The sequence below is a fragment of the Amia ocellicauda genome, chromosome 10 (assembly GCF_036373705.1).
Source record: "Amia ocellicauda isolate fAmiCal2 chromosome 10, fAmiCal2.hap1, whole genome shotgun sequence".
In the NCBI taxonomy this organism is placed as follows: Eukaryota; Metazoa; Chordata; class Actinopteri; order Amiiformes; family Amiidae; genus Amia; species Amia ocellicauda.
The window spans coordinates 41,858,691-41,926,699 of record NC_089859.1 but is presented as its reverse complement, the minus strand read 5'-3'; the positions used below and the strand labels follow the sequence as shown (position 1 = coordinate 41,926,699).

The window sequence follows — 68,009 nt, the reverse complement described above, 5'->3', positions numbered from 1 at the left end:
CACCGTCACCATGTCGCTGGAAAAGCGCTAAGTGAGCTCACAGTGAGCTCAGTGTAATGTCTGCTCTGGTGAGCTCACAGTGTGACCTAGTCGTGAGTTCACGTCTTCACTGGGTAGTCCTTGACAACTTAATTGACTCAAATCTTGGGCTTAATTGGTCAAAATGACCATTGGTTGAAGGTACTCAGGGACTGATGTGTAGAGAGACTTATTAAACCTGCAGGATTGTGGTTTTCCCAGATCAGAATTAACCAGATCACCACAAAGGAACATGGTAGGTGCTATTGCAACACAGATTACACAAATACATTGAAATCCAAGTTTGCAGTGGTCCTTGGGCCATTGTGTGGTGATCCAGATCACTTCAGCAGGAATTTTGCAGTGGTCTGGACTACAACTCTCTCTCTCTCTCTCTCTCTCTCTCTCTCTCTCTCTCTCTCTCTCTCAATTCAGTGCATTTGAATTGTCAAAGCAATTGGACATGCATACATACATACATACATATACACTCACCTAAAGGATTATTAGGAACACCTGTTCAATTTCTCATTAATGCAATTATCTAACCAACCAATCACATGGCAGTTGCTTCAATGCATTTAGGGGTGTGGTCCTGGTCAAGACAATCTCCTGAACTCCAAACTGAATGTCTGAATGGGAATGAAAGGTGATTTAAGCAATTTTGAGCGTGGCATGGTTGTTGGTGCCAGACGGGCCGGTCTGAGTATTTCACAATCTGCTCAATTACTGGGATTTTCACGCACAACCATTTCTAGGGTTTACAAAGAATGGTGTGAAAAGGGAAAAACATCCAGTATGCGGCAGTCCTGTGGGCGAAAATGCCTTGTTGATGCTAGAGCTCAGAGGAGAATGGGCCGACTCGATTCAAGCTGATAGAAGAGCAACTTTGACTGAAATAACCACTCGCTACAACCGAGGTATGCAGCAAAGCATTTGTGATGCCACAACACGTACAACCTTGAGGCGGATGGGCTACAACAGCAGAAGACCCCACTGGGTACCACTCATCTCCACTACAAATAGGAAAAAGAGGCTACAATTTGCACAAGCTCACCAAAATTGGACAGTTGAAGACTGGAAAAATGTTGCCTGGTCTGATGAGTCTCGATTTCAGAGTCAGAATTTGGCGTAAACAGAATGAGAACATGGATCCATCATGCCTTGTTACCACTGTGCAGGCTGGTGGTGGTGGTGTAATGGTGTGGGGGATGTTTTCTTGGCACACTTTAGGCCCCTTAGTGCCAATTGGGCATCGTTTAAATGCCACGGCCCGTTGTTTCTGACCATGTCCATCCCTTTATGACCACCATGTACCCATCCTCTGATGGCTACTTCCAGCAGGATAATGCACCATGTCACAAAGGTCGAATCATTTCAAATTGGTTTCTTGAACATGACAATGAGTTCACTGTACTAAACTGGCCCCCACAGTCACCAGATCTCAACCCAATAGAGCATCTTTGGGATGTGGTGTGTAACGTTATGTTGGGTGTATTTGGATAAGAGTATTTGGACTCTGAGCTGAAGCACGGATCTAAAGAAGACCTCTCCCCCCCAAAGTTATCAGATTTCCTTAGCTCATCAGCTTGGAACTGGTTTGCATCAAAGTGACAGTTTTGGGGAGGATGGCACCGAGAAGAGGCCAAATAGTTTGTTATTCTGCTATGAGATGTCTGGAGAAAGGGGCCTGTGGGTGATAAAAACTCTTTGAAGTGGACGAGAGCCGAAATCCCGACATAGAGCTACGAACCCAGGCCAACCGGCATTTCCAAAAGATGGCATGGATTGACATCAGTCATAAATCCAAAGTCACAAAAGATTAAGTCTGTTTTAGTTACTTGTGATAAATTGTTGATATCCTAAGCGTTGGCATTAGAGTCATTAGGTGATTAATCGAGTACTGTTCTGTTGGGTTGTTACTGAATAGCCAAAACAATGATTACCCAAATGTCCCCATGTGAAGCATTGATTGTTAAGGTACCAGGAACAGAGATTCCTGAATTCCTTGGACGCCTAGGCAGTTTGGACTTTGAAGTAGAGTCGCGTCGAACTCAGTTGGCAAACGACACTACGACGCAACTCGAAAAAGAGTCGATAGAGGTGATGAAAGTTATGGCTAGCTTAGCACTTGCGAGCTCAAGGGTAGTGAACTGGATCATAAGCAAGTTTGAAAAACTGAAAAAGCTAGGAGAAAAGTATGCTAAAGCGAAAGAAGAAAGAGCCAAACGGCATGGAATGGTTTTAGAATTTGAAGGAAAGCTAGATACTTGTGGAAAACAAGTCATTGTGTTGAATGCTGAAAAAGAGGACTTAATTGAACAGAGAGAGCAATTAGGAAATGATTTAAGACAATGTCAAGTTGAATTGGAAACAACTCTGATCCAAGTAAAAGGTCTGCAAAATGACAGATGTAAAGCGGTTGAAAATGAAAGGATAGTTTTGAAGGACCGGGATGTTTTGGAAATGCGTCTTTGCAAAACAGTCAGGGAGAAAGATTTGGGCACTGTAAAAATGGAGATACTCGAAGGCGAGGTCATACATTTAAAAAGGGACAGTGAAGAAATGAGGAGAGTAAATCAGGTGCTTAGGGGAGAACTCAAATCAACTGAAGTTGAAAATGAGCGTCTCAAGCAACAAATAGGGGCCCTGAAAGCTGCCTCTTGGTGGGCTGCAAAGCTGACACCTGACAGCATAAAGGAACAGCCGGAACCGGCCAATGCACGGAGTCGCACACCGTCTCCACATTTAGGCCCCGGGTTGCCTCGTCCTGATCGTACCCCTCCCTGTAGTCTTTCTCCACCCAGGGTAAGAAGCTCGTCGCACAGACGAACTTCCTCTCCCGAGAGTCCAGACCGAAAGGTTAACATGCGCCAGTTGAGAGAACTGGCTAAAGATTGTGAAACCTTTAACCCAGCAGACAAGGAAGGAAATGTGGAAGCGTATATTAAGGACATTAAGTATGCTTTGAGTTTCTATCCTGAGGCTACGGAGAAGGAAAAGGTTCTCCTAATCCGCAAAACTACCTCTCGCCAAGTCCATTCTTGGATGGAGAGGCAAGGGTCCATGGTCTGCGATAGGTTTCAACGCTTGTGCAGAGCATTAGTTAGGGACTATTCCAGGTTCATTGATCCAGTGGCAGCAGTGACTGCCGCACAGCAGATCAAACAGGGTAAGCATGAGTCCCCCCGTGATTACTATGAAAAGCTTAGGAAAACCTATTTTGCGGGTCAAGATCGACCCGGGGCCGAGGAAGAGGTGAGCTTTAAAGGGTTGTTTGTTGCTAATTTGTTCCCAGCGATTAAGGAAATGATCATATTACATGCAGACGCAATGTATATGAACATAGCTGAAATTCGAAAAAATGGCACAGAAAGCTTGTGAAAGCAAGTACAATAGCACTTCTGATCGTAAAGATTCAAGCACCCAAGTACTGGCAAGGCGCTCTGAGAGCCCTATTTCTCCACTGGAGTTAGAGGGGACAGAGATTCAAAGAAGGAAAGAACCTCCCAAGGATGGAATCCAAGACACCCAGGCTTACAATAAAAAAAAGAAATCTGCTCCTAGCCTAGGTGGGTTAACTCAGTCTCTGAGCAATGTTGCAGTTTCTGAGCTACTGCTACGCTTAGCTCTGCTCCCTTTGCCCCCTCTTCCCAAACTGGAAGTTAGTAGCCAGGGTAAAGGGCCGGACTCGCCACCTAAGGAATGACTAGCTCTGGAACCACCCCCTGTCCCCGCCTCTGTGTTTTTGATTGGATGTGAGGAACAGCAGGGGGGTTTCTCTGACACATCAGCCCACTGGGACCTCCCAGTGGGGGAAGTTGCCTGCAGGCAAGCTGAACCTTTGGTGATGTTACTGGGTGATCTGACACAGAGAGGCAGAGCCAAGCAAGTTTACATAGAAGTGACCATTGAGAATGTGTGGGAGTGAGGAGCCTTGTTGGACACTGGGGCTGAAATTTGTTTAATGTCTGCCACCACAATGGGCAACCTGAAACAAATTATGGAAACCTCAGACCAACGACTGAAAGTGGAAGCTTGTAGTGTGAACATTACAAGTTACACAGAGACTAAGGCACAGCTCACTCAAAAGGCATTGTTAGAGTTCACCTTTGGGAAGATTAAGTTGGTTCATCCAGTTTATATTTCCAAATTTGAAACAGAGAAGTTGATCATTGGTCAGGATCTATTGAACAGGTTGTGGGCTCAAGTTGAATCACCAAAGCCGGTGGAATTGAATGACAGATATGATACAGCCACCAAGATACAACTTCCCAATGAGACCATTTTTTGTGCATGTCCCTAAAGGGGGCACCGGCTTACCATGTAAGCCAACCATTCGAACCCAGGTCCCTACCAACTATTATAGACATAGTGAAGGTCAGGTGCCTGAATAACACCTGAATTCCCAGTCACCTCCCTCTGTTAATCAACTTCCACCTATTGGTTACCGTCAGTAACCATACTCAATACTGAGTAATACCAATTGTTTTTTTGTTTTAATGTACTTGTGTTATAATATGTAACCTGTATATGTGCTAGTATAGGATTGTCAATTTGATTGGAATACATTCTGCTTAAATAATGAACTATTAGTTTGTTTTCTTTGATTTCTCGGGGTCATGAATGGTGAAGTCCACTGTTGAATTCTGTTACATAACTTTGAGATAAATGCTTAACGTCTTATTTTGTCTTGAAGGGGATAACGTCCTAGTCGACCTCAGTCCCATTCAAGAAAGGGGGTATGTAGCGTTATGTTGGGTGTATTTGGATAAGAGTATTTGGGCTCTGAGCTGAAGCACGGATCTAAAGAAGACCTCTCCCCCCCAAAGTTATCAGATTTCCTTAGCTCATCAGCTTGGAACTGGTTTGCATCAAAGTGACAGTTTTGGGGAGGATGGCACCGAGAAGAGGCCAAATAGTTTGTTATTCTGCTATGAGATGTCTGGAGAAAGGGGCCTGTAGGTGATAAAAACTCTTTGAAGTGGATGAGAGCCGAAATCCCGACATAGAGCTACGAACCCAGGCCAACCGGCATTTCCAAAAGATGGCATGGATTGACATCAGTCATAAATCAAGCCCCCCTCCAATAGGACACTGGGGGCTGAAACCGAAATCCAATCTCAAGAACTCAGGAACCAATCACCTATTGATCTGACAGACTATAAAGGACAAACAAGGCCTTTCTTTCTCTTTCTCTCTCACCTGAACCAGTAACTCGCTGCCACAGCTCAACCTGTAGCTCTGTTGCCCGAACCGGAACCAGAAACCAACCAAGTCTTTGCCGGCAACAGAAGAGTTAAACTGGGAGAAGGAGATTGAGCCGTACAAAGAATTATTTTAAAGGACTTTATTAAATAAAGAACTTTACAGACTGCGCTGCCCGCCTGTGCCCACCTGATCAGTGGAGTTTTACAGCTGGACAAATGACTAAGTCGACTGAATACGAAAGTGTCAGTCATTTAAATAGCTATTTGAGTTTTAAGAAACTTGACCCTTGGAACAAACAGGGCCCTGCTTTCCTCAAAGACTTTGTCTTCAAGTAACTACGGTGGAAACCTGCTTACAAAGAAGATTTTGTGCACAACCTTGGAGCCTTCAAACCAGTGGAAAATCTGTTTGGAAACGACTCTACTTTCGCGAAACCCCAACTTCCAGGTGCATCGACTGAGTGGAAGTTCTTGGACAAAGCCGAACCGGACTGCCTTTGTTCCAAACCACACGGACCTCGTGCCGTGTGCTGTTATCTGAGCCCGAAGGCAGAGAGGCCTCTCTGCGACGAAGTTCAGATAAGTTTAACAGTTTGGAGTTCATGATTCATGACATTTGAGAAATCAATTAGAAATGTTAATCTGTGATTCATAACTCTAGAATGTGTAATATCATTTAGTTTTCTTAAATATAAATGTGTGTTGCATTAAACTGTTTTGTTGATAATTTTAGAAATAAAATCTGTCAACGCCGAGAAATATCTTCTCATTCCTGTTTAACTGTTTAGTCTGAAATTGACACAAGTTAATAGACATTAGATTATTGGTGGCCCTGCCTATCCTTAATCATTGAATAATAATCAGTTAAGGGAAATTGTGGTAACAAGTAATGATAGGATCTTTCTCTGTACCTAAACGTTAATGAGACTGATATATATATATATAACGAGAAGTTACCTGACATAAATACTAACCTGCGTAGTTATTTAATGTCTGACTAATAATACTAACAAGAGACTCACCTTCATCTTACTAACTGGTATTGTAGTCAATGTGTTTATAACCTCTTTTGTTTAAGATTTGTGTTATCATATGCGATCCCATGGTCTTTGATTTGGTCACGGAAGTGATTTGTCTTTGATTTGTTGATCTAGAGTTGAATTTTAATTAGTTTTTCCCTTTTGTATAATTAGTGTAGTGCTACATTTAGTCTTTGTTTTGAATAAATTTGACAATTTATATCTTTGGAATTGGTGTCTGCGTCCAATTATTACAGAAATTGAGTTCTACAAGATTCCAGGATTCGTGATAAGGTGATACTATAAATTCACTTCTTTAATTGAAATTTATAAGTGTACCTTACGCTACAGGTGGAACGGGAGCTTCGTGCCCTGGATGTGCATCCCACAAATCTCCATCAACTGCAAGATGCTATCCTATCAATATGGGCCAACATTTCTAAAGAATGCTTTCAGCACCTTGTTGAATCAATGCCACGTAGAATTAAGGCAGTTCTGAAGGCGAAAGGGGGTCAAACACAGTATTAGTATGGTGTTCCTAATAATCCTTTAGGTGAGTGTATATGGAAAAGGAACAATATGTGTACATCTCTGCATATGGTGCCCTAACAGATGTGCAAGTTACATGACAGACAGACACTCACACACACTTTCAAAGACAGACAGACAGACAGACACTCACACACACTTTCACACACTCACTTTCACAGACAGACGGACACAGACACAGACACACTCACTTTCACACAGAGACAGGCACATTTTCACACAGAGACAGACACACAAACACACACAAACAGACACAGACACACATACTTTGACAGACAGACAGACAGACACATGCATATTATGGGTCTTTGTTGGGTAGTGAAATGGGTAGCATCAGTCGCAGTGTGGGTAATGTCAGGGAGCCAATCATAGTCCCCGTTATTTGCATATCGTGGCGCAAAGCATTCTGGGAAAAGCAACTAAACACGTTTAGTCATGTATTTGTCCATAGTTTACACATGAGATGAAAGAGACAGTATGACGTATTGAGCACCTGGGATTCCTCATGTGTATGTGAGGGGCAGAGGAACCGGATCCCAAGTGTGCGTCCCAGGTGCTATAGGTTTCAAAGCATGCAGGGGAATAGGCACCCCACCCTGACACCTATAGAAGACTGGATAGGGAGATATAAATAGCAATGGGGAGACTCTTGTACTTGGTGTGGCTCTATCCATATAGTGGGGCCAGCAGCCACTTAGCAGGTGTAGCAATAGAAGCTCAGCCTGGGGAGACTGGATTTAGCATTTCCTCTCCATTTTGATAACTATCCATAATCATTTCTGCAAAATACTTCTATGATACCTATGTATGTTTTTTACTTGTACTATATTATACTATCAAGTATCAGTGTACACATACAATGTGACCTGTTACATTAATACAGAGGCCACGGAAGGCCAGATCACTAATAGCCACTGTCCCCTGATATTACACTTTTTTACAATCACTTTGGCACTCATTTCAGAACCTTGATGTCATTTTTCAAAACTCTAGACACTAAACTCACACCCGATGATCAAAATGCACATTTTTCAAAACTCTAACACTTTTTTACAATTGCTTGGATACAATACACATCAACCTCAGATCATTTGTTCATTGAACTAAAATGACACAACTTAACATCAAAGTATTACCATTTCAAAATGCAATTCACACATTACATCTGAGATCACTGTCTATTCATTTCATTACAAAGATCTAACTATCAATTGATACAGCTGCTCAAAATGATAAGTGACTGTTGCATTACTCTTAATGCATAGTTTTATGGAAACTGACAAACAGTATTCCATGTTTCGATCATGAAAGTTTCAGGATAATGAGATCCATTGACACCAATAACCGAGGAGCATGGTTTCTTAGGGTTACCATAGACTTGACTGTGTCTTCTTGTTTGTGAAGGAACAGGACTGTGTTTTCCTGTCTGGGTTCCCGCAGGCTTAAGTGTGTTTGTAAACTGCAGCGTAGGTTTGACCTACTATTAGAAAAAAAAAAAAAAAGGAGCGCTAATTAATTGTTCAATATCTGATACGCCGGTGATAATATAAAATAACGTGTTTATAGTTTATAGAAGTTTATAGTGTTTATGGTAAATGAAGAAAAGTCATTAAGTTATATACAAGTTCTATAAATGCAAACATTGAAAAGCATGTTTGTTGTTATTCCTATATAGGATTTAGTATTATTTGTGTTTTCTTGTTTTTTGCTATGTTTTCTCCCCTGTCGTTTATTGTTATTTTGCGGGCTTGCACGCCTTGGTTGTTGTGTACAAAACGATACATAGAAAATGGGAAAACGTGTTACTGTGTGGGAACAGCTCTAGTAAGACGGGCGACCCGCCACTTAAAGGTACACATGTAAGGTACATGTATGATAACTATGGAGTGAAGCGGTGCGTTTGACTGGACAATAGGTGACAGAAAATTAAGGTTTCCAGAAGATGGGACTTTTGATTCAGATAGACTTGAGCACCTAAAAACGGTTTTGCAAAATAGGAATACAAAGCATTAAGAAATGAGAAACCAAAGCTAGCTATCTTAAAACATTTGTTAGAGAAAAGAAAGAAAAGACAACAGGCATAATTCAATCTGAATGCCCCGAAGACAAATTAAAAATATATATATATATATGTTTTTCAGTATAAATGACAGTCCTCAAGATACTGAAGGAAAATTACTAGATAAGTAATAAATAAGGGTAGTTTGAGACACTGCAGGTCAATATAACATGCCAACCAAAACCATGGTATCTGAATTTACTATGGATATAAATTAATATGTGTCTCTTTGTATGTTTGTACGTTTTCAGTTTGCGCAAGGTAAATGTCCATATTTTGACTTTTTCATGTACTGTATAGTCCAGAATATGACTAAGAGAGTCATAAGTCACAAATAGTTACAGAATGATAGCTAAAAAACGCCAGTTAAATATGTTGTAATAACAGACCTACAAGAAAGTCAGCATTTAACTGTACACAGAATGCTATTGCAAACAGAAATAATAATACAAAATTAAGTTATTTAAATAGGTCTTACGAATACAGAAGTTAAAAGTAACATGTTAGAAATGGAATTAGAGCCAAATTTAGAAATAGGAATCCGAGGCAACCACAAACATTCGGTGAAGGTTTCTTACATATTGATAAATAGATAACCAGATACTCCAGGAAATTAACGATGTGCTCATTTGGAAGCTATGAGTTCCACAATGAAGAGTTTTTAAATCCCTAGAAATAGATCCCTAAATACAATGTGTAGGTAAGAAATTAACTATTGATCAGTTCAATCTGGATTCGGGAACAGTTCTTCTGAACCTGTACTGGTGTAGATTGGACTTCAATAGGAGGAAGTGACACAATAAAGACATGAGCCGCGCAGGAGGACAGTCTTAGTGCCCACGCAGGTTCTTAGTTGGGGAAATCATTGACTGGACACATTTTTTGAAAATGTGCTTTCCTGAAGTACCTGGACATCATTATTGAGATCAATGAAAAGGCTTATTTTCCAAAGATTAAATACATTCATTAACTACAATAATGTAGTGAAATGTATATAAATAGTAATAATACAAATCGATCAAATATAACTTGCATTTTCTTGTAAGAAATTAGGAATAGGAGAAAGAACAGCTGTTGGGATGCAGTGCGATGTTATCCAAAATTGAAAGCGGTTGAGAAAGGAGAGTTTGTTCTGTGTGAGACAAATGTACTGCCACGAGAGACTCTGATGGTGATTGACTGGAATATGAGGGAAAATAATGAAGTTACTACAGGTATAACTAAAGGTGTAACATAACTAATTTAATGAAACATAGTCATGGCAAGTTATAAAACTGTTTGGAAATAGTCCTTTCACAAACAGAAATACCCTATCAATTAGGAAGAGGGGGGCAGGGGGCAAGGGCCGTATGTGCTCCTCTGCTCCCCCTGTTCGCCTGAGCAGACAAGCAGCCTGAGATGAGAGAGAGAGGGAGAGAGAGAGAGAGAGAAGTCAGAGACAAGGCAGAGACTGTAAGTACGTGTAAGGGTTCATAACTTATTACAAACAGAGCAAGAGTGTAATGAATGGTAATTTACACTGCTTGTATTAATAATGATAATAATATTGATGTTGATACAGACGAATACATCACATACTAGATGACAACCGCATAAAACTAATAATAATGAAAATAGGAATAATAGGAGTATGGAAATAATTTCAAATTATGGTTTATTGGTAAAAAATGAATTGAGAAACAAAGATTAATAACTGCCATCATTTACCCAACTACTATTAACTATGGTGTTGAAGGAGCTGCTGTAATAGTTATTGTAATGTTCTCAGGTATTTAAGTTAGATAAAAGGACAAAGATAAGCACATTGTTTTGAAACTTTGACAACTCCACACAAAAAGAGTATCTACACTAGGAAGTAAAGCTGATTCAATAAACACAGGAGATATGATGCTGCTGACGACAGCTGAGTGCTGTACTGAAATAATTTGATAAATGAGATAAATTGGAATCAAGATTATTATTATTTTGAATTGTCCCTTTACTAGAAACCTTATAGATTGTGCGAATGTCAACTAATGTGATAGAGATGCCTTTTATAAGGACGATCTCTGATGTTGTGTGAACCACACATTGTGTCTTCAGACTGATTTATTCCACATGGCAGATATGCATATTATGAATCGTGTCCTGAAGGAACCGATGTCTGACCCATATGGAGAAGATGCTGGTGTTCTTGTTGAGACACAGTAGGCCGAGGGCGCGGCTTTAAAGACAGCCTCACAGCAACTTGAACAGACCAATGCTGAGGTCCACTACGCTGAAGTGATGCTTGACTCAGTGGAGAAATAAGTTAAAATACTATAATTAAAGGTTTTCCAGATTATAGGAATCTACAATATATTGTGAAACTGCTCAGATGACGTCCGCAGTAGCACATATTCTTCTATTGATAGTTTAATTTATAATGTACTTTTAGTGGAGATGTCACATTATTCAAATGAATAGAATGACAGCCATGAAGTCAGAATCAGTCCATTGCCCTTCACTTAAGATTTGTACAATGTATAATGTTTATAAATCAAAACGCAACAAATATATGTACAATACAGTTTACAAACTGAATTTGTAAAAAAGAATGTTTTGCTGACTTTTGTATTCTCTTTGAAGCAACAAAATGTATGTGTTATGTATGTCGTAACTAGGGTTTGACTTTTATGACCTGGGGCTGGATGAAATTTAATTTGAGATGCACTGTAAAAGCTCCAGGAAATTGCAACTGGCCACTGCACCTTCCATAAGAGAGCTCAAACATTTGCTAATGCATTGGTTGCCTCACAGGCACTCTTTCCCTGGTTTGCCCATGTGGCGCATGGTGTTGGCCACACGGGCAAAGGGGGGATGTGTGCATCAGTCTTTTAAATTGGTTTGCCCCAGGTTTTATAGTAACAGCTTAGCAATATTGTAGAACTTGCCACATTTGTCAAGCTCATAATCCTGCAATATGCAAATAGATTGTGTTCAAAAGCTTAAATGTTGTGGATATGAATATATACTTGTAATAATATATAGGTGTTCTAAATGGGTTGAAGCCTATCCCGTAGGAAGGCTGAAGTAGTAAAAGTAGCAAAAATACAGTTAAGGGATGTTATATGTAGATTTCGCATTCCAGGGAAATTTCCAGTGATAGGAACACTCACTTCACTGGGACAATAGTGCAGGAACTATGCAAAGCCCTGCGAGGTAAACAACATTTTCACTGCCCCATCAGGCTCAGTCAGCTGGAGCAGTGGAGAAACAAAATGGGATATTAAAGAATAAGCTGTCTAATATATGCAAACAAACAGGACTCAAACGTCCAGATCCCCTTCCTATAGTCCTAATGACAATGAAATCGTCAGCAAATTGAGAAAAACAGGTCTTTCTCTGTGTGAGATTATTATGGGATGACTTATGAGACTCTCCATCACTCCTCCATTGTCTGTAAGGGAAATGGACATCCACTTGATGGATGATGCTCTGTTGTCTTTTTGTATGGGACTAACACGTGCTTTCGAAGCTGTCCATTCACAGATGAAAGCCGCCCAGACTGAACCATCCCAGCAGGTTTACCACCCCTTCCAGCAAGGTGACTGTGTATATCAAAGCACACAAGAGAAAGTCCTCCCAACAGCCCAGGTGGACAGGGCCCTACCAGGTGCTCCTGACCACCCACACAGCTGTGAAGTGCCTAGGAACGACGACATGGATCCACTCCTCACACTGCAAACTTGCCAATCGAGGCGAACAGCACAACCCTGGTGGAGAACAGAGGGATAAAGGAATTGTTCTTCCACATCAGATTTGACATTACTGTATGTATGCAGGCCCTTGTAATTGCTTTTCCAATACTGCCAACTGGTTATTGATGATTGATTTCACATTGTGGTACGAGTATCGAGTGAAATGAGTGCTATCCACCTCAACAACACAGCGATAACATGGAGCCGGCAGGTGATCCAGGTCACAATAGAGGTCAAGCAGTGGGAGGAGGAAGACGTGGTGGTCAAAGGTGTAGCGTAAGGTACACTTATAAAATTCAATTAAAGAAGTGAATTTATAGTATCACCTTATCACGAATCCTGGAATCTTGTAGAACTCAATTTCTGTAATAATTGGACGCAGACACCAATTCCAAAGATATAAATTGTCAAATTTATTCAAAAACAAAGACTAAATGTAGCACTACACTAATTATACAAAAGGGAAAAACTAATTAAAATTCAACTCTAGATCAACAAATCAAAGACAAATCACTTCCGTGACCAAATCAAAGACCATGGGATCGCATATGATAACACACAAATCATTAAACAAAAAAGGTTATAAACACATTGACTACAATACCGGTTAGTAAGACGAAGGTGAGTCTCTCATTAGTATTGTTAGTCAGACATTCAATAACTATGCAGGTTAGTATTTATGTCAGGTAACTTCTCATTATATATATATCAGTCTCATTAACGTTTAGGTGGAGAGAAAGATCCTATCATTACTTGTTACCACAATTTCCCTTAACTGATTATTATTCAATGATTAAGGATAGGCAGGGCCACCTATAATCTGGTGTCTATTAACTTGTGTCAATTTCAGACTAAACAGTTAAACAGGAATGAGAAGATATTTCTCGGCGTTGACAGATTTTATTTCTAAAATTATCAACAAAACAGTTGAATGCAACACACATTTATATTTAAGAAAACTAAATGATATTACACATTCTAGAGTTATGAATCACAGATTAACATTTCTAATTGATTTCTCAAATGTCATGAATCACAAACTCCAAACTGTTAAACTTATGTGAACTTCGTCGCAGAGAGGCCTCTATGGCTTCGGGCTCAGATAACAGCACACGGCACGAGGTCCGTGTGGTTTGGAACAAAGGCAGTCCGGTTCGGCTTTGTCCAAGAACTTCCACTCAGTCGATGCACCTGGAAGTTGGGGTTTCGCGAATGTAGAGTCTTTTCCAAACAGATTTTCCACTGGTTTGAAGGCTCCAAGGTTGTGCACAAAATCTTCTTTGTAAGCATGGTTCCACCGTAGTTACTTGAAGACAAAGTCTTTGAGGAAAGCAGGGCCCTGTTCGTTCCAAGGGTCAAGTTTCTTAAGACTCAAATAGCTATTTAAATGACTTTCGTATTCAGTCGACTTAGTCAATTGTCCAGCTGGATGGCTGGGCACAGGCGGGCAGCGCAGTCTGTAAAGTTCTTTATTTAATAAAGTCCTTTAAAAGAATTCTTCGTACGGCTCAATCTCCTTCTCCCAGTTTAACCCTTCTGTTGCTGGTAAAGACTTAGTTGGTTTCTGGTTCCGGTTCTGGCAACAGAGATACAAGTTGAGCTGTGGCAGCGAGTTACTGGTTTAGGTGAGAGAGAGAGAGAGATGCCGTGCGTTACCCTTTATACGCCTGTCAGATCAATAGGTGATTGGTTCTTTAGTTTGTGAGATTGGATTTCGGCTTCAGCCCCCAGTGTCCTATTGGAGGGGGGCTTGATGTATGACTGATGTCAATCCATGCCATCTTTTGGAAATGCCGGTTGGCACGGGTTCGTAGCTCTGTGTCAGGATTTCGGCTCTCGTCCATTTCAAAGAGTTTTTATTTCCTACAGGCCCCCTTCCCCAGACATCTCACAGCAGGGATTCCAAGCTATTTGGCCCATTCTTGGTGCCATCCTCCCAAGACTGTCACTTTGATGTAAACCAGTTCACATGCTGATGAGTTAAGGAAATCTGATAAATTTGGGGGGGAGAGGTCTTCTTTAGATCAGTGCTTCAGCTCAGAGCTAAAATGCTCTTATCAGAATACACCCAACATAACGCTACACTGGTTAATTCTGTTCTGGGAAAACCACAATCCTGCAGGTTTAATAAGTCTCTCTACACATCAGTCCCTGAGTACCTTCAACCAATGGTCATTTTGACCAATTAAGCCCAAGAATTGAGTCAATTAAGTTGTCATGGACTACCCAGTGAAGACGTGAACTCACGACTAGGTCACACTGTGAGCTCACCAGAGCAGACATTACACTGAGCTCACTGTGAGCTCACTTAGCGCTTTTCCAGCGACATGGTGCCGGTGCTGGAGCCGGAGCTGCTGCTCGGCCTGGGATCCAGCTGATCTTTTTTGAACCGGCCCGCTTTTCCACCGGTTTTGACGTCACTGGATGTGGGCGTTCCCAAGCATGGAGTAGAAGTGGAGAAACACAGCAATAGTAATCAGCACCGAGGCGACTGCGTCTTTAAACCCCATTTAACATCACAATCAAACTCATTCCGCGTCTATGGCAAATCGTAACCCTAATGTTACAAATGTTCCCTAAACACCTATTTTGCAGGATCAATAAAAAATTATTAGGATTTTTTAAACTTTTACTGACACACATAGTTAATAGCAATGTGTTATAACTTTACCGAAAATAATAATCTGTATATCTTTAATTGTTTAGACGTTATTAAGATATAATGCATCTTTCACATAGGGAACATTTGTAACATGTTAGGAAAAACAAACAAATGATTTGAAAATATTCATAATTACAGCATACAATTTGTCAGGCTTCATAACAATGGTATTTATAACATACTCTGTAAAAATCAAGCAAATAGCATTTGTGGTTCACGAGAAAATATGTATATATAATCAAAGCTATCAGACTATAGCAGCCGGTGTATGAAGACACATACGATTATACAGCATTATTTGGCAGCTTCGCAAGACCTAATTTGAAACGTTGTTGGTAAGTTAGATAATTAGTGGGGACCCGCTATTTGCAGTTCTTCCCCTCCATAATTGCTAAAATAAAGTTTTACTGACATTTTATTGACCCTACCACTGCATAGGGCACATCTGTAACATGAACGCTACTGAATGGCACATACATTGAAAACTACGGAGAACTGAGACAAATCCACTTTACACTTCATAAATAATCTTAAAACGTTTCCAACCAAGGCAACACCCACTTGAAATACGTTCATTCTCATTTTTGGTAAACAAAAAGAGAGATTGTTACATATGTTCCCTATGATGCATCTACAGAGAGAGAGAGAGAGAGACAGACAGACACTAACACTCTCTCTCTCTCTCTCTCTCTCTCTCTCTCAGCTGGGAGTGTGTGGGAGGGGTCTGCAGTGAGCGGGAGTGCTGCTGAGAGCTCTGTCCTTTGGCTGCGTTTTTTTGTTGCTTTACTTTTTTCAGTTTGTTTATTTTGTCTTCTGTTTTCAGTGCTTTTCTTATTGTGGGGGAACAGGGGAGGGGAGTGGGGAGTACCGGTAGTTCTTCCCGGGTCGGGGGGTCGGACCCCCTGAATGCGTCTTTTGAAAAACTGACCCGACGCCATGGAGTCAAGATCGCTCCGGTGCAGTTCTGCCCCCTAGAGCAGTGTGTGTTAGCGGTTGGGGAGGTAGCAGGGTGTGAAAATATCAAGTCTGCTGCCATTGTTATCTTCTTAAAAACCACTGATCTGCTCAATCAGCTAGTGGCTAATGGCACAGTGTTAGACGACACTTTCACCCCGGTGTTGCCGCTCGCTGCTCCTGCCCGGAAGGTAACGCTGTCTAACGTCCCTCCGTTCATCCGCACCGGCTCGGGCAGCTGATGTCCGGCATTAAGAGGGTCCCGCTGGGCTGCAAAGCCCCGCAACTGAAACACGTCGTGTCCTTCCGAAGGCAGCTGTATATGATCCTCAATAACATCAATGAGGATCTTAATGTCTCCGAAGTTGGATCTCTCTTGCTGCCACCACCACGAAGATTGCTCTTTAGTAATGTTGGAAAGTCAAAGACAGCAACCGTCAGGGTTCTTGCATATGACGTATTCGTGCTGCACCTCTCTGCAAGGATCCAGGACAGTTTGTCAATGTAAACTCCAGTGCATGGGAACTTTTCCACCTAAAAGACAATGGTAAATAAAAAACAAGTTTATCCCCAAACTATTCTTATATTATGTTAAGTGGAATACATTATCAGTAAGGCTGTGATTTTGTTACAGAAATGTGTTATTAAAGACCACAGTATGTCTCAATTCTAAGTTTATTAATTTACAGACATAATAAAGTCAGTGAATCTGTGACACCCATAATTCAATTACATTCTTATTATCAACTATAACTATGAATATAACTGATAATGTAGCATCATTAGATTGTTTACAACCAATATTTGTTTTCAATATATATATTTTTACCTTGTCTTTGTAATATTGTAGACCAAGAGTGTTATACCTGTTTTGGTGATTCTTTGTCAGATTCAGAACAATTTGCTGTGGGGCTGTCAGAACCACTTGATGGTGACACACTTTTGTCTTTATTGCTGATAAATGTGGCTTTTGTTACAATTTTTTTCAGATTGTCCAAAAGGTCTGGAATCTCTGGAGAAAAAAACCTTAGTATTAAATGATAATCATTTCTAGTAATATATTTAATGCAAAGTGAAAACAAAACCATCAATGCCTGCAATTATACTTGAGAGACTTGCTCTATGTTATTGGCAAACTGACCTTTTTGTGGGTCATTAACATTAGCTACGAAAAAAATAAAAAAGATAAAATACAAGAATTTCCAGGTCTAATGTAATGCATATAGTCATTAATGTAGGATTATGAAGTTATGTTGAAAAACTTTATTTAATAATCAGTATTATTAAACTATTAGACAGTGCACATTAAGAGTCTGTATTGTGGTTCTAGATTACTTCAGTATGATCAACTATAATACATTACTCTGGAATCTAAATTACTGAAGAATAACATTTATCAAGGTAAGGAATTATTTGCTATAAATAAAAAAACTTACCATCAACCATACGGTTTCGAAGACATTGGTTTTCATTTTTAAGTCTTGTGTTTTCCTTTTCGAGCTGCTTAACGTTTTGCTGTAGCTCAACTTCACTGGACTCTTTAAATGTCTGTAGAATATGACGGGATCTAATTCTTGAAGCTCCATCGGTTTTCTTTCTTATTTTGTGCTGTATTCAGAGAGGAAAAGAGTTTAAAATGAAAATATATATATATATATATATATATATATGAATATGATTAAAAAAAAACAATCCTGCAATACATTTATTTAATATTTGCAGTAATTATCTCACCGGTAACTGTGGTTCATCAAGGTCACTATCATCTGAAATTTGAAGTTTTTTGTTTGGTTTAGGTACTCTCTTCATTTTAGGACAGGGCATTTTTGTTAGGTCATTAAGTTTTCTTCTTAGTTCGCCTTCTTTTCCTAAAATAAAAATAAAATAAATAAAACCCTGCATTATGTCCACAGATATTTGGGGATTATATTTATTTGTCATAAAAATACTGTGCTTTGACCATACAAATTAAGATGAACAGCCAACACTGAATCAAAACTGAAGTTAAATTATATCTGGTTTAATTTATTTTGTGATTTGGGGGATTTTATTGTAAAGCACAACACACAATAAATCGTTCTTACAAATGCCAGTCAAGTATGACGAGTTTTTAGCGCCCTCACCACCACCTACCATGTTATAAGAGTATGTTAGACGTACAACACATTAATAACTTAAACATTCATTTCAAATATACTGTGATTGTATATATCAAATAGCATGTAAAGACTTTAATGTTTTTTTTTTTTAAATAAACATTGTTACCAGTCATAATGATCTGCGCTTCATGGACAGGCCATCCACCTTTTGGAGGTTTGTTCGTGTCTCTCCACTCTGCTCTGAAGTTTCGAGTCGTCTCTTCGTCATCATCAGCAATGCTGAATAAATCAAAATTGCGAAAGCAAGCAGTGGGAATCACGCTGTAAGAGTCTTTGTCGACCCCGCTTTCCCACTTCACCAACGCGTGCATCACCGCCATACTACCTTCACCTTCTCGTCCGTTTTTCCCCCGACAAGTCACGGCACAAAAAACAGTCCCACTCTGCATTCTGGTACTTGGCGTTCTTAATAACACCAACAGGGTGTAATCGCATAGACCACTCGAGTATAAAGTACTACATATCCCATCTGTTACAGTTTTTTTTCTTCTTCTGAAACTGCAAGCGCACTACATAAAGTTTGGCAAATGAAGAAATTTGGATGATGAGTTTACAATCTTATAAACAGTATTTAAGTAAACCTAGATATGCAATTCCAAAAAGAACAGCATCGAGATGGAGAAACAGGATACAAAAATAATAATACAATGTTTATACTTTTTGTATTTTAATTACAGTATGTAATTATTGCCTTTTGATTTACATTTACAGAAAAAGAACGGCGGCAAACGTGGACTACCCAACAAGAAGCAACAAAGTTACTAAAATATCAGATTCTCAGGTAAGCTTCATGCAGCCATACATGTATAATTATAAAATCAATCCAAAAAATAGACCTTGTTTACCCTACAACTGATTTGAGTGTTAATTCTATTTAAGATATAAAAAAATATTTTATTTTCTGAACTAATAATCTGTGAACATTCTATTATCTCTATAATTTTAATTAATACATTTATTTTATTATTGGTGGAACATTATGTTTTTCAGCTCAGATGATTTCACATACCATCAATTTTTCTGTTAATAAATGTGCAAAAACAAATCAGATGGATAGGCCCCTACATATGAACATTAAGTTAAAGGCCTAGAGTGAGTGTTCTTCACTTCCAGTCATGGCGGGCCACAATCCAGCTCTTTGTAACTCATCAACAACCAAAGACCTGGGAAAAGGGTTAAATGGCTTCAGTTAAGCCAATTAGGTAATTAAGAGCTCAACTGGAAAAAAAACAGCAGGCATAGGGGTACAGTCACTGATATAACCTACAATGTTGTTGTAATGAAAATCAGCAGACAGTGGGCCTCCTCCAGGACTAAGGTTGAGAAGCACTGGTCTTGAAGACCACAATAACAATCGACCTCAAGGGCTAGGGATATTCGAGGTGATGCTAAACCAGTCCTGAATGTTTAAATATAATGTTATTTTCTTGTAGTGTGCCGTTGCTGTTAATGCAACCAGTTATATTGAGCCATCAAATACAGAAGCTGACGAAAGACATCAACATGTAAATTTAGTTGTAAATTTAAAGTGTGTGTGAAAAGTATTTTGTATATGGAGATTAACCCATAGTTTCACAGATAAATTGTGGACCAGTGATATTCAGGATCTTCAAAACAAGTCCTGAATGCTCAAACTTAACACTTCTTTTTTTAGAGTGTCGTTGCTGTCAATCCAGCCAGTGATGTGGAGCCATCAGATACAGAAGCTGATGAAAAACAACATGTAAATTTCCTAAATTAATATGGTGCATCAAAATACTTATTTAGCACTTTCAACTGTTTCTTTGTGATTCCTAAAATTACTTTACAGGCTGGGGCTGGGGGAAGACACTGCGCCCGCCTGGAGAAGCCTGTACAAGCCCCCCTCAATAAGAGAGCTGGCAATCTGCAGTGGAGGGTGTTACACACCATTATTGCTGTCAATTCTTTTATTACTGTTCTTAACCCTGCTGTGTCCGACGCCTGCCCATTCTGTGCTCAGAGAGAGACCGTGTTTCACTGTTTCAGCACTTGCTCTCGGTTGTCACCCATTTTTAGTCTTTTAACTCGTCTTTTTACTGATCTTAACCTGATTTTTAACACAAAGGTTTTTATTTTAGGGGCGCGATACACCAGAAAGACCAAACATGTGGACCAGCTGGTAAACTTCTTGCTGGGCCAGGCTAAAATGGCCGTCTATAAGACTAGGAAGAACAGAGTGTGTGGGGAGGGCAGTGAGGATGCAGTGAGAGTGTTTGCCATGCTGGTCAAGTGCAGAGTCAGACTAGAGTTTAACTATTACAGGCTGATGAATGATTTGGAGAGTTTTGAACAGGTCTGGTGTATTAATGATGCCCTTTGTGAATTGTATGACGGGGAGTTGGTTTTTATTATGTAATTCATTTATAGGGTTTAGTATTTGATGGTTGTTTTGTTGTGTGTATTGGGTTGCTTTCTTTAAAAGTGTACAGATCAGTGGCGGAGTTAATGCTTGTTGGGGGGAGACAAACAAAGGGGAACACTATTTTTTATTTATTTATTTTCTTTTGTATGAATTATTGCGTGTTGCAAACAGGCAATGAAGTCTGATAAAAGTCAAAAAGTCTCTCTCTCTCTCACACACACACACACAGCCAGCAAGACACACAGAGCCAGCCAGCTCAGCGATGACATCACAAACATCTCTCTCAGGTGACTCCTATGACATCACAGAGCACGTACATTCCGTTGCTTGCCGTCTGTCAACCACTCAGTCACTGCCAGCCAGACTGGCTGGCTGACTGGATGGTGGGGCTGCTTGCTGCTGCTGCGTACCTTAGCAAGCTTATTTGCTTGACCGGCCTTCCTCCTCCGCCCACATGCCCACCTATGTCCGATCTGCTGTTCACCTGGATCACAGCTCCGCCCCAACAAGGCAGAGCCCCCCAAGAATGGTACAAACTCACCCACGATCCCCTCCACGGAAAGCTATAGCAAAAGGCAAAAGCATTATACGTAATGAAGAGGAACCCGAGTCCAAGACGCATCCGACCAGCCATACATATTTGTGTGTATTAAAGATCACATTTTATTACATTTAGATTTTCTGTACTTTATTACATCTTTTTGTGATTTTTAAATGTATTGTTTCTTTTCCTTATATATGTATGTATGTATGTATGTATGTGTGTGTGTGTCTGTGTGAAAGTGTATGTGTTTGTGTGTCTCTGTGTGAAAGTGAGTGTGTGTGTGTCTGTCTCTGTGTTTGTGTGTCTGTCTCTGTGTGAAAGTGAGTGTGTGTGCGTGTGTCTGTCTGTGAAAGTGTGTGTGTGTGTGTGGGTGTGACAGTGTGTATGAGTGTCTGTCTGTCATGTAACTCGCACATCTGTGAGGGCACCATTTTTGCAGAAAGAGATGTACACATTTTGGAGCAACATATGCTGCCATCCAGACATCGTCTTTTCCAGGGACATCCCTGCATTTTTCAGCAGGATAACGCCAAACCACATTCTGCCCAGATTACAAGCGCATGGTTGCGTAGGCAGAGAGTGCGGGTGCTAGCATGGCCTGCCTGCAGTCCTGACCTGTCTCCGAATTGAGAATGTGTGGCGCACTATGAAGTGCAAATTAAGACAACGAAGGCCCTGTGCAGTTGCGCAGCTGAGGAAATGCATAATGGATGAATGGGGGGAAATCCCACTTGCTAAACTTAACCAAGTGGTGTCTTCAGTGCCCAAGTGCTTAATAAGTGTTATTAAAAGAAAAGGTGATGTTACATAGTGGTAAACAGTCGACTGTCCCAACTTTCTTGGTTTCTTTTCACTGCTAATGAGATGCTGTAGAGTGAGTTAGTTATATTGCTTTCAGGAGCTCTAATCGTATTGATGAGTTCATGCAGCATTTGTAATTGAATTTCAAAAAGAAATCCTTGCTGTCTGGCCTGTGTGTATGAGATGTACTCTGTCAATCTTTGGCTAACAACTGAAACATTGGTAGAACAGAAATGGCAACATAAAAAAGAAAAGTACATTTTAAAAGAGCACATTAAATAGGATGAATATACAGTTTTTTACAATCACTTTGTCACTAATTTCAGAACCTTGATGTCATTTTTCAAAACTCTAGACACAAAACTCAAAACGGTCATCACTTGTAACACAGGCTGTCCAATGTTCAAAACATTGCATTGTGCATTCATATCTTTAAAGAAACCTTGCACTTGCAGACTTGTTGGTTCAAATAATTCATTTATCATGAAATACCATAGTAACATTTATTTAGATCACCCACACAGAAGATACCGATAGTTTCACTGTGTAGTTGTTCGTACAATCATTAAATATTGTAGTACAAAATATGTGATACATGTTTCATTATGGTACTACACATAAATACATCACTGTAAAAGGACTAGTAGAGAGAATACTACAGACACAGTGGAATCATTGAACAAAATCTGAAATGTATTGATGCAATACAATCAAATCACACCATAGGTTTCTTTGAAGCCATGCAACAATAATTAGCTACAAAAAAGAACAAAACTACAGTAAAATGTCAACTGCAGTGTTCCTCACCTGGCTTAGTGTAAAACAAAGGATTGATTACTGTACTTCTGAATTTCCATCAGCCCTGTGTTCAGGTTCAGGTTCTCACAACCATTTTTCACAAGAGGCATCTTGAAACTGAACATACCTGAACATACTCAGTCATCAGCTGCTTCACTCTGTCTGCATTTCTTTCAAAAGGCACACTATACTCTGTGCTACACATTGGTATGCAGTATACAGTCATTTGACAATTGAGAGTAGCCTAATGTTTAGTGCATGCTGAAGACTTGCCGCTTCTCAGTACGGAAATTTCTGATGATTGAGGCCACAGTTGATCCTGAGTTGATTCTGAGGTTTGATTGAATCATTGTAGCTGCCTCAGTCATGGTCATGCCATGATTTACAACATGCTCTACAACTATTTCTCGGATTTCACTGGACACTATTTGCTGTTGCTGCCGCTGTCTGGTCCGTGGCCTTGTCCTCTACCACGTTCCCCCAACACCTCTCAAATGAGGCCCATGGCTGCCTCTCTGGTGAGGCCTAAGCCCTCCTCTATGACGAGGCCCACGACCACCTCTCAGAAGGGGTGCATGTCCCCTTCCATTCCTTTGACCACCACGTCTTCCTCCTCCCACTGCTTGACCTCTATTGTGACCTGGATGACTTGCCGGCTCCATGTTATCACTGTGTTGCTGGGGTGGATAGCACTCATTTCACTCGATACTCGTACCACAATGTGAAATCAATCATCAATAACCAGTTGGCAGTATTGGAAAAGCAATTACAAGGGCCTGCATACATACAGTAATGTCAAATCTGATGTGGAAGAACAATCATCTTCAACCAGGTTGGAGCGTTAGTTGCAATGCCTTTAATACACGCAGCGTGGAGAGGAACAGTGACTCAAGTAGATCCCAAAGTCGCTCTGCCTTCATTTTAACAGTCAGAGCTTTTATACACAAAAATCAAAGAGCTGGTTATAATCAGAAAGTCATTACTATGTTATCTTAAAAGTTAGCTAAGCAGAATTTATATCATTATAGGACAGAGTTCATAGATCAACACATGGATTAGGGAGCAGGCACTTCAATCATACTGTTTGACATTGTCTCCAAGATTCTCATCGTAAATAACAAACAGAAATCAAACTACCTTCTGGCCTGACCTTCTAGCTTGACCTTATCTTTCTTAAGTATACAAGAGAGAAAAACAGGTATTAGAGAAAGAATTTCTAACTTTCCTTCCACACTGCAAACATGGTGTGGAAAAGTGCTACATGATGATGAATGATGATGAAATATTACATCCATAGATAATGTAGTCCAACTGGTTCATGCTCCTCGTTTATTGATGTCAATGGATCTCATTATCCTGAAACTTTCATGATCGAAACATGGAATATTGTTTGTCAGTTTCCATAAAATTATGCATTAAGAGTAATGCAACAGTCACTTATCATTTTGAGCAGCTGTATCAATTGATAGTTAGATCTTTGTAATGAAATGAATAGACAGTGATCTCAGATGTAATGTGTGAATTGCATTTTGAAATGGTAATACTTTGATGTTAAGTTGTGTCATTTTAGTTCAATGAACAAATGATCTGAGGTTGATGTGTATTGTATCCAAGCAATTGTAAAAAAGTGTTAGAGTTTTGAAAAATGTGCATTTTGATCATCGGGTGTGAGTTTAGTGTCTAGAGTTTTGAAAAATGACATCAAGGTTCTGAAATGAGTGCCAAAGTGATTGTAAAAAAGTGTAATATCAGGGGACAGTGGCTATTAGTGATCTGGCCTTCCGTGGCCTCTGTATTAATGTAACAGGTCACATTGTATGTGTACACTGATACTTGATAGTATAATATAGTACAAGTAAAAAACATACATAGGTATCATAGAAGTATTTTGCAGAAATGATTATGGATAGTTATCAAAATGGAGAGGAAATGCTAAATCCAGTCTCCCCAGGCTGAGCTTCTATTGCTGCACCTGCTGGCCCCACTATATGGATAGAGCCACACCAAGTACAAGAGTCTCCCCATTGCTATTTATATCTCCCTATCCAGTCTTCTTTATGTGTCAGGGTGGGGTGCCTATTCCCCTGCATGCTTTGAAACCTATAGCACCTGGGACGCACACTTGGGATCCGGTTCCTCTGCCCCTCACATTCACATGAGGAATCCCAGGTGCTCAATACGTCATACTGTCTCTTTCATCTCATGTGTAAACTATGGACAAATACATGACTAAACGTGTTTAGTTGCTTTTCCCAGAATGCTTTGCGCCACGATATGCAAATAACGGGGACTATGATTGGCTCCCTGACTTTACCCACACTGCGACTGATGCTACCCATTTCACTACCCAACAAAGACCCATAATATGCGTGTGTCTGTCTGTCTGTCTGTCAAAGTATGTGTGTGTGTTTCTGTGTGTGTCTGTGTCTGTCTGTCTGTGTGTGAAAGTGTGTGTGTGTCTGTCTGTCTGTCTGTCATGTAACTTGCACATCTGTGAGGGCACCACTAATGCAGAAAGAGATGTACACATATTGTTTATTTTCCATATATATGTATGTATGTATGTATGCATGTCCAATTGCTTTGACAATACAAATGAATTGAATTGAGAGGGAGAGAGAGAGAGTAAGAGAGAGAGAGAGAGACAGACAGACAGACAGACAGAGAGAGACACACACACACACACACAGAGAGCCAGCCAGCCAGCTCAGCGATGACATGACGAGCCTCTCTCAGCTTACTGCTATGACATCACAGAGCACGTACATTCCGTTTAACAAATCGTTAAACAAAAAAGGTTATAAACACATTGACTACAATACCGGTTAGTAAGACGAAGGTGAGTCTCTCGTTAGTATTATTAGTCAGACATTAAATAACTACGCAGGTTAGTATTTATGTCAGGTAACTTCTCGTTATATATATATCAGTCTCATTTACGTTTAGGTGCCGAGAAAGATCCTATTTGTTACCACAATTTCCCTTAACTGATTATTATTCAATGATTAAGGATAGGCAGGGCCACCAATAATCTAATGTCTATTAACTTGTGTCAATTTCAGACTAAACAGTTAAACAGGAATGAGAAGATATTTCTCGGCGTTGACAGATTTTATTTCTAAAATTATCAACAAAACAGTTTAATGCAACTCACATTTATATTTAAGAAAACTAAATGATATTACACATTCTAGAGTTATGAATCACAGATTAACATTTCTAATTGATTTCTCAAATGTCATGAATCACAAACTCCAAACTGTTAAACTTATCTGAACTTCGTCGCAGAGAGGCCTCTCTGGCTTCGGGCTCAGATAACAGCACACGGCACGAGGTCCGTGTGGTTTGGAACAAAGGCAGTCCGGTTCGGCTTTGTCCAAGAACTTCCACTCAGTCGATGCACCTGGAAGTTGGGGTTTCGGGAATGTAGAGTCGTTTCCAAACAGATTTTCCATTGGTTTGAAGGCTCCAAGGTTGTGCACAAAATCTTCTTTGTAAGCATGGTTCCACCGTAGTTACTTGAAGACGAAGTCTTTGAGGAAAGCAGGGCCCTGTTTGTTCCAAGGGTCAAGTTTCTTAAGACTCAAATAGCTATTTAAGTGACTGACACTTTCGTATTCAGTCGACTTAGTCAATTGTCCAGCTGTAAAACTCCACTGATCAGGTGGGTCTGTGAAGTTATTTATTTAATAAAGTCCTTTAAAATAATTCTTCGCTCAATCTCCTTCTCATAGTTTAACTCTTCTGTTGCCGGCAAAGACTTGGTTGGTTTCTGATTCCGGTTCTGGCAACAGAGCTACAGGTTGAGCTGTGGCAGCGAGTTTCTGGTTCAGGTGAGAGAGAGAGAGAGAGAAAGACTGTCCGCTGTTCCTTATAGTCTGTCAGATCAGTAGGTGATTGGTCCCTGAGTTCTTGAGATTGGATTTCGGTTTCAGCCCCCAGTGTCCTATTGGAGGGAGGCTTTATTTATGACTGATGTCAATCCATGCCATCTTTTGGAAATGCCGGTTGGCCTGGGTTCGTAGCTCTATGTCGGGATTTCGGCTCTCATCCACTTCAAAGAGTTTTTATCACCTACAGGCCCCTTTCTCCAGACATCTCATAGCAGAATTCCAAACTATTTGGCCTCTTCTCGGTGCCATCCTCCCCAAAACTGTCACTTTGATGCAAACCAGTTCCAAGCTGATGAGCTAAGGAAATCTGATAACTTTGGGGGGGGAGAGGTCTTCTTTAGATCAGTGCTTCAGCTCAGAGCCCAAATGCTCTTATCCAAATACACCCAACATAACGCTACATATGTATGTATGTATGTATATATGTGTAGAAGGAAAATTAGAAATTATTTTCTTACACCTGTTTTTCTCTCTTGTATACTTAAGAAAGATACGGTCAAGCTAGAAGGTCAGCCCAGAAGATAGTTTGATTTCTGTTTGTTATTTACGATGAGAACCTTGGAGACATTGTCAAACGGTATGACCTACGTGCCTGTTCCCTAAAACCATGTGTTGACCTATGAACTCTGTTCTATAATGATATATGTTCTGCTTAGTTAGCCTTTAAGATAACATAGTAATGACTTTCTAGCATGTATGGATGTATGTATGTATGTATATATATATATATATGTATGTATGTCCAATTGCTTTGACAATACAAATGAATTGAATTGAGAGGAAGAGAGAGAGAGAGAGAGAGAGAGAAAGAGAGAGAGAGAGACAGACAGACAGACAGACAGCTCAGCGATGACATCACGAGCCTCTCTCAGCTGACTGCTATGACATCACAGAGCACGTACATTCCGTTGCTTGTCGTCTGTCAACCACTCAGTCACTGCTAGCCAGACTGTCCCTAAGACAAAGTGTACAATACTTCAATTATATCTCCTCCAGACAGATAAAGGGTATTAAGAGCTACGATGAAGATACCCAGGAGACGTAAAAAGCTTGCATCACCTGGTATTTCCTGGAGGTCACCCATCCAAGTACTAACCAGGCCCTGGCCCGTTTAGTTTCCAAGGTCTGACGAGACCGGGCACGTTCAGGACGGTGTGGCCGCAAGCCGAAATGCCTGGCTGAATGATGTCTCTTAAAGGCTGACGGGTGTTGACGGAATTTCCAGCAAAAAATAAAAAATAAATAAATAAAAAAATGGAGGGAAAAATAACAGTGCAGGAAAGGGTGTTGAAAGTAGCCGGGAACGTGTACAATTCTTCAATTATATCTCCTCCAGACAGAAAGAGAGTATTAAGAGCTACGATGAAGTTACCCAGGAGACGTAAAAAGCTTGCAGCACCTGGTATTTCTAGGAGATCTCCCATCCAAGTACTGACCAGGCCATGCCGCGTTTAGCTTCCGAGATCTGACGAGACGGGGTGCGTCCAGGACGGTGTAGCCGCAAGCCGAGAGGCCTGGCTGCATGATGTCTCTTAAAGGCTGACGGGTGTTGACGGAACTTCCAGCAAATAAAAAAAGAAAAATGGAGGGAAAAATATCAGTTCAGCAAAGGGTGTTGAAAGTAGCCGGGTACGTGTACATTTCTTCAATTATATCTCCTCCAGACAGAAAGAGAGTATTAAGATCTACGATGATGTTACCCAGGAGACGTATAAAGCTTGCAGCACCTGGTATTTCCAGGAGGTCACCCATCCAAGTACTGACCAGGCCCTGCCCTGTATAGCTTCCGAGATCTGATGAGATCGGTCGCGTTCAGGACGGCATGGCCGCAAGCCGAGACGCCTGGCAGCATGATGTCTCTTAAAGGCGGGCGGGTTTTGACGGACCTTCCAGCAAAAAAAAAAAGAAAAAAGAAAAATGGAGGGAAAAATATCAGTGCAGCAAAGGGTGTTGAAAGTTGCCGGGTACGTGTACATTTCTTCAATTGTATCTTCTCCTGACAGAAAGAGAGTATTAAGAGCTACGATGAAGTTACCCAGGAGACGTAAAAAGTTTGCAGTACCTAGTTTTTCCAGGAGGTCACCAATCCAAATACTGACCAGGTCCTGCCACGTTTTGCTTCCTAGATCTGACAAGATCGGGCGCGTTCAGGACGGTGTGGCCGCAAGCCAAAAAGCCTGGCTGCATGATGTCTCTTAATGGCTGGCGGGTATTGACGGAACTTCCAGCAAAAAAAAGAAAAATGGAGGGAAAAATACCAGTGCAGCAAATGGTGTTGAAAGTAGCCGGGTACGTGTACATTTCTTCAATTGTATCTTCTCCTGACAGAAAGAGAGTATTAAGAGCTACGATGAAGTTACCCAGGAGACGTAAAAAGTTTGCAGTACCTAGTTTTTCCAGAAGGTCTCCCATCCAAGTACTGACCAGGTCTTGCCCCGTTTAGCTTCCGAGATCTGATGAGATCGGGCGCGTTCAGGACGGTGTGGCCGCAAACCTAGAGGCCTGGCTGCATGATGTCTCTAAAAGGCTGGCGGGTATTGACGGAAGTTCCAGCAAAAAAAAAAGAAATAAGAAAAATGGAGGGAAAAATATCAGTGCAGCAAAGGGTGTTAAATGTAGCTGGGTACGTGTACAATACTTCAATTATATCTCCTCCAGACAGAAAGCGAGTATTAAGAGCTACGATGAAGTTACCCAGGAGACGTAAGAAGCTTGCAGCACCTGGTATTTCCAGGAGGTCTCCCATCCAAGTACTGACCAGGCCCTGCCCCGTTTAGCTTCCGAGATCTGATGAGATTGGGCGCGTTCAGGACGGTGTGGCCGCAAACCAAAAGGCCTGGCTGCATGATGTCTCTTAAAGGCTGGCGGGTATTGACGGAACTGCCAGCAAAAAAAAAAGAAATAAGAAAAATGGAGTGAAAAATTTCAGTGCAGCAAAGGGAGTTGAAAGTAGCCGGGTACGTGTACAATTCTTCAATTATATCTCCTCCAGACAGAAAGAGAGTATTAAGAGCTATGATGAAGTTACCCAGGAGACGTAAGAAGCTTGCAGCACCTGGTATTTCCAGGAGGTCTCCCATCCAAGTACTGATCAGGCCCTGCCCCGTTCAGCTTCCGAGATCTGACGAAATCGGGCACGTTCAGGACGGTGTGGCCGCAAACAAAGAGGCCTGGCTGCATGATGTCTCTTAAAGGCTGGCGGGTATTGATGGAACTTCCAGCAAAAAAAATAAGAAAAAAGAAAAATGGAGAGAAACAAATCAGTGCAGCAAAGGGTTTTGATAGTAGCCGGGTACGTGTACAATTCTTCAATTATATCTCCTCCAGACAGAAAGAGAGTATAAAGAGCTACGATGAAGTTTCCCAGGAGACGTAAAAAGCTTGCAGCACCTGGCATTTCCAGGAGGTCACCCATCCAAGTACTGACCAGGCCCTGCCCCGTTTAAATTCCAAGATCTGATGAGATCGGGGGCGTTCAGGATGGTGTGGCTGCAAGCCAAGAGGCCGGGCTGCATGATGTCTCTTAAACGTTGGCGGGTATTGACGGAACTTCCAGCAAAAAAAAAAAAAAAAAAAAAAAAAAGAAAAATGGATGGAAAAATATCAGTGCAGCAAAGGGTGTTGACAGTAGCTGGGTACGTGTACAATACTTCAATTATGTCTCCTCCAGACAGAAAGAGAGTTTTAAGAGCTACGATGAAGTTACCCAGGAGACGTAAAAAGCTTGCAGCACCTGGTATTTCTAGGAGGTCAGCCATCCAAGTACTGACCAGGCCCTGCCCCGTTTAGCTTCCGAGATCTTACGAGATCGGGCGCATTCAGGACGGTGTGGCCACAAGCCGAGAGGCCTGGCTGCATGATGTCTCTTAAAGGTTGGCGGATATTGACGAACTTCCAGCAAAAAAAAAAAAGAAAAATGGAGGGAAAAATATCAGTGCAGCAAAGGCTGTTGAAAGTAGCCGGGTACGTGTACAATTCTTCAATAATATCTCCTCCAGACTGAAAGAGAGTATTAAGAGCTACGATGAAGTTACCCAGGAGACGTAAAAAGCTTGCAGCACCTGGTATTTCCAGGAGGTCACCCAACCAAGTACTGACCAGACCCTGCCCCGTTTAGCTTCCGAGATATGATGAGATCAGGCGCGTTCAGGACGGTGTGGCCGCAAGCCGAGAGGCCTGGCTGCATGATGTCTCTTAAAGGCTGGCAAGTATTGACGGAACTTCCAGCAAAAAAAAAAAAAAAAAAAAATAGAAAAAGGGAGGGAAAAATATCAGTGCAGCAAAGGGTGTTGAAAGTAGCCGGGTACGTGTACAATTCTTCAATTATATCTCCTCCAGACAGAAAGAGAGAATTAAGAGCTACGATAAAGTTACCCAGGAGACGTAAAAGCTTGCAGCACCAGGTATTTCCAGGAGGTCTCCCATCCAAGTACTGACCAGGCCCTGCCCCATTCAGTTTCCGAGATCTGACGAGATCGGGCGCGTTCAGGATGGTGTGGCCGCAAGCCGAGATCCTGGCTGCATGATGTCTCTTAAAGGCTGGCGGATATTGACGGAACTGCCAGCAAAAAAAAAAAAGAGAAATGGAGGGAGAAATACCAGTGCAGCAAAGGGTGTTGAAAGTAGCTGGGTACGTGTACAATACTTCAATTATATCTCTTCCAGACAGATAGAGAGTATTAAGAGCTACGATGAAGTTACCCAGGAGTTGTAAAAGCTTGCAGCACCAGGTATTTCCTGGAGGTCTCCCATCCAAGTACTGATCAGGCCCTGCCCCGTTTAGCTTCCGAGATCTGACGAGATCGGGCGCTTTCAGGACAATGTGGCCGCAAGCCAAGAGGCCTGGCTGCATGATGTCTCTTAAAGGCTGGCGGGTATTGACGGAACTTCCAGCAAAAAAAAAAAAAAAAAAAAAAAGAAAAAGAAAAATGGAGGGAAAAATATCAGTGCAGTAATGGGTTTTGAAAGTAGCCGGGTACGTGTACAATTCTTCAATTATATCTCCTCCAGACAGAAAGAGAGTATTAAGAGCTACGATGAAGTTACCCAGGAGACGTAAAAAGCTTGCAGCACCTGGCATTTCCAGGAGGTCACCCATCCATGTACTGACCAGGCCCTGCCCCGTTTAAATTCCAAGATCTGATGAGATCGGGGGCGTTCAGGACGGTGTGGCTGCAAGCCGAGAGGCCTGACTGCATGATGTCTCTTAATGGTTGGCGGGTTGTGACGGAACATCCAGCAAATAAAAAAAAAGAGAAATGGTGGTAAAAATATCAGTGCAGCAAAGGGTGTTGAAAGTAGCCGGGTACGTGTACAATTCTTCAATTATATCTCCTGGAGACAGAAAGAGAGTATTAAGAGCTACGATGAAGTTACCCAGGAGACGTAAAAAGCTTGCAGCACCTGGTATTTCTAGGAGGTCTCCCATCCAAGTACTGACCAGGCCCTGCCCCGTTTGGCTTCCGAGATCTGACGAGATCGGGCGCGTTCAGGACGGTGTGGCCGCAAGCCAAGATGCCTGGCGGCATGATGTCTCTTAAAGGCTGGCGGGTATTGACGGAACAGCCAGCAAAAAAAAAAAGAGAAATGGAGGGAAAAATATCAGTGCAGCTAAGGCTGTTGAAAGTAGCCGGGTACGTGTACAACTCTTCAATTATATCTCCTCCAGACAGAAAGAGAGAATTAAGAGCTACGATGAAGTTACCCAGGAGACGTAAAAAGTTTGCAGCACCTCGTATTTCCAGAAGGTCACCCATAAAAGTACTGACCAGGCCCTGCCCCGTTTAAATTCTGAGATCTGACGAGATCGGGCGCGTTCAGGACGGTGTGGCCGCAAGCCGAGAGGCCTGGCTGCATGATGTCTCTTAATGGCTGGCGGGTATTGACAGAACTTCCAGCAAAAAAAAAAAAAAAAAAAAAGAAAAAGAAAAATGGAGGGAAAAATATCAGTGCAGTAATGGGTTTTGAAAGTAGCCGGGTACGTGTACAATTCTTCAATTATATCTCCTCCGGACAGAAAGAGAGTATTAAGAGCTACGATGAAGTTACCCAGGAGACGTAAAAAGCTTGCAGCACCTGGCATTTCTAGGAGGTCACCCATCCAAGTACTGACCAGGCCCTGCCCCGTTTAAATTCCAAGATCTGATGAGATCGGGGGCGTTCAGGACGGTGTGGCTGCAAGCCAAGAGGCCTGGCTGCATGATGTCTCTTAATGGTTGGCGGGTTTTGACGGAACATCCAACAAATAAAAAAAAAGAGAAATGGTGGTAAAAATATCAGTGCAGCAAAGGGTGTTGAAAGTAGCCAGGTACGTGTACAATTCTTCAATTATATCTCCTCCAGACTGAAAGAGAGTATTAAGAGCTACGATGAAGTTACCCAGGAGACGTAAAAAGCTTGCAGCACCTGGTATTTCCAGGAGGACACCCATCCAAGTACTGACCAGGCCCTGCCCCACTCAGTTTCCGAGATCTTACGAGATCGGACGCGTTCAGGACGGTGTGGCCGCAAGCCGAGATGCCTGGCTGCATGATGTCTCTTAAAGGCTGGCGGATATTGACGGAACTGCCAGCAATAAAAAAAAGAGAAATGGAGGGAGAAATACCAGTGCAGCAAAGGGTGTTGAAAGTAGCCGGGTACGTGTACAATACTTGAATTATATCTCCTCCAGACAGAAAGAGAGTATTAAGAGCTACGATGAAGTTACCCAGGAGACGTAAAAGCTTGCAGCACCAGGTATTTCCAGGAGGTCTCACATTCAAGTACTGACCAGGTCCTGCCCCGTTTAGCTTCCGAGATCTGACGAGATCGGGCATGTTCAGGACGGTGTGGCCGCAAGCCAAGAGGCTTGGCTGCATGATGTCTCTTAAAGGCTGGCGGGTATTGACGGAACTTCCAGCAAAAAATAAAAAATAAATAAATAGAAAAATGGAGGGAAAAATATCAGTGCAGGACAGGGTGTTGAAAGTAGCCGGGTACATGTACTATACTTCAATTATATCTCCTGCAGACTGAATGAGAGTATTAAGAGCTACGATAAACTTACCCAGCAGACGTAAAAAGCTTGCAGCACCTGGTATTTCCAGGAGGTCTCCCATCCAAGTACTGACCAGGCCCTGCCCCGTTTAGCTTCCGAGATCTGACGAGATCGGGCGCGTTCAGGATGGTGTGGCCGCAAGCCGAGATCCTGGCTGCATGATGTCTCTTAAAGGCTGGCGGGTATTGACGGAACTGCCAGCAAAAAAAAAAAAGAGAAATGGAGGGAGAAATACCAGTGCAGCAAAGGGTGTTGAAAGTAGCCGGGTACGTGTACAATACTTGAATTATATCTCCTCCAGACAGAAAGAGAGTATTAAGAGCTACGATGAAGTTACCCAGGTGACGTAAAAAGCTTGCAGCACCTGGTATTTCTAGGAGGTCTCCCATCCAAGTACTGACCAGGCCCTGCCCCGTTTAGCTTCCGAGATCTGACGAGATCGGGCGCATTCAGGACGGTGTGGCCACAAGCCAAGAGGCCTGGCTGCATGATGTCTCTTAAAGGTTGGCGGGTATTGACGGAACTTCCAGCAAAAAAAAAAAGAAAAATAGAGGGAAAAATACCAGTGCAGCAAAGGCTGTTGAAAGTAGCCGGGTACGTGTACAATTCCTCAATTATAACACCTCCAGACAGATAGAGAGAATTAAGAGCTACGATGAAGTTACCCAGGAGACGTAAAAAGCTTGCAGCACCTGGTATTTCTAGGAGGTCTCCCATCCAAGTACTGACCAGGCCCTGCCCCGTTTAGCTTCCGAGATCTGACGAGATCGGGCGCATTCAGGACGGTGTGGCCACAAGCCGAAAGGCCTGGCTGCATGATGTCTCTTTAAGGTTGGCGGGTATTGACGGAACTTCCAGCAAAAAAAAAAAAAAAAAAAATAGAAAAATGGAGGGAAAAATATCAGTGCAGGAAAGGTTGTTGAAAGTAGCCGGGTACGTGTACAATTCTTCAATTATATCTCCTGCAGACTGAAAGAGAGTATTAAGAGCTACGATAAAGTTACCCAGGAGACGTAAAAGCTTGCAGCACCTGGTATTTCCAGGAGGTCTCACATTCAAGTACTGACCAGGTCCTGCCCCGTTTAGCTTCCGAGATCTGACGATATCATGCGCATTCAGGACGGTGTGGCCGAAAGCCAAGAGGCCTGGCTGCATAATGTCTCTTTAAGGCTGGCGGGTATTGACGGAACTTCCAGCAAAAAAAAAAAGAAAAAAGAAAAATGGAGGGAAAAATATCAGTGCAGCAAAGGGTTTTGAAAGTAGCCGGGTACGTGTACAATTTTTCAATAATATCTCCTACAGACTGAAAGAGAGTATTAAGAGCTATGATGAAGTTACCCAGGAGACGTAAAAAGCTTGCAGCACCAGGTATTTCCAGGAGGTCACCCATCCAAGTACTGACCAGGCCCTGCCCCGTTAGCTTCCAAGATCTGATGAGATCGGGCGCGTTCAGGACGGTGTGGCCGCAAGCCAAGAGGCCTGGCTGCATGATGTCTCTTAAAGGCTGGCGGGTATTGACGGAACTGCCAGCAAAAAAAAAAAAGAAAAATAGAGGGAAAAATACCAGTGCAGCAAAGGGTGTTGAAAGTAGCCGGGTACGTGTACAATTCTTCAATTATATATTCTCCAGACAGAAAGAGAGTATTAAGAGCTACGATGAAGTTCCCCAGGAGACGTAAAAAGCTGGCAGCACCTGGTATTTCCAGAAGATCTCCCATCCAAGTACTGACCAGGTCCTGCCCCGTTTAGTTTCCGAGATCTTCCGAGATCGGGCGCGTTCAGGACTGTGTGTCCGCAAGCCGAGAGGCCTGGTTGCATGATGTCTCTTAAAGGCTGGCGGATATTGACGGAACTTCCAGAAATAATAATAAAGAAAAAGAAAAATGGAGGGAAAAATATCAGTGCAGCAATGGGTGTTGAAAGTAGCCGGGTACGTGTACAATTCTTCAATTATATCTCCTCCAGACAGAAAGAGAGTATTAAGAGCTACGATAAACTTACCCAGCAGACGTAAAAAGCTTGCATCACCTGGTATTTCCAGGAGGTCTCCCATCCAAGTACTGACCAGGCCCTGCCCCGTTTAAATTCCGAGATCTGACGAGATCGGGCGCGTTCAGGACGGTGTGGCCGCAAGCCGAGAGGCCTGGCTGCATGATGTCTCTTAATGGCTGGCGGGTATTGACAGAACTTCCAGCAAAAAAAAAAAAAAAAAAAAAAAGAAAAAGAAAAATGAAGGGAAAAATATCAGTGCAGTAATGGGTTTTGAAAGTAGCCGGGTACGTGTACAATTCTTCAATTATATCTCCTCCGGACAGAAAGAGAGTATTAAGAGCTACGATGAAGTTACCCAGGAGACGTAAAAAGCTTGCAGCACAAGGTATTTCCAGGAGTTCTCACATTCAAATACTGACCAGGCCCTGGCCCGTTTAGCTTCCGAGATCTGATGAGATCGGGCGCGTTCAGGACAATGTGTCCGCAAGCCAAGAGGCCTGGCTGCATGATGTCTTTTAAAGGCTGGACGGTATTGACGGAACTTCCAGCAAAAAAAAAAGAAAAAAGAAAAATGGAGGGAAAAATATCTGTGCAGCAAAGGGTGTTGAAAGTCGCCGGGTACGTGTACAATTCTTCAATTATATCTCTTCCAGACAGAAAGAGAGTATTAAGAGCTACGATGAAGTTACTCAGGAGACGTAAGATGCTTGCAGCACCTTTTATTTCCAGCAGGTCTCCCATGCAAGTACTGAACAGGCCCTGCCCCGTTCAGCTTCCGAGGTCTGACGAGATTGGGGGTGTTCAGGGCGGTGTAGCCACAAGCCGAGAGGCCGGGCTGCATGATGTGTCTTAATGGTTGGCGGGTATTGACGGAACTTCCAGCAAAAAAAAAAAAAAAAAAAAAATGGAGGGAAAAATATCAGTGCAGCAATGGGTGTTGAAAGTAGCCGGGTACGTGTACAATACTTGAATTATATCTCCTCCAGACAGAAAGAGAGTATTAAGAGCTACGATGAAGTTACCCAGGAGACGTTATAGCTTGCAGCACCAGGTATTTCCAGGAGGTCTCACATTCAAGTACTGACCAGGTCCTGCCCCGTTTAGCTTCCGAGATCTGACGAGATCGGGCGCGTTCCGGATGGTGTGGCCGCAAGCCGAGACGCCTGGCTGCATGATGTCTCTTAAAGGCTGGCGGGTATTGACGGAACTGCCAGCAAAAAAAAAAAAGAAAAATAGAGGGAAAAATACCAGTGCAGCTAAGGCTGATGAAAGTAGCCGGGTACGTGTACAATTCCTCAATTATAACACCTCCAGACAGATAGAGAGTATTAAGAGCTACGATTAAGTTTCCCAGGAGACGTAAAAAGCTTGCTGCACCAGGTATTTCCTGGAGGTCTCCCATCCAAGTACTGATCAGGCCCTGCCCCGTTTAGATTCCGAGATCTAACGAGATCAGGCGCGTTCAGGACAATGTGGCCGCAAGCCAAAAGGCCTGGCTGCATGATGTCTCTTAAAGGCTGGCGGGTATTGACGGAACTTCCAGCAAAAAAAAAACAAAAAAAAAAGGAAAATGGAGGGAAAAATATCAGTGCAGGAAAGGGTGTTGAAAGTAGCCGGATACGTGTACAATACTTCAATTATATCTCCTCCAGACTGAAAGAGAGTATTAAGAGCTACGATGAAGTTACCCAGGAGACGTAAAAAGCTTGCAGCACCAGGTATTTCCAGGAGGTCACCCAACGAAGTACTGACCAGACCCTGCCCCGTTTAGCTTCCGAGATATGATGAGATCAGGCGCGTTCAGGACGGTGTGGCCGCAAGCCAAGAGACCTGGCTGCATGATGTCTCTTAATGGCTGGCGGGTATTGACGGAACTTCCAGCAAAAAAAAAAAAAAAAAAAAGAAAAAGAAAAATGGAGGGAAAAATATCAGTGCAGTAATGGGTTTTGAAAGTAGCCGGGTACGTGTACAATTCTTCAATTATATCTCCTCCAGACAGAAAGAGAGTATTAAGAGCTACGATGAAGTTACCCAGGAGACAAAAAAGCTTGCAGCACCAGGTATTTCCAGGAGGTCACCCATCCAAGTACTGACCAGGCCCTGCCCCTTTTACTTTCCGAGATCTGACGAGATCGGGCGCGTTCAGGACGGTGTGGCCGCAAGCCAAGAGGCCTGGCTGCATGATGTCTCTTAAAGGCTGGCGGGTATTGACGGAACTTCCAGCAAAAAAAAAACAAAAAAAAAAGGAAAATGGAGGGAAAAATATCAGTGCAGGAAAGGGTGTTGAAAGTAGCCGGATACGTGTACAATACTTCAATTATATCTCCTCCAGACTGAAAGGGAGTATTAAGAGCTACGATGAAGTTACCCAGGAGACAAAAAAGCTTGCAGCACCAGGTATTTCCAGGAGGTCACCCATCCAAGTACTGACCAGGCCCTGCCCCTTTTACCTTCCGAGATCTGGCGTGTTCAGGACGGTGTGGCCGCAAGCCAAGAGGCCTGGCTGCATGATGTCTCTTAAAGGCTGGCGGGTATTGACGGAACTTCCAGCAAATAAAAAACAAAAAAAAAAGGAAAACGGAGGGAAAAATATCAGTGCAGGAAAGGGTGTTGAAAGTAGCCGGGTACGTGTACAATACTTCAATTATATCTCCTCCAGACAGATAGAGAGTATTAAGAGCTACGATGAAGTTACCAGGAGACGTAAAAAGCTTGCAGCACCTGGTATTTCTAGGAGGTCTCCCATCCAAGTACTGACCAGGCCCTGCCCCGTTTAGCTTCCGAGATCTGACGAGATCAGGCGCGTTCAGGATGGTGTGGCCGCAAGCCGAGATGCCTGGCTGCATGATATCTCTTAAAGGCGGGCGGGTATTGACGGAACTGCCAGCGAAAAAAAAAAAGAAAAATGGATGGAAAAATATCAGTGCAGCAAAGGGTGTTGACAGTAGCTGGGTACGTGTACAATTCTTCAATTATATCTCCTCCAGACAGAAAGAGAGAATTAAGAGCTACGATGAAGTTACCAGGAGACGTAAAAAGCTTGCAGCACCTGGTATTTCTAGGAGGTCTCCCATGCATGTACTGACCAGGCCCTGCCCCGTTTAGCTTCCGTGATCTGACGAGATCGGGCGCATTCAGGACGGTGTGGCCACAAGCCGAAAGGCCTGGCTGCATGATGTCTCTTAAAGGTTGGCGGGTATTGACGGAACTTCCAGCCAAAAAAAAAAAAAAAAAAAGAAAAAAGAAAAATGGAGGGAAAAATATCAGTGCAGCAAAGGGTGTTGAAAGTAGCCGGGTACGAGTACAATTCTTCAATTATATCTCCTCCAGACAGATAGAGAGTATTAAGAGCTACGATGAAGTTTCCCAGGAGACGTAAAAAGCTTGCAGCACCAGGTATTTCCAGGAGGTCTCCCATCCAAGTACTGATGAGGCCCTGCCCCGTTTAGCTTCCGAGATCTGACGAGATCGGGCGTGTTCAGGACGGTGTGGCCGCAAGCCAAGAGGCCGGGCTGCATGATGTCTCTTAAAGGCTGGTGGGTATTGACGGAACTTCCAGCAAAAAATAAAAAATAAATAAATAGAAAAATGGAGGGAAAAATATCAGTGCAGGACAGGGTGTTGAAAGTAGCCGGGTACATGTACAATTCTTCAATTATATCTCCTCCAGACTGAATGAGAGTATTAAGAGCTACGCTGAAGTTACCCAGGAGATGTAAAAAGCTTTCAGCACCTGGTATTTCCAGGAGGTCACCCATCCAATTACTGACCAGGCCCTGCCCAGTTTTTCTTCCGAGATCTGACGAGATCTTGCGTCTTCAGGACGGTGTGGCCTCAAGCCAAGAGGCCTGGCTGCATGATGTCTCTTAAAGGCTGGAGGGTATTGATGGAACTTCCAGCAAAAAACAAAAGAAAAAAGAAAAATAGAGGGAAAAATATCAGTGCAGCAAAGCATGTTGAAGGTAGCCGGGTACGTGTACAATTCTTCAATTATATCTCCAGACAGATAGAGAGTATTAAGAGCTACGATAAAGTTACCCAGGAGACGTAAAAGTTGCAGCACCAGGTATTTCCAGGAGGTCTCACATTCAAGTACTGACCAGGTCCTGCCCCGTTTAGCTTCCGAGATCTGACGAGATCGGGCGCGTTCAGGACGGTGTAGCCGCAAGCCGAGACGTCTGGCTGCATGATGTCTCTTAAAGGCTGGCGGGTATTGACGGAACTGCCAGCAAAAAAAAAAAAGAAAAATAGAGGGAAATTTACCAGTGCAGCAAAGGGTGTTGAAAGTAGCCGGGTACGTGTACAATTCTTCAATTATATCTCCTGGAGACAGAAAGAGAGTATTAAGAGCTACGATGAAGTTACCCAGGAGACGTAAAAAGCTTGCAGCACCTGGTATTTCTAGGAGGTCTCCCATCCAAGTACTGACCAGGCCCTGCCCCGTTTAGTTTCCGAGATCTGACGAGATCGGGCGCATTCAGGACGGTGTGGCCACAAGCCAAGAGACCTGGCTGCATGATGTCTCTTAAAGGTTGGCGGGTATTGACGGAACTTCCAGCAAAAAAAAAAAAAAAAAAAGAAAAATGGATGGAAAAATATCAGTGCAGGAAATGGTGTTGGCAGTAGCTGGGTACGTGTACAATACTTCAATTATATCTACTCCAGACAGATAGAGAGTATTAAGAGCTACGATAAAGTTACCCAGGAGACGTAAAAGCTTGCAGCACCAGGTATTTCCAGGAGGTCTCACATTCATGTACTGACCAGGTCCTGCCCCGTTTAGCTTCCGAGATCTGACGAGATCGGGCGCGTTCAGGATGGTGTGGCCGCAAGCCGAGATGCCTGGCTGCATGATGTCTCTTAAAGGCTGGCAGGTATTGACGGAATTTCCAGCAAAAAAAAAAATAAATAAAATAGAAAAATGGAGGGAAAAATATCAGTGCAGGAAAGGGTGTTGAAAGTAGCCGGGTACGTGTACAATTCTTCAATTATATCTCCTGGAGACAGAAAGAGAGTATTAAGAGCTACGATGAAGTTACCCAGGAGACGTAAAAAGCTTGCAGCACCTGGTATTTCTAGGAGGTCTCCCATCCAAGTACTGACCAGGCCCTGCCCCGTTTAGCTTCCGAGATCTGACGAGATCGGGCGCATTCAGGACGGTTTTTCCACAAGCCGAAAGACCTGGCTGCATGATGTCTCTTAAAGGTTGGCGGGTATTGACGGAACTTCCAGCAAAAAAAAAAAAAAAAAAAATAGAAAAATGGAGGGAAAAATATCAGTGCAGGAAAGGGTGTTGAAAGTAGCCGGGTACATGTACAATTCTTCAATTATATCTCCTCCAGACTGAATGAGAGTATTAAGAGCTACGCTGAAGTTACCCAGGAGATGTAAAAAGCTTTCAGCACCTGGTATTTCCAGGAGGTCACCCATCCAATTACTGACCAGGCCCTGCCAAGTTTTTCTTCCGAGATCTGACGAGATCGGGCGCATTCAGGACGGTGTGGCCACAAGCCGAAAGGCCTGGCTGCATGATGTCTCTTAAAGGTTGGCGGGTATTGACGGAACTTCCAGCAAAAAAAAAAAAAAAAAAATAGAAAAATGGAGGGAAAAATATCAGTGCAGGAAAGGGTGTTGAAAGTAGCCGGGTACGTGTACAATTCTTCAATTATATCTCCTGCAGACTGAAAGAGAGTATTAAGAGCTACGATAAAGTTACCCAGGAGACGTAAAAGCTTGCAGCACCTGGTATTTCCAGGAGGTCTCACATTCAAGTACTGACCAGGTCCTGCCCCGTTTAGCTTCCGAGACCTGACGATATCATGCGCGTTCAGGACGGTGTGGCCGAAAGCCAAGAGGCCCGGCTGCATGATGTCTCTTTAAGGCTGGCGGGTATTGACGGAACTTCCAGCAAAAAAAAAAAGAAAAAAGAAAAATGGAGGGAAAAATATCAGTGCAGCAAAGGGTTTTGAAAGTAGCCGGGTACGTGTACAATTCTTCAATAATATCTCCTACAGACTGAAAGAGAGTATTAAGAGCTATGATGAAGTTACCCAGGAGACGTAAAAAGCTTGCAGCACCTGGTATTTCCAGGAGGTCACCCATCCAAGTACTGACCAGGCCCTGCCCCGTTAGCTTCCGAGATCTGATGAGATCGGGCGCGTTCAGGACGGTGTGGCCGCAAGCCAAGAGGCCTGGCTGCATGATGTCTCTTAAAGGCTGGGTATTGACGGATCTTCCAGCAAAAAAAAAAAAAAAAAAAATGGAAAATGGAGGGAAAAATATCAGTGCAGCAAAGGCTGTTGAAAGTAGCCGGGTACGTGTACAATACTTCAATTATATCTCCTCCAGACAGATAGAGAGTATTAAGAGCTACGATAAACTTACCCAGCAGACGTAAAAAGTTTGCAGCACCTGGTATTTCCAGGAGGTCTCCCATCCAAGTACTGACCAGGCCCTGCCCCACTCAGTTTCCGAGATCTTACGAGATCGGACGCGTTCAGGACGGTGTGGCCGCAAGCCGAGATGCCTGGCTGCATGATGTCTCTTAAAGGCTGGCGGGTATTGACGGAACTGCCAGCAAAAAAAAAAAAGAGAAATGGAGGGAGAAATACCAGTGCAGCAAAGGGTGTTGAAAGTAGCCGGGTACGTGTACAATACTTGAATTATATCTCCTCCAGACAGAAAGAGAGTATTAAGAGCTACGATGAAGTTACCCAGGAGACGTAAAAGCTTGCAGCACCAGGTATTTCCAGGAGGTCTCACATTCAAGTACTGACCAGGCCCTGCCCCGTTTAGCTTCCGAGATCTGACGAGATCGGGCGCGTTCAGGATGGTGTGGCCGCAAGCCAAGACGCCTGGCTGCATGATGTCTCTTAAAGGCTGGCGGGTATTGACGGAACTGCCAGCAAAAAAAAAAAAAAAAAAAATAGAGGGAAAAATACCAGTGCAGCAAAGGCTGATGAAAGTAGCCGGGTACGTGTACAATTTCTCAATTATAACACCTCCAGACAGATAGAGAGTATTAAGAGCTACGATGAAGTTTCCCAGGAGACGTAAAAAGCTTGCAGCACCAGGTATTTCCTGGAGGTCTCCCATCCAAGTACTGATCAGGCCCTGCCCCGTTTAGCTTCCGAGATCTAACGAGATCAGGCGCGTTCAGGACAATGTGGCCGCAAGCCAAGAGGCCTGGCTGCATGATGTCTCTTAAAGGCTGGCGGGTATTGACGGAACTTCCAGCAAAAAAAAAAAAAAAAAAAAGAAAAATGGAGGGAAAAATATCAGTGCAGCAAAGGCTGTTGAAAGTAGCCGGGTACGTGTACAATTCTTCAATTATATCTCCTCCAGACAGAAAGAGAGAATTAAGAGCTACGATGAAGTTACCCAGGAGACGTAAAAAGTTTGCAGCACCTCGTATTTCCAGAAGGTAACCCATAAAAGTACTGACCAGGCCCTGCCCCGTTTAAATTCCGAGATCTGACGAGATCGGGCGCGTTCAGGACGGTGTGGCCGCAAGCCGAGAGGCCTGGCTGCATGATGTCTCTTAATGGCTGGCGGGTATTGACGGAACATCCAGCAAAAAAAAAAAAGAGAAATGGAGGGAGAAATACCAGTGCAGCAAAGGGTGTTGAAAGTAGCCGGGTACGTGTACAATTCTTCAATTATATCTCCTGCAGACAGAAAGAGAGTATTAAGAGCTACGATGAAGTTACCCAGGAGACGTAAAAAGCTTGCAGCACCTGGTATTTCTAGGAGGTCAGCCATCCAAGTACTGACCAGACCCTGCCCCGTTTAGCTTCCGAGATCTAACGAGATCAGGCGCGTTCAGGACAATGTGGCCGCAAGCTGAGAGGCCTGGCTGCATGATGTCTCTTAAAGGTTGGCGGGTATTGACGGAACTTCCAGCAAAAAAAAAAAAAAAAAAAGAAAAATGGATGGAAAAATATCAGTGCAGCAAAGGGTGTTGACAGTAGCTGGGTACGTGTACAATACTTCAATTATATCTCCTCCAGACAGATAGAGAGTATTAAGAGCTACGATAAAGTTACCCAGGAGACGTAAAAGCTTGCAGCACCAGGTATTTCCAGGAGGTCTCACATTCATGTACCGACCAGGTCCTGCCCCGTTTAGCTTCCAAGATCTGACGAGATCGGGCGAGTTCAGGATGTCGTGGCCGCAAGCCGAGACGCCTGGCTGCATGATGTCTCTTAAAGGCTGGCGGGTATTGACGGAATTTCCAGCAAAAAAAAAAAAAAAAAAATAGAAAAATGGAGGGAAAAATATCAGTGCAGGAAAGGGTGTTGAAAGTAGCCGGGTACGTGTACAATTCTTCAATTATATCTCCTGGAGACAGAAAGAGAGTATTAAGAGCTACGATGAAGTTACCCAGGAGACGTAAAAAGCTTGCAGCACCTGGTATTTCTAGGAGGTCTCCCATCCAAGCACTGACCAGGCCCTGCCCCGTTTAGCTTCCGAGATCTGACGAGATCGGGCGCATTCAGGACGGTGTGGCCACAAGCCGAAAGGCCTGGCTGCATGATGTCTCTTAAAGGCTGGCAGGTATTGACGGAACAGCCAGCAAAAAAAAAAAAGAAAAATAGAGGGAAAAATACCAGTGCAGCAAAGGGTGTTGAAAGTAGCCGGGTACGTGTACAATTCTTCAATTATATCTTCTCCAGACAGAAAGAGAGTATTAAGAGCTACGATGAAGTTCTCCAGGAGACGTAAAAAGCTGGCAGCACCTGGTATTTCCTGGAGGTCTCACATTTAAGTACTGACCAGGTCCTGCCCCGTTTAGCTTCCGAGATCTGACAAGATCGGGCGCGTTCAGGACGGTGTGGCCGCAAGCCGAGATGTCTGGCTGCATGATGTCTCTTAAAGGCTGGCGGGTATTGACGGAATTTCCAGCAAGAAAAAAAAAAAAAAAAATGGAAAATGGAGGGAAAAATATCAGTGCAGGAAAGGGTGTTGAAAGTAGCCGGGTACGTGTACAATTCTTCAATTATGTCTTCTCCAGACAGAAAGAGAGTATTAAGAGCTACGATGAAGTTCCCCAGGAGACGTTAAAAGCTGGCAGCACCTGGTATTTCCAGGAGATCTCCCATCCAAGTACTGACCAGGCCCTGCCCCGTTTAGTTTCCGAGATCTGACGAGATCGGGCGCGTTCAGGACGGTGTGGCCACAAGCCAAGAGGCCTGGCTGCATGATGTCTCTTAAAGACTGACGGGTATTGACGGAACTTCCAGCAAAAAAAAAATGGATAAAGAAAAATGGAGGGAAAAATATCAGTGCAGCAATGGGTGTTGAAAGTAGCCGGGTACGTGTACAATACTTCAATTATATCTCCTCCAGACAGAAAGAGAGTATTAAGAGCTACGATGAACTCACCTAAAGGATTATTAGGAACACCATTCTAATACTGTGTTTGACCCCCTTTCGCCTTCAGAACTGCTTTAATTCTACGTGGCATTGCTTCAACAAGGTGCTGAAAGCATTCTTTAGAAATGTTGGCCCATATTGATAGGATAGCATTTTGCAGTTGATGGAGATTTGTGGGATGCACATCCAGGGCACGAAGCTCCCGTTCCACCACATCCCAAAGATGCTCTATTGGGTTGAGATCTGGTGACTGTGGGGGCCAGTTTAGTACAGTGAACTCATTGTCATGTTCAAGAAACCAATTTGAAATGATTCGACCTTTGTGACATGGTGCATTATCCTGCTGGAAGTAGCCATCAGAGGATGGGTACATGGTGGTCAAAAAGGGATGGACATGGTCAGAAACAATGCTCAGGTAGGCCGTAGCATTTAAACGATGCCCAATTGGCACTAAGGGGCCTAAAGTGTGCCAAGAAGACATCCCCCACACCATTTCACCACCACCACCAGCCTGCACAGTGGTAACAAGACATGATGGATCCATGTTCTCATTCTGTTTACGCCAAATTCTGACTCTACCATCTGAATGTCTCACCTCTTTTTCCTATTTGTAGTGGAGATGAGTGGTACCCGGTGGGGTCTTCTGCTGTTGTAGCCCATCCGCCTCAAGGTTGTACGTGTTGTGGCTTCACAAATGCTTTGCTGCATACCTTGTTTGTAACGAGTGGTTATTTCAGTCAAAGTTGCTCTTCTATCAGCTTGAATCAGTCGGCCCATTCTCCTCTGACCTCTAGCATCAACAAGGCATTTTCGCCCACAGGACTGCCGCATACTGGATGTTTTTCCCTTTTCACACCATTCTTTGTAAACCCTAGAAATGGTTGTGCGTGAAAATCCCAGAAACTGAGCAGATTGTGAAATACTCAGACCGGCCCGTCTGGCACCAACAACCATGCCACGCTCAAAATTGCTTAAATCACCTTTCATTCCCATTCAGACATTCAGTTTGGAGTTCAGGAGATTGTCTTGACCAGGACCACACCCCTAAATGCATTGAAGCAACTGCCATGTGATTGGTTGATTAGATAATTGCATTAATGAGAAATTGAACAGGTGTTCCTAATAATCCTTTAGGTGAGTGTATATGTATGTATGTGTATGTATGTCCAATTGCTTTGACAATACAAATGAAATGAATTGAGAGAGAGAGAGAGAGAGAGAGAGAGAGAGGAATATGAGCTCCTAAAAAACATTTGTTTTTATACATAAGCGGATTTAATTTGTGATTTACAAATGAATATATAGCACTATAAACATACACAGAAGACATGGAATAGAAATTCAGAAGAAAAAGTATTCAAAAAATAATAATTTTAAGAGAAACACAAAAAGAAGAAAGCAGAGAGACAGTTCAGGAAGAAAAGTCAGAAAAGAAAAGCTGAAGACAAGAATTGGAGGTAAGAGACAAATAATTAAACAAAAAAATATGTATTAATAAAATAAATAAGCATTCTCAGTAGTTGACTCAGCCAATGAAAATGCAGAGCTCCGATTTGAATAGAGTGACAGTAGGAGAGAGCCCAACTGCCACTGAGACTGATAGAAATCTATCGAACAGCAGTCTGACTGCAGAGCTGCCTTTTGAAATCCGATACCCTGAAGACATTCGCTCTGCACAGGCTAAGAAGGACTACAAACAAGCTGTGATGAGAGCATCTCCTGAGACCCTCATCCTAGACTACACCGGTAAAGGAGAAAACAGGGTCAAGAACAATCTACTGTTCTACACCGCCTTTCACAAAACCCTGTGCCAGACATACCCCAATAACAACAAGAGGGGCATTAGCAGAGGCAGGCAGATCTCAGTGCTGGTAGAGAAAGACACAGACAGTGTGATGCTCACTTTTAATGTATACCACAACGGGACCATCATGGTGCAGGGCAGCGAGAGCAGCCTGGACCAATTAGCTCTCGGCTTCCACACCTCAAAGCAGCAGACTGAGGTAGAGAAACAAGAGCCAGAGCCGGCCACCCTGCAGTCTGCCCCCAGCCACACGGAGCCAGACAGTGCCCCATCTCCCACAGACTGCCCCCCTGTCTCCCCAAAACTCTCCAGCAACATTAAAACACTAAAGGAATGCCTATCAGTGCTGGAGCTGGAGTTTGCGGAGTTCAGGGACTAAAGATGCAGCACAAGGCTGAGATCCATGAGCTGAGAGCAGCAGTGAGAGACCTGGAGGAGCAGAGCCAAACCCTGAGGACGGAGCTGCGCAGAGCGAGGGAGGAGCTGACCAGGACACCCCAGCACAGCCAGCTAAGGAGCCTGCAGAGCCAGCTGGAGGAGCTAAGAGAGGAGCTACACATCACTGGAGCACAGAGACTGCACTGCACTGAACCCACAACACCTCCAACCCCTGACACCTCCAACACTGATGCACCCACTGATCCACCCACACTCCCCACCACTCCTGACACCCCCACTATCACCAGACCTGCCACTAATACACAAACCCCTGAAACGCCACTCCCCCAAAACACACCCGCTGCCCCCACCACTCCCGACGCAAACCCGGAGTGGCAGGTCAACACAGAGGTGGTCATTCTGAGCGACTCCAATGGGAAGTTCCTGGATGAGAGGCGCCTCTTCCCTGGGTGAAAAGTGAAAAAGCTTTGGTGCCCGACAGCACAGAGAGCCCTGGAGCTGCTCTCCAAGAGGAGGCTGTGCCAGGTCAAACACATCCTCATCCACACCGGCACTAACGACCTGAGTGCCCGCAGGGGCGATGTGGCCTCAGCCCTGAGACAGGTGGCAACGAAAGCCACAGAGGAATTCCCAACTGCCAAAATCACCATCTCCACACTGCTGCCCCGCACAGACGTGCCCCTGCACATCATCCAGGCCATCAACGCAGAAGTGTCCCGAAGATGTGCCCTCCTCCCCAACGTACACCTGGCACACCACTGAGACATCCAGCCACATCACCTGTATGACCACGTCCACCTCAACAAGACGGGTGTGAGGATCTTCGCAAAGGTCCTCAAGGACACAACCCTGGGCCGAAACCCCACACACCCCCACCCCATATCTTGTTCATTTTCCAAAATACTTCAATTTTTGCCCTCTATCTGTTTCACTTCATCCTTTATTGACCTCTTGCTGTTGTAGTATTGAAAAAAGCTCTTTGCATTCGTTATAGAGCTATGTTTCTTTCTATTTCCCTCTTTGCTTTCCTGATCCCTTTCTTAAGATCTATTTGCAGTTCACCATATTCTTTGTATTTTGTTTAGTCTCTATCCCTTTTGTATGCGCTATACCACATTTTCTCTCTCTTCAAATTTTTTTGCATACTTCCATTAAACCATTTTGGCCAATGTTTTTTGGTCCTCAATTTGCTAAGTTTTGGTATAAATTTCTCCTGAGCCTCAAGTAGTATATTCTTAAATATACCCATCCATTTTCAACTGAATCTGATCCAGTGTGCTCCAGTCTACCTCTTCCAAGTGTCGCCTCATACCTTCAAGGTTTGCTTTTCTAAAATTGTAGACCATTGCTTTAGACTTGGGCCTTGTTTCTAGAAAGAATGCCTCAAAGATGACCATATTGTGATCACAGTTTGCTATTGATTCTATAACTAATGTCCCTCTGACTCTATCTAACATCTCGGTTATTTGAAGGGAAATCTGTCAAGGTCACTGTTAAGGTACAACGCTTCAGTTGAAGCAGCCCTTCGGATCCCAGTGAATCGGGCAGTCAGGCCAGTCAGCGTTTCAGCTACAGGGGAGACTTTTCAGCAGGAGACGAGCGCTCGGGAAGAAAAATGCACAGACACAGAAGTAGTCCGTTCGTTTATCTTCAGTTTATTTAAAGTTTCACACAGCCTTTATACAGTCTAACAAACATCTTCAGTGATAGTTACGGGGCAGTCCCGATATGTAGTTACACACCATAATAGTACTGATTTTGCAGTGTTCCCACAAGCAGGTGCACATGTCATGCCTCGTGGGAATGTTATTGTCCGAGGATGTGTGTAACCCATAATATATTTGTGTTTCGGGAAGGGGAAAATGTAGCACATACTGTACGAACAACATGTTTTGTGTCTGCCACAGCTGCTTGGATTACAAGCAGTTCTGCAAGCTATTTCAGCAGTGTGCATAAGACATAGATAATAAGTAAAGTTATGAATAACTCACAGTTCCTAACTAGTAACTTACTGGAAAGTTTCCTATATTTTCTAACAGTTATACAGTGGGTATATACAATACATAGGAGGCAATTTTACCCCAAGAGTCACCGTTGACAATTGGAAACAGCTCCTCAGTGGAATATGCCAGTAATGAGGACATAAGTGTACAAACATAAAGAAAGTCCTGCTATTACAAACTGCCAGCAAATGCATGCAATGCATTACTCATCTATTCAAAATACCTAGTTTACTGCATTACTATGATTATTATTATCCAATATAGAAATATATTAACACATTAGTCTCAGTAATGTGCATTTTTCACCTTTAATTGTGTGTAATTTCCAGGAAAATAGTGTTGATACATTTTGAATAGTCAGTGAAACATATCAATTTTCAAAGACTTCATGTCCCTCTTAACAGCCCTAGCAAACAATGCATTTACAGCATATTAATAAATAAAGAATACTTTAAGGGGGATGGTGTAAAACATCCATAGGAACAGCAGAGAAACTGTAAGTTAAACATGAACCTGAGATATTTCCACAATGTTTCTGGGTTAAAAAATAGGATCACCAAATAAATAAGCAAGTAAATCTTAAAGTACAGCTATAGATAATTCATTTTTGTAAGGATATTATACATTATTGACAATGTTTTCTGTATCAGTTGTTAAAACCCCTAAAAAGAGCACATTATAAATGGTCAATGTGATATATTTCCAGCACACAATCCCCAAAGAAATGACAGGAATTTAGGACTGAGTTGTGGAAATACCATTTTAACTTGTATAAAAGGAAAGCTTTAAAGTTAATCTCTACTTTCTTTGGGTCTCAAATATTTAATTCTTAATTCCCCTAACTGGTCTTGGTTTGTATCGTTGAAATGCAATTTGATCACAGAATTTATCTATTTAACATGTCAAACAGTAGGTGGCAGAGTTTACATTACATTATTTGTCATTTAGCAGACACTCTTATCCAGGGCGACTTACATTTATTATTATTATTATTATTATTAATATTTTTATTTCTTGGCAGACACCCTTATCCAGGGCGACTTACAACATAACTGCAAAAATACAGTGAAGTACAATCAATCAATCAATCCATTTTTATTTGTATAGCGCCTTTCGCAGGGTAGCCACAGAGTGCTTTACAGACTGGTAAACATACAACAAACGTACAGCAAAATAAAAAACATAAATACAATAAAATCAAATATAGACCTGTAAACATTTTACATGATCTAGAATAAAGTGAGTGAACATTTAAGTAAATAAAGCATTTAGGAACGGAGGAGAGAAAAACAAGAAAACTCCTAAGGATGGCATGTAGGAGAAAATGAATCTCTGGGGGTCCACGGCCTAGGGCCTAGGCCTAATGGTTGCCTCCCTTCCAGGCAGTATACTTATTACAGCAGCAAGGAGATCAGAAAGTTCTTTATCGGTGCTGCTGGCTGTGGTCTTCCCTGTGGAGGAGGCCTCTCGCTGGCCATCGGGGGTGGAGGGTTTGGACCATCAATAGGCTTTGGGTTGCGATGGCTCATCAAACCTTGGGTGTGGATGCCCCGTTGACCCTCCATTGTGAGGTGCTTCTGGGATGGGTTGTGCCTCATCAGACGGGTAGGGAGGTGCCAGTACCTTTAGTGCTTTAAATGTTAATAAGAGCACTTTAAAGTCTATCCTGTAGTGCACGGGCAGCCAGTGAAGAGAAGCCAATACTGGAGTGATGTGTTCATGTTTTTATGTTTTTGTTAGGATTCTTGCAGCAGCATTTTGGACTGAAGTGCACAAATAGCTCTGTTTGTGCTGCCTGACAGAATGGCATTACAGTAGTCCAATCTAGATGTAACAAATGCGTGTATCAATTTCTCAGTGTCCTGTAACGAGAGGAATTGTCTTAGTCTAGCAATGTTTCTAAGCTGGAGGAAGGAAGATCTCGACACATTCTGAATGTGTGATTCAAAAGATAGATTATGATCACAGATGACACCCAGGTTTCATGCCATCCCCTTAGGGGAGAAATTAAAGTTATCATTACTCAGTTTTGTTAGTGAATGATGAACAGTTCGATTTTTGTCTCCTAAAATTATGACTTCTGTTTTGTCAGAATTAAGCATAAGAATTTTTTTTCTCATCCATGTTTTAATCTCAGACAGACAGCAGATTCGTTTTTCTAGGTCTATGGTGTTGTTAGGATTTACTGACAGATATAATTGTGTGTCGTCTGCGTAACTGTGAAAGTTAATATTATGTCGTCGAATGATATCACCTAAAGGGAGCATGTACAATGAAAAAAGTATAGGTCCGAGGACTGAGCCCTGTGGGACTCCGTACTTAACCTCAGTAAAATTTGAGTGGTTCTCGTTAATCTGTGCATATTGGAGTCTGTTTGACAGATATGATTTAAACCATGAAAGCACATTGCGAGATAGGCCAATACGGTTTTCTAAGCGGTGTATCAAGATTTTGTGGTCGATTGTGTCAAAAGCCGCACTTAAGTCTAATAAAATAATAACACTGGTGTGCCCTACATTGGAGGACTGAAACACGTCATTCAATACTTTTAACAGGGCCGTTTCTGTACTAAGGCCGGAACGGAAGCCTGATTGAAATTCTTCATAAAGATGATTATCGGTTAAAAAAGCTTGCAGTTGGTTTTCAACTACTTTCTCTAGAACCTTAGAAAGGAAGGGAAGGTTTGAGATAGGTCGATAGTGTTTAAGTTGGTTAGGGTCGACACTGGGTTTCTTAAGAAGTGGTTTAATTACAGCTATTTTAAATGATTCAGGAACAGATCCTGAGAATAAAGAGACATTGATAATATTGTGTATTCTGTGAATAATTCATGGCAGAGATTGTTTTAGCAGTTTAGTGCGTATAGGGTCTAGTGCGCAGGTTGTTGTTTTCATTTTAGTAATTAAGGAGACCAATTCCTGGTGATTTACTACGTTAAACGAGTCCAAGGTAGGCAGGGGCTGTGAAGGACTGCATGTGTCAGCTATAGTATCTGTGTATGTTTCCTGTTCTATCTGTTTTCTAATGCTGTTAACTTTGCTATTGAAATGATCCATGAAGTCACTACAGGTGAAATTGGGGGGGATGACCTCTGAAGGCTTTACCTTCTGGTTAGTAAGTGTCGCTATTGTATTAGAAAGAAAACGCGGGTTATTCTTATGCGTCTCTATTAAATTGGAGTAGTAGGCAGACCTAGCAGAGGACAGGGCCTGCTTGTATCTTATTATACTGTCATTCCATGCCATGTGAAGACCTCTAGTTTTGATTCTCTCCATTTACGCTCACATCTACGGCATTCTGTTTTAAGTGAGCGAGTGTGTTCGTCAAACCACGGTGAGTGTTTTGTTGGTTTTTATTTGTCGTGTCCTTAATGGGGCTACTAAAGCAGTGCTTAGTGTATTGTTGAAATTATTTAATAATTCATCTGCAGATCCTTCTTTTGATAAAGCTAGCATTTGGCAACAGGGTAGTGAATTTATGAATAGCAGTGGGATTTAGGCAGCGAGTTTCTATGTTCCTTTCCGTGTGTCTAATTCTACTCCTCCTACAAGGCAATCAATCATTACAAATTAAATTTAGCTAAAACAGCAATTCAAAATAATACATTTTACAATTTTCAATTTACAATTTACACAAGTACAGTAAGTGACATCCTACATCCTTGACAGTGAAAGCTAAGTGCTGTCAAGATGTAGGGTCACAGTCAAGGGCTACGGGAAAGGGAGCAAGGAGGAAAATAATCAAGAACGCGAGAAGCATAATACAACTGTGAAGTGCTATCTAGCAGGGATAGAGGACTAATATTACAAGTGCTGTCGGAAGAGATGCGTCTTGAGTAAGTGCCGGAATGAGGTCAAGGACTCTGCTGTTTTGACTTCGGTGAGCAGGTCGTTCCACCATTTAGGTGCCAGGGATGAGAAGGAGCGGTTCTGGAGGAGGCAGAGTTGGTCTATACAACTGGGTATTTTACTGGAGCAATCTAAGTGAAGTACCTTGCTCAAGGGTACAACAGCACTGCCCCACCTGGGATTTGAACCCAAAACCCACAATATGAGTCCAGAGCCCTAAGCACTACTCCACAGTGTTGCATTAATCACAGACTGTACCAAGGCTCCATGTGATTCTTTATTGCACTTATACTGTTATTATTGTTTATTTGATTTAATTTTAATTATTCACTGATTGAGTCGTGTTCTCAAATTGTTTGTTTTCATTGATTGTATTCACTGATTGATTGACTTTAATTGATATTCACTATTATTGAACAGGCAGAAGCTTTGATCCCCGATGCGGCGCACCTGCATCACTGAGCAGCGGCCGCCTTCCCTCATGGCCACTACACCTGTGGACACTCAGCTGGAGATAAAGGCTGCCCTGCCAGAACAAAGGGGCACGGCGGAGCACCAGCAGGGACAGTGACTGCGGGACGGGTTACAGAGGAGAGGATATCGGCTGTGAGGGTGCCAGCCGGTAGGCACTAACTCCTCGCAGGGTCGGAGCGGGTCCCTGCAGATCGGGAGCTGCCTGGAGAAACATTAGCCGCTGGACGCAGTGACTCGACAGCAACAAGAGGATCTAAGGGACTATTACTGGCCAGAGACATTGACTTGGCTTCTACAAGACTGTATTCCTGGACTTGCCTTCTTGGCTCTGCGGTTTCCAGCTTCTCGGCGATAGACGGCACTTTGGGGCTCCGGACCAGCAGCCGGAGGGAGAAGCACATAGCGGACGGGTGAGAGGGACGCGCTCAATATCCCTGTGAGCTTGTGATCGCAGCACTTGCCAGTGAGCGAGCGTGTCCTCCTCCTGAGACTGCTCTTTGTCCTGGATTGGGGCTGCTTGTGCGGACGAGCTGCTCGTTTGTGAGGATCTCTAGCCTGGGACGGAACCGGAGGCCGAGCCGGGTTGGGACTGTGTAATTGAGACCATTCTCTCGCCATTCTCCATCGTTTCATACATACGTTTTTTGATTGTGAATATAGGGGGTATTGTCTGGGCTTAGTTTTATTTGGGAATTTAGTATAGTTTATTATATTTTCAGCTTTTGTATAGGTTTCTGTATTTTTATTTTTGCCCAGGTGATTAAAGGCAATTTTAATTGTAAAAAAAACATTGAGAGAACGGTCAGATTTCGTGCCCTGCTAGTTGCCCCTGTTGTATTGTACATGCTGAATTTTATTTAATGGACTAGAATAAGACCTTTCTTATTTACTGGTGACGTCTGTCCTGGGACCTTACCTGCAGGGGGAAATAAGTGAGTGGGAGCGAGTCCCCACCTCGCGTAACTCAGTTGGGATGGCGTAGCGAGACTTCATGCGACCCAGTCAGAGGTGATTCTAGGGTATGTGGGGGCCCCAGGCAAAATAAATCCTGATGGTGAAGCCAGGGAGAGCATGGGGGGGTTTCCCATTTGCGACACCCCTGGACCCACTGTTCACTGCCACTCGTGACAATTTTCAGGTTTTTCTGAATGCTTAAACACTAACAGTGATTCTTGAAGTACTATCTCTGAAATAATTAACACTTTTAGGCAATGTATTTAACAAGTGAGCAATGGGTTCAATCAAATATGAGCTGTTATACTGTTGCAGGTATAATTGGGATATTTTGAGATGGAAACCGGTAAGTGCTGTAGTCTTACTGGTACAGTAATATGTACTGTACTTTCATAATGAGAAGGATCTCTCACTACAGTTTCTCAGTCGTTTATACACTGTGACCGAAAGCATGCACAGAGTGATCCGAGGTTCAAGCTAACATCCCAGAACCACTTCTGCAGGACTATGCACACCTTCACCTTGCTTCAACTCAATTGGTGAGTCCAGTTCACTCATGTTGCAAAACATTACTCGCAACTCTCAATGTGTTGGCACAATTGTCATTGAGAAAACACCTGTACCTTTTGTGCAATACATGAGTCATCAGACAAAACTCAAAGTGCTAATGTACTACAACACACTTCACGTCTGCAAACCCATCCATCCATTTTCAAAACACACAATTCCTGTGAGGGTCGCAGGGCAGCCAGAGCCGATCCCGGCAGTGATAGGGCACAAGGCAGGAATACAACCAGGACAGGATGCCAGGCCATCGCTGGGCAACATATACACAGCAATTTAACATAACCTAAACTGCATGTCTTTGGACAGTGGGAGGAAACTGCAGAGCCTGGAGAAAACCCACACGGCACATGGCAAATAATGCGATTAGACTCAGAGAAATCCAAACGTGTATAATAGAGGATAATGGGATGTTTCAGAACATAGACCATGTTTCAATATCCACTATTGATCGTTTGCTGAGAAGGCACAGGATGAGCATGAAGCAAATATATCGTGTACCATTTGAGAGGAACTCTGATCGTGTGAAAGAGATGTGCTACTTTTACATGCAAGTGAGTATGAAACTGTTTCCAGTACTATTGTGCACTTAGAAGAGACAGAGGTCCAGGAAGTGCAGTAATGCACCATGTTCTAATCACTGTTCCTACATGGTCAGAGAATACTCAAGCTTGATGCCAGCGATGACCACATTGAGTTCATCTATGTGGACGAGGTAGGATTCAAGAGGCGGTGCTGGGGAAGGAACATCATTGGCCAGCAAGCAGGTCCCTGGCCAAAGGGGTGGAAACATAACCATGTGGGCTGCTATCAGTCATTGCATTTTGTTGCTTGTTATATATAAATACATTGATAATTTTTGGGTAGGTAGGATCATCCATGCATCCATCCATTTTCAAAACCACTTAGGGTCGCAGGGAAGCTGGAGCTGATCCTAGCACGCATAGGGTGCAAGGCAGGAACACACCCAGGGCAGGATGCCAGGCCAGCACTGGGCAACACACACACACACATACAGGGCAATTTAGTATGGCCAATTAAGCTAACCCACATGTCGTTGGACGGTGGGAGGAAACCCACATGTACCCGGGGAAAACATGCAAACTCCATACAGACAGGCAACCCAAGCTGGGTCTTGAACCTGGGACCCCTAGAGCTGTAAGGCAACACACCACTGTGCCACGACTGGCCAGGATCAAACATTGTATAATATAAAGTTCTTTACTGTCTGTGTTGATGGATTCTTTTTGTTTTCCTACATGAATCTTCCATTTTGAGGAGAGAGTTTTATTTTTCTAAACACAGTGTATTCTTAATGCTCAGTGTGAGAAACAGATATGATGTATGTGTGTGTGATTCTGACCCAATTCTTTGATTTTGAGGGCTGTGTATATAGTTTTTAGGCCAGAATTTTCCCCTGTGTGTGTTTAGCAGATGTGACTTTTTATTATGGGCATTGTGTTAACAGTTTAGGAGTATTGTGGTATAATAGTGTGTATGCAATTGGGAAAAACTATAAAACCATTCAAATGTTTTTAGAGAACTGCAAGAAAACCAGTATCTGGTCGACTGTTCACCCCAGAGCAGGAAACGCACATTGTAAATATAAAATAACTGCATCACACTCAGAGAACTGCAGGACCACATAATGGCAGATAACACACATTCCACAACATCAACAGAGTGAGTCTCTCGGCACTCTCTCGTCTACTGAAACTTAATAGAATTGGGATGAAGCAGCTATACAGAGTTCCTTTCGAACAAAACTCAGACCGTGTAAAACAACTGAGATATGAATATCTGCACGTAAGCTATACTATCCTATCATTGGTACTGGATCTGGAAGTGCACGGTGCTACATCATATTGACTGATCCCTGTCTTTTCATACTGTGCTACATTGTTTTGTCATGGAGCTAGAAGCAGATTCAGTGCATCGTGAGCTAATATATGTGGACGAGGCAGGTTTCAATCTTGCAAAAACAAGCGGCCACGGCAGAAATATCATCGGACACCGTGCAATCATCAACATCCCAGGACAACGTGGTGGCAACGTAACAATGTGTGCGGTCCTTCACCATCATGCAATCCTTGGCCCATACAACACTGCACACATCATCACATTTCTGGACACCCTCCACAAACAGACTAATCCCTAATGACTGGGTGCCAGAAAAGCCCAGGTACGTTATCATCTGGGACAATGTTAGTTTCCACCGGGCTGCTGTGGTCCGCAATTGGTTCACAGGTCACCCACTTTTCATCAAACTCAATCGCCCCCATAATCTGCGTTCTTGAATCCTATTGAAGAATTCTTCTCTGTATGACGTTGGAAGGTGTATGATCGCCAGCCCCACCAACGCATACCCCTTCTACAGGCAATGGAGGAGGCTTGTGGAGACATCGATCAGGGGTCATGCCAGGCCTGGATATGGCACTCCAAGCGATACTTTCCATGCTGCCTGGCTCAAGACAACATCGCATGTGATGTGGATGAAGTCTTATGGCCAGACCCACAAAGAAGGTGAGATGTAGCCTAATTTTTTCTGTTCTTTTTCCTAGCACAAATGTCTTTTCTTCTACTGCATTTTTGTTGTTTGAGGAGTGTTAGAACATTGAGAGAAAGAAAAAAAAACATTCCCCTTATTTGTATTGATAATGGGTTACAGTGAGGGAAAAAAGTATTTGATTCCCTGCTGATTTTGTACGTTTAAGAGAGTGCTCCCTTTAAGAGAGTGCTCCTAACCTCAGCTCATTACCTGTATTAAAGACACCTGGGAGCCAGAAATCTTGCTGATTGATAGGGGATCAAATACTTATTTCCCTCATTAACATGCAAATCAATTTATAACTTTTTTGAAATGCGTTTTTCTGGATTTTTTTGTTGTTATTCTGTCTCTCACTGTTAAAATACACCTACCATTAAAATTATAGACTGATCATTTTTTTGTCAGTGGGCAAACGTACAAAATCAGCAGGGGATCAAATACTTTTTTCCCCTCACTGTATGTTCGGGAATACACATTATTAGTATTATTTTTATTTCTTGGCAGACGCTCTTATCCAGGGCGACTTACAAAATAGAAGCGCAATACAAAGTGCAAGAATACAATTCAGTACAAGGCATCAAACATTACAAATTCAAATTTACATTATACAAGGCAATTCAAAACATAATACATTTTACAACTTCCAATTTACACAAGTAAATACAATAAGTAAAGTCATACATCCTGGAAAGTGAAAGCTAAGTGCTGTCAAGATGTTAGGTCCCAGTCAAGGGCTACGGGAAAGGGAGCAAGGGGGAAATCAATAATACAAGTATTAGTAATACAAGGCAAGAAGCATGGTAAAATGTTGTGAAGTGCTACCTTACAGGAGAGTAAAGGGACTAATATTACAACTAATATATCCTTCCGGCGCTAACTCAAGACATCTTTTCAGACAGTACTTGTAATATTAGTCCCTTTAATCCCCGTTAGATAGCACTTCATAGCATTTTGTCATGCTTCTTGGATTATTGATTGATTTTCCTCCTTGCTCCCTTTCCTGTAACCCTTGACTGTACCTTACATCTTGACAGCACTTAGCTTTACTTTCCAGGATGTATGTCCGCACTTACTGCACTTAACTGTATAAATTGGAAGTTGTAAAATGTATTATATCTTGAATTGCTTTGTTTAATGTAAATTTGAATCTGTAATGTTTGATGCCTTGTATTTAACTGTATTCTTGCACTTTGTATTGCACTTATTTTATAAGTCGCCCTGGATAAGGGCGTCTGCCAAGAAATAAAAAAAAAAATAATAATATTGTGTCGGTATCGGGAGCCAGTGGCGGGAGCGGAGCAGTGGAGTAGTGTGTGCGAGGGAAAGAGATTACCAGGCGAGCCGCAGAGTTCTGGATGAGCTGGAGCGGCGGGTAGTAGTTGCAGGCAGGCCGGCCAGGAGGGAGTTGCAGTAGTCCAGGCGGGAGAGGACCAGTGACTGGACGAGCAGCTGAGTCAAGAAGTTGGTGCGGAAGGGACGGATTCGGCGTATGTTGCTCAGGAAGAATCTGCAGGTGCCTGTCAGTGTGGTGATGTGCTGGGTGTAGGAGAGCGCAGGATCAAGAATGACTCCTAGATTTTTAGCGGAAGAAGCAGGAGAAAGTGTGGTGGATTCCAAGGGGATTGAGATGGGGAGATCAGCAGAAGGTGAGGAAGAGTGGGGGAAAAAGAGGAGATCCGATTTAGAGAGGTTGAGCTTGAGGTGGTGTGACTGCATCCAGGCGGAGATAGCAGACAAACAGGAAGAGATGCGAGAAGGGATGAGAGGGTCAGAAGAGGGAAAAGACAGGAAGATCTGGGCATCATCTGCATAGAAGTGGTAGGAGAAACCATGGGATGCGATGAGGGGGCCCAGGGAGCGAGTGTAGAGAGAGAACAGGAGCGGGCCCAGGATGGAGCCTTGGGGTACGTCTATGAGGAGAGGTTGGGGGGTGGATGAGGAACCTTGCCATGTCACTTGGTAGGTCCAGTCGTTGAGGTAGGAGGAGATCCAGGTGAGAGCAGTTCCAGAGATACCGAGGTCAGCGAGGTAGGAGAGGAGGATGGAGTGATCGACAGTGTCAAATGCTGCAGAGAGATCAAGGAGGATGAGGACTGAGGAGAGGGAGGCCGCCCGAGCACACCGGGGGGAGTCAGTGACTGCCAGGAGAGCCGTCTCGGTGGTGATTCTGAGTCTGAGATGTCCAGGGGTGTCACGAAGAGTTGCGAAGGGGAACAGCCTCTAGACAAGATGAGGTCTAACTGGCAGCCTGCACTGTGAGTGGGTGGAGACGGAGAGAGAGAAGTTAAAGGAGTAAAAGAGAGGAAGAAATCCGGCAGAGTGGGAGGGTTTGGAGAGGATGGTAGGTGAGGACAGCGAGGGGAGGGAGGAGAGAAGAAAGTCGAGTTCATCCAGGAAGGTGGTGAGTGGACCAGGAGGACAGTAGAGAACTAGAAGAAAGAGGTGAGAGGGAATTCAAAGCTGTTGGAGGCGATAGAGGAGAGAGAGGGGGGTGGCACAGAGAATAGCAGAGAAGGGGAGAGCAGGAGCCCTATTCCCCCCCCACCCAGTAAGACAGGGGGAGTGGGACAGGACAAACACAGAGGATAAGGCAGCAGGGGTGGATGAGTTCTCCGGGGAGATCCATGTCTCAGTGAGAGCGAGGAAATCCAGAGAGTGGTGGGAGGCGAAGACGGAGATGAAGTCGGCCTTGTTGGAAGCATACTTTACACATTTGGATGCCTGTGTGTATGTGTGTTTACTACATGTATGAATAAACTTTATTGCAAACTGCTATGCCCTGTACATGAAAAAGCAAAAGCCACAAGTGTTTTTCATTTATACTATCATTCATGCTTAGTTGGCGCTTTGTGTGCCTATTCAAATAATGGTTTGTGTGTACTGTATTGCATACGCAACCTATCGTTATCTTTCAAGTCGGAAGCACTGCCCAAGGGGGAGGGGTTGCTGTATAACAAAGCCGTCGCAGGGGCGGAGGCAGCGAGCTGATAAGGGAGCCTGCCACGAGGTGCACCGCAAGGGTGCCTAGGCAACACAACTCCAGACAGTTACCTCAGGGATCCCGTAGGGCCGCACCTGAGCCGTCCAGGAGCGAGGACCATAGTCACGCTCTACCGGGAGCTGTCTGCTATCAGCATATACAAAGCGGGGCTACAGAGGTTAACTCTTATGCCCTCCACTTACAAGAACAAGGCCGGCTGCTCTACTAGTGCAGCTAGGAGCGAGGCCGTAATCTACTTGCACAATGTCTGGTGTAGGCAATCAAGCACTTGTGCGGCCTCCGCGCAATATCATGGCAGTGGACCCCTGATCCAATAGGAGCGGGTCACAGACCCAATGAGAAAAATACAATATAATACATAGCTGGCTAATCAGAAAGAGTAGCCGAGCTGAACAATATACAATATAAACATATCGCATGACAGGAAGACAGGACAGGAAAACTTCGGAGGTTTCAGGAGAAGCATGCAATCTGCCTTAATGTTTCAAAATAGCCCTATTGTAAATATAAACCAAAGATATTAAATGTTGTAATTTCCAAAACAGGGCAGTTGCCATAATATCAGGTACTGTCAAATGTTCTCTAGCCGAAAACTGTTTTTTTCAGTTTGTTACGCCATGGCGTCCAACTCGTAACACCTTTTTTCACTATGTCACCATAGAGACATTTCAAGCCAGGCAGTTTATTAGGTTTACAAATAATAATAAATAATCTAACTGCTGTTTGACGTCTCCCATGTCAGCTTCTCCTTGTACTGCTTCGAGACAGGACAGAAGATTGCTTTAGTTTCTATGTCGCCACAGTTTCAATGAAGGCACTGTTCCTCGGAAGATGTCACAGAAAATATACAGTATCCTCTTGGACTGGGGCTGGTATTGCGAGACCATGACCGTGCAGGCCCCACACCCCCATCTCCACAGCCATACTTCGTCCCAGTCAGCCTCACTGCGGAGACAAAGGAGTCAAGGAAAAACATCCTTGGCAAGAATTCATGAGCTCGGCAGGATGACACAAAGAAGGAAATACTACAGAGTAACGAAACAATCACCAATCTAGATGTACACGTAATGTCACTTAAGGAAATATTGAAAGTTTAAAGTTCTTAAATACTGATTATCCCCCAGTCCATTATACTGTGGGTGCAAATATTATATTTCCTCATAGTTTACATTTGCTTACTATAGTATGTTTTTCCAAGGTTTTGCATGTAAACAATACATTAGCTGGTCTTCTCTTATAATATTATTATTGTTATACTGTTTAAAGTTATTGGATCCTATAGGGTATAAAGTTAAAAGTCACACATAAAAGAAAACAACAACATGCCAAAAAATGCAACGAAGTATCCCATAACCACAATATGTAATCTTTACATGCAAAAGTTAATAGAAACAAGAATATCGAAGTTGCCATGGTAAGAATACATAATGTCTCCGTATAGAATAGTATTCAAAGTTATACAGTATATCTAACCTTTAATTAGTTATTTTAAATCAAACTTATGTGTAATGATTGTAGGCTATTCATATTGCAGATATTAAACAACTAAAAACATGATCCTAAGTCAAACTCACTAACAAGCCATTCAGCGGTGGTTCTAGCCCCTTTCATCTCGGGGGGCATGGCTGGGGCCAGTTGTAATCGTAGCGGGGCCATCATCGGGGGGGTGTATTGTCCATGATGTTAGTGGTGGGGAGGGGTGCTGACAGTGTTTTGTCCACGGTGCCAGTTAGGGGGGCCACAGGGGGTATGTGCCAAATTTGAGGTATGTGCCTATCCTGCGTTTTCTTTTCTTTCTTATTTCTTTTTTTTTTACATACCAAAGTAAAGCTGTGACCTTATTTGGCAAAGTAGGGTTCAGGATTTAAATTCACAGTGGCTACCTGAACTAACAGTAATGGGGCACACAACAAGTAAACAGAGAAAATAACTACACTATTCCTACCCTCCCAAATCTTACAGGACAGGTGAGATGCCCCTACTCCAAGATACTTATACAATAGAAAAACTATGGTAATAATAATATAGCCCAAGACAAAAAATATTAATCTTTCTAGACTGTATTAAAGTTCAGCACTTCGGAAAAATAGAATTATTTTGTATTTCAATAAAACAAAAATAATTACTGGTATCCACACACCCAACCAATGTAAATGTCACGGACGGTGTTAATTAGCTCCTTAATCACCATTACTTATTATATTTATATTTCACTTCACTTTATGCAATATGGCTTGTGTATTTTGTTTGGTTCTATATTGCCATTATTTTGTGTGTTGATTATCTTTCACTTTATTGTTTAATTTGTTATTCACTTAGTATTATTTTGATTGTTTGCACGCGTGCCTTATTATTTGTGTTTCTTTGAGCCAATCACCACCGCACAACTCACCTGGGTCCACCTGCACTCTTCACACGCGTCCCCACTTAATCACCCTGCCCTGGGAGAGGAGAGGAGGGAGCGTCTGATACGAGCCGCAGAGACCTCCCACATTGGAAAGTGGACTTCAGCAGACAGGAGGGGAGGTGGCAGACCTGGGAGCAGGACCCAGATCAACACGGCGCACAGGGACAGAATAGTGATGTCGTTCGCGAATGTGCCGGGTCCCGTCTGAGAAAGGATGTCTGTTCTTATGTTTTTATTTCTTATAAATTAATACAAGACAGAATAAAAGTATGAATGTTGTGTTGATGTGCTGCGTATGATGACATTGTCCCGGTGCTCCCGTTTGGTGCAGCACACACACCTCAACACAACATTCAGTCAGTGCGAGTGGTGCGGCCGAGCAGTGTGGCGAAAAGTTCATCTTTAATTACGGGTCAGAAAACAAGATGAGTGACAGGCACAAACGAAGTAGCATTTGGATGCATTTTGATAATATAAACAACAAAGGCAGAATGTAAAAATTGGAAAGTATCATATCAAGCAGGGTCTACTAACAACCTTCACAGACACATTAGAATTATAAATCCATCAATGCAGTTGGAAGAAAACAGGCAAGCTAGCATGCCTGCTACTGAAAATGAAAATACCTGTGCGATTACTGGAACCATTGCTGCTGCAGTGCTCACAGCCACCCCTCAGGCATCAGGTACTGCGACCTATTGCAACCCATAGTTCTATAAGCCAATTTATGCCAAAGGCCATGACCCCAGCAAGACCAAACACAATTGATGAGGTATTGGCTAAAATTATTGCAAGGGAATTCCAACCATTCTCAGTCGTGGAGGACAAGGGATTTAGAAGCTACACCCATGCTCTCAATCCAATGTATGTTCTTCCAAGCAGGAAAACACTCTCCCAAACAACTATTCCAAGACTGTATGACAGACAATGTGCTTCACTGCAAGAAAGGGTTAAAAAGGCTACAGCAGTTTGCCTGACAACTGACTGCTGGACATCCAGAGCCACCACTTCCTTCATGTCTGCTACATGTCACTTCATTGAAAATTATAAAAAATGGTGTCCAATCTTCTGGACTGTTTTGAGTTTAGTGGCAGACACACTTCAGATAACTTGGCAGAGGGACTGCTAAGAGTGCAAAAAAAGGGTGGCAAGTAGAAAACAAAGTGGATTGCTGTGTTACTGACAACGCAGCTAACATCACCAAAGCTTTTTAACATCTTGAAATGGACCCACCACCCATGTCTCGTGCACACAATCAACCTGGTTGTAAGAGATGCCCTGAAGGTGATGAAGCCCACTGTGAACAAAGTGAAGGCGATGCGGGAATTCTTCCATAAGAGCACACGAGCCACAGAGAAGCTGAAGTCTTCTCAACGCCAGATGGGTATGCCTGAGCTGAGGTCCAAACAAGAAGGTGGAATTCAACATTTCATATGCTGAAACGGGTTCTGGAGTCCAAGGATGCAATCATCTCTACCTTGGCCATTATCAATGCACCTGCTGATGCTCTGAGCCAAGAAGAGTGGGAGGAAGTGCGAGAGACATGCACTGTTCAGGAACCCTTTGAGCAGTCACTGTGGAGATCAGTGCAGACAGGTACAATGGACAACTGTTTTTACATTAGTATTACATAATTGCATATTTGAGGTGCATATTAGAGGGGAATGGCAGTAATAATAGACAAGAATAAACTGAACAAAGTCCATATACCACATAATAAAACAAAGCATAATTCTGAGTTTTCTCTTTTTTTTCAGCTACGTGACAGCCTCCAAAATGCTACTCCTGTGCAAGGGTCTGCAGAGAATAACAGCCCACCACCAGACAGGAGGAACAGTAACCAAAGGGAAAGAGAGAGAGTTGGTGACTGCTCTCTGTGCATCTATGGAAAGAAAGTTCCACAGAATGGAATACAATACCGTTCTCTCAGAAACCACCATAATGGACCCAAGGTTCAAACAGCTGTCCTTCAATGACAACAGAGCTGTTGATGAGGCACCTCAAAGAGTAACAGCAGCAGCAAGATGCAGCCCCAGCAGCCAGCAGGCTACACCACTAGGAGGCCAAGAGGGAGAAGAGGGAGCAGGGGCACTAGAAGTGGAGCCACAAACGTCTGCTGTTTGGAGGTTCTTTGATGAAAGAGCAACAGGAGACACTGCAAGAAGGAATCCCACAGCAGATGCTATACTGGAAGTAAGATCCTATCTTGAAGAGCCCCTTATCCAAAGAGCCACAGACCCGCTGAGCTGGTGGGAGACCGAGGCTTCAGTCTACCCACGACTGGTCAAGGTGATGGCAGGGAGACTCTGCATCGTAGCAACATCAGTCCCTTCAGAAAGAATCTTCTCCAAAACAGGGCAGATAATAACAGAAACCGGATCAGCCCCTGTAAGCTGAGGCACTTAGACTTTCTTAATGCCAGTCTGCACTAAAGACAAGGTCACTGGTAATATATACATCTAGAACTGTTGGATGCTGCCGTTATGCGCATTGTAATTCATTTTTTATTTGTTATATGGTTCCATTTTGAGTGTGGTTTGCTTGGAATGGTTTGTGTTTTGGATAGTTCAATATAAATAAAACGTTCAATACACATGTGTAATAGTGTTTGATGTTTTCACATGATTTACGTTTTTTTTTTTTAATACAAAACATGTAAATTATGGTATTCTGGAAATTATAAGATTAAGTATAATTACATTGAATAAGTGATGTATGTGCACACATACCAATCATAGGTCCAAACATTGCTAAATTTGCCTGAATTATAAAAGCCAGAAGTGGTACTAAATGAAGAGCCATTTGGGAGCCGAAAGAGCCGGCTCTTATTGCTGAATTGAGCCAAATGGTCTGGCTCACTGAAACCAGCCGGAATTCCCATCACTAGGACAGAAGCAGAGAGAGATGGATTCCTCTGGAGGCTACAGTGAGTGCACCTTTGGTTTCGCTGATTTCCATGGAGTGTGGAAACGTAGAGAAGTTTAAGACGCCAAGCTGCGAGTGATTTCCTGCTGTGCCCACCCCTCTCCCCTCCTTGGATTATAAGCGATCGAGGAAAGACATTGAACATTACAGTGTCTGTTTACATACTGGACCTACTAACCTGGGCGCTGTGTTGCTTGGGTATTCCTCCATGCAGTGGGCAGGGCAGCTGGAAACCGGCAAACAGGGAAACCGGCAAACAGAGAAAGCGAGAAGAGGGTTAACATTAACGTTAACGAGGCTGACCCGGCAGTCCACTGTCCAGATTCCGCCCTGCAGTGAGATGGTGCTGTGGGCACAGGTGCCAGAGTTCCCCCACATAGCGGAATACTGTGTCCTGATCGAGGCTTGGGATGAGGAGCGAGAGCGGCAGGTGGCACGGACCATCACGTGGGTATGCCAGGGTAGGGTCCCGTTGCCAGTGTTAAATCTTTTCCCCTACCCTGTAGATGTGCCCCAGCGCTGCCCACTGGCTAGACTCTCCCGTATAGACCAGCAGGACATTATCACTGAGGATGAGGCGACATTCCAGTTCCGATATCCAGACATGGTAGAAGTGGGGGTCCGTCCGGTCCAGACACAGGGGGTGACAGGGACCGTGGACTGGACAGGGGGAGCCACCGACTTGTCCAGGGAGCAGTGAGGATGGTTAGGCCCTGTTGCAAAAGTGGTGTTGCATCTAGTAATGTAACCATTCCTTATATCCCAGGACATTAGTTTATAGACACTGTTGCACCGTTTGTAGTAGAACACTTGCATTTACTCATAAGGCAGTTCCCTAATCTCAATCCCTTACACTGGTTTATTTATGGACTTCCTTCCTAATTGATAGGGTATTACTGTTTGTGAAAGAACTATTTCCATACAGTCAAAGTTTCATGACATTAGACTTTAAACTAACTCATATCTCATTCAATTATTTATTCATTTATTCTACATCAAGTTATATCTTCAGTAACGTCCGTATTTTCCCACGTTTCATTCAATCACCATCAGAAGCTCTCTGTGCTAAAAGTGGCAGCACATTTGTCTCACACACATCAAACTCGCCTTTTCCTGCTTCCCAAGCCTTATCAACTTACTCAGACCCTCGTCAACTTACTCAAACCCTCTTCAACCTTGGTCAACATTGCTCTGCATTCTAACAGCTATTCTTTCTCCTATTCTTAATTTCTTACAAGAAATGTATTCAGGTTTTTTTATCAATATGTTTTATTTATATTTATACAGATGTCACTCCATTATTCGTTTATTGAAGTCATATATGTACCTAACAAAATATTAGCCAATAGGCCATTGATCTCAATAATGATTCCCATAATCCTAGGACACCTTCTCTTTTACTCTTCCTTTCCATTCTTACTTTTCTCCTGTAAAGCATTTTATATTACTTGAGCTTACTTATTCTATAGTTGTAATCTTATACTTCTGCGGTATCTTACCCTTTTCCTACATCACTCATCTTAAAACCATGGTCTACTTTGACTTTCATTTCAGGTATTATATGCTAGGCACCAATAACCAAACATTTTCTGAAAGACTGTAACATGTCACCAGACTGTTTACATTCTCCTGCTTTCACAGGCTGTCAGGGCTGCACCAGGCTCTCTTCTAGCCTTTCGTTTCCTTGAATTTGACTTTTGACAGAGCTTGTCCATAACATGATGTTTAACAAACAAATTCTGGTTCTTCTTGTGGAGACACCATGACTATTTATGTATTACTATTATTATCCATCTGTTTATTCAATGTATATTTTGGATTACTTTTCTTATAATAGTCTTTCTTTCTGATTTCTGATGCTTGAGGCACTCTGTATAGAGCCAAAGATCCTCATGAATATGATAAATCTGT

The 68,009-nt window shown here is 42.9% G+C and overlaps 16 non-coding genes and 36 pseudogenes across 16 annotated transcripts; all 52 read right to left on the bottom strand.

Annotated features, from left to right (window-relative positions):
* Positions 1 to 21,230: 21,230 nt before the first annotated feature.
* Positions 21,231 to 21,345, bottom strand: LOC136762331 (U5 spliceosomal RNA). The gene has a single exon (XR_010820534.1). It is a non-coding gene; the product is annotated as a U5 spliceosomal RNA (small nuclear RNA).
* Positions 21,346 to 27,815: 6,470 nt separating this feature from the next.
* Positions 27,816 to 27,934, bottom strand: LOC136761342 (uncharacterized; annotated as a pseudogene).
* Positions 27,935 to 28,155: 221 nt separating this feature from the next.
* LOC136762031 (uncharacterized) lies at positions 28,156 to 28,274 on the bottom strand (annotated as a pseudogene).
* Positions 28,275 to 28,483: 209 nt separating this feature from the next.
* LOC136762505 (5S ribosomal RNA) lies at positions 28,484 to 28,602 on the bottom strand. The gene has a single exon (XR_010820702.1). It is a non-coding gene; the product is annotated as a 5S ribosomal RNA (ribosomal RNA).
* A 216-nt stretch (positions 28,603 to 28,818) lies between these two features.
* Positions 28,819 to 28,937, bottom strand: LOC136762226 (uncharacterized; annotated as a pseudogene).
* A 206-nt stretch (positions 28,938 to 29,143) lies between these two features.
* LOC136761152 (uncharacterized) lies at positions 29,144 to 29,262 on the bottom strand (annotated as a pseudogene).
* Positions 29,263 to 29,477: 215 nt separating this feature from the next.
* Positions 29,478 to 29,596, bottom strand: LOC136762491 (5S ribosomal RNA). Its single transcript, XR_010820689.1, has one exon. It is a non-coding gene; the product is annotated as a 5S ribosomal RNA (ribosomal RNA).
* A 215-nt stretch (positions 29,597 to 29,811) lies between these two features.
* LOC136761065 (uncharacterized) lies at positions 29,812 to 29,930 on the bottom strand (annotated as a pseudogene).
* Positions 29,931 to 30,146: 216 nt separating this feature from the next.
* Positions 30,147 to 30,265, bottom strand: LOC136760655 (5S ribosomal RNA). The gene has a single exon (XR_010820273.1). It is a non-coding gene; the product is annotated as a 5S ribosomal RNA (ribosomal RNA).
* A 224-nt stretch (positions 30,266 to 30,489) lies between these two features.
* LOC136760693 (uncharacterized) lies at positions 30,490 to 30,608 on the bottom strand (annotated as a pseudogene).
* A 209-nt stretch (positions 30,609 to 30,817) lies between these two features.
* LOC136761114 (uncharacterized) lies at positions 30,818 to 30,936 on the bottom strand (annotated as a pseudogene).
* Positions 30,937 to 31,156: 220 nt separating this feature from the next.
* On the bottom strand, positions 31,157 to 31,275 carry LOC136761021 (uncharacterized; annotated as a pseudogene).
* A 208-nt stretch (positions 31,276 to 31,483) lies between these two features.
* Positions 31,484 to 31,602, bottom strand: LOC136762657 (5S ribosomal RNA). Its single transcript, XR_010820851.1, has one exon. It is a non-coding gene; the product is annotated as a 5S ribosomal RNA (ribosomal RNA).
* A 227-nt stretch (positions 31,603 to 31,829) lies between these two features.
* On the bottom strand, positions 31,830 to 31,948 carry LOC136761131 (uncharacterized; annotated as a pseudogene).
* A 211-nt stretch (positions 31,949 to 32,159) lies between these two features.
* On the bottom strand, positions 32,160 to 32,278 carry LOC136762438 (5S ribosomal RNA). The gene has a single exon (XR_010820637.1). It is a non-coding gene; the product is annotated as a 5S ribosomal RNA (ribosomal RNA).
* A 209-nt stretch (positions 32,279 to 32,487) lies between these two features.
* LOC136761775 (uncharacterized) lies at positions 32,488 to 32,606 on the bottom strand (annotated as a pseudogene).
* Positions 32,607 to 32,831: 225 nt separating this feature from the next.
* Positions 32,832 to 32,950, bottom strand: LOC136760942 (uncharacterized; annotated as a pseudogene).
* Positions 32,951 to 33,161: 211 nt separating this feature from the next.
* On the bottom strand, positions 33,162 to 33,280 carry LOC136761532 (uncharacterized; annotated as a pseudogene).
* A 208-nt stretch (positions 33,281 to 33,488) lies between these two features.
* Positions 33,489 to 33,607, bottom strand: LOC136761145 (uncharacterized; annotated as a pseudogene).
* Positions 33,608 to 33,828: 221 nt separating this feature from the next.
* On the bottom strand, positions 33,829 to 33,947 carry LOC136760779 (5S ribosomal RNA). Its single transcript, XR_010820287.1, has one exon. It is a non-coding gene; the product is annotated as a 5S ribosomal RNA (ribosomal RNA).
* Positions 33,948 to 34,156: 209 nt separating this feature from the next.
* Positions 34,157 to 34,275, bottom strand: LOC136762022 (5S ribosomal RNA). Its single transcript, XR_010820425.1, has one exon. It is a non-coding gene; the product is annotated as a 5S ribosomal RNA (ribosomal RNA).
* A 209-nt stretch (positions 34,276 to 34,484) lies between these two features.
* LOC136762010 (5S ribosomal RNA) lies at positions 34,485 to 34,603 on the bottom strand. The gene has a single exon (XR_010820423.1). It is a non-coding gene; the product is annotated as a 5S ribosomal RNA (ribosomal RNA).
* A 219-nt stretch (positions 34,604 to 34,822) lies between these two features.
* On the bottom strand, positions 34,823 to 34,941 carry LOC136762166 (uncharacterized; annotated as a pseudogene).
* Positions 34,942 to 35,157: 216 nt separating this feature from the next.
* Positions 35,158 to 35,275, bottom strand: LOC136762677 (5S ribosomal RNA). The gene has a single exon (XR_010820870.1). It is a non-coding gene; the product is annotated as a 5S ribosomal RNA (ribosomal RNA).
* Positions 35,276 to 35,485: 210 nt separating this feature from the next.
* On the bottom strand, positions 35,486 to 35,604 carry LOC136762207 (uncharacterized; annotated as a pseudogene).
* Positions 35,605 to 35,820: 216 nt separating this feature from the next.
* Positions 35,821 to 35,939, bottom strand: LOC136760666 (uncharacterized; annotated as a pseudogene).
* Positions 35,940 to 36,166: 227 nt separating this feature from the next.
* LOC136761548 (uncharacterized) lies at positions 36,167 to 36,285 on the bottom strand (annotated as a pseudogene).
* A 215-nt stretch (positions 36,286 to 36,500) lies between these two features.
* On the bottom strand, positions 36,501 to 36,619 carry LOC136762099 (uncharacterized; annotated as a pseudogene).
* Positions 36,620 to 36,832: 213 nt separating this feature from the next.
* On the bottom strand, positions 36,833 to 36,951 carry LOC136761083 (uncharacterized; annotated as a pseudogene).
* A 210-nt stretch (positions 36,952 to 37,161) lies between these two features.
* Positions 37,162 to 37,280, bottom strand: LOC136761842 (uncharacterized; annotated as a pseudogene).
* Positions 37,281 to 37,499: 219 nt separating this feature from the next.
* Positions 37,500 to 37,618, bottom strand: LOC136761236 (uncharacterized; annotated as a pseudogene).
* Positions 37,619 to 37,841: 223 nt separating this feature from the next.
* On the bottom strand, positions 37,842 to 37,960 carry LOC136760887 (uncharacterized; annotated as a pseudogene).
* Positions 37,961 to 38,178: 218 nt separating this feature from the next.
* On the bottom strand, positions 38,179 to 38,287 carry LOC136762096 (uncharacterized; annotated as a pseudogene).
* Positions 38,288 to 38,505: 218 nt separating this feature from the next.
* On the bottom strand, positions 38,506 to 38,624 carry LOC136762431 (5S ribosomal RNA). The gene has a single exon (XR_010820630.1). It is a non-coding gene; the product is annotated as a 5S ribosomal RNA (ribosomal RNA).
* Positions 38,625 to 38,833: 209 nt separating this feature from the next.
* On the bottom strand, positions 38,834 to 38,952 carry LOC136761439 (uncharacterized; annotated as a pseudogene).
* A 225-nt stretch (positions 38,953 to 39,177) lies between these two features.
* On the bottom strand, positions 39,178 to 39,296 carry LOC136760644 (5S ribosomal RNA). The gene has a single exon (XR_010820263.1). It is a non-coding gene; the product is annotated as a 5S ribosomal RNA (ribosomal RNA).
* A 221-nt stretch (positions 39,297 to 39,517) lies between these two features.
* Positions 39,518 to 39,636, bottom strand: LOC136762119 (uncharacterized; annotated as a pseudogene).
* A 211-nt stretch (positions 39,637 to 39,847) lies between these two features.
* LOC136761573 (uncharacterized) lies at positions 39,848 to 39,966 on the bottom strand (annotated as a pseudogene).
* A 210-nt stretch (positions 39,967 to 40,176) lies between these two features.
* Positions 40,177 to 40,295, bottom strand: LOC136760630 (5S ribosomal RNA). The gene has a single exon (XR_010820249.1). It is a non-coding gene; the product is annotated as a 5S ribosomal RNA (ribosomal RNA).
* Positions 40,296 to 40,511: 216 nt separating this feature from the next.
* Positions 40,512 to 40,630, bottom strand: LOC136761190 (uncharacterized; annotated as a pseudogene).
* A 220-nt stretch (positions 40,631 to 40,850) lies between these two features.
* On the bottom strand, positions 40,851 to 40,969 carry LOC136760900 (uncharacterized; annotated as a pseudogene).
* Positions 40,970 to 41,189: 220 nt separating this feature from the next.
* Positions 41,190 to 41,308, bottom strand: LOC136761606 (uncharacterized; annotated as a pseudogene).
* A 553-nt stretch (positions 41,309 to 41,861) lies between these two features.
* Positions 41,862 to 41,979, bottom strand: LOC136762377 (5S ribosomal RNA). The gene has a single exon (XR_010820578.1). It is a non-coding gene; the product is annotated as a 5S ribosomal RNA (ribosomal RNA).
* Positions 41,980 to 42,195: 216 nt separating this feature from the next.
* On the bottom strand, positions 42,196 to 42,314 carry LOC136761652 (uncharacterized; annotated as a pseudogene).
* Positions 42,315 to 42,523: 209 nt separating this feature from the next.
* On the bottom strand, positions 42,524 to 42,642 carry LOC136762649 (5S ribosomal RNA). The gene has a single exon (XR_010820843.1). It is a non-coding gene; the product is annotated as a 5S ribosomal RNA (ribosomal RNA).
* Positions 42,643 to 42,854: 212 nt separating this feature from the next.
* On the bottom strand, positions 42,855 to 42,973 carry LOC136761058 (uncharacterized; annotated as a pseudogene).
* A 218-nt stretch (positions 42,974 to 43,191) lies between these two features.
* On the bottom strand, positions 43,192 to 43,310 carry LOC136761580 (uncharacterized; annotated as a pseudogene).
* Positions 43,311 to 43,520: 210 nt separating this feature from the next.
* LOC136761549 (uncharacterized) lies at positions 43,521 to 43,639 on the bottom strand (annotated as a pseudogene).
* A 216-nt stretch (positions 43,640 to 43,855) lies between these two features.
* Positions 43,856 to 43,974, bottom strand: LOC136762198 (uncharacterized; annotated as a pseudogene).
* Positions 43,975 to 44,193: 219 nt separating this feature from the next.
* On the bottom strand, positions 44,194 to 44,312 carry LOC136760636 (5S ribosomal RNA). Its single transcript, XR_010820255.1, has one exon. It is a non-coding gene; the product is annotated as a 5S ribosomal RNA (ribosomal RNA).
* Positions 44,313 to 44,522: 210 nt separating this feature from the next.
* LOC136761760 (uncharacterized) lies at positions 44,523 to 44,641 on the bottom strand (annotated as a pseudogene).
* A 219-nt stretch (positions 44,642 to 44,860) lies between these two features.
* On the bottom strand, positions 44,861 to 44,979 carry LOC136761073 (uncharacterized; annotated as a pseudogene).
* Positions 44,980 to 68,009: the final 23,030 nt, after the last annotated feature.